This window comes from Pelobates fuscus, chromosome 2 (assembly GCF_036172605.1).
Source record: "Pelobates fuscus isolate aPelFus1 chromosome 2, aPelFus1.pri, whole genome shotgun sequence".
In the NCBI taxonomy this organism is placed as follows: Eukaryota; Metazoa; Chordata; class Amphibia; order Anura; family Pelobatidae; genus Pelobates; species Pelobates fuscus.
The window spans coordinates 77,738,954-77,811,042 of NC_086318.1; the positions used below are offsets into that span (position 1 = coordinate 77,738,954).

General features: G+C 41.1%; 1 protein-coding gene across 1 annotated transcript; it reads right to left on the reverse strand.

Moving 5' to 3' along the window:
- Positions 1-776: 776 nt before the first annotated feature.
- On the reverse strand, positions 777-36,097 carry ATP1B3 (ATPase Na+/K+ transporting subunit beta 3). Its single transcript, XM_063442276.1, has 7 exons — positions 35,824-36,097; positions 16,833-16,961; positions 14,426-14,521; positions 12,774-12,961; positions 11,235-11,285; positions 9,650-9,733; positions 777-1,621 (listed from the first exon to the last, which is right to left on the reverse strand). Exons 1-7 carry the CDS (start codon positions 35,930-35,932, stop codon positions 1,454-1,456), a joined length of 825 nt encoding a protein of 274 aa, XP_063298346.1. The 5' UTR covers positions 35,933-36,097; the 3' UTR covers positions 777-1,453.
- Between the last annotated feature and the right edge of the window lie 35,992 nt (positions 36,098-72,089).

Genomic DNA, 72,089 nt, shown 5'->3' on the forward strand with positions numbered 1-72,089 from the left:
CCGGGGATAGTGGGGTACAGAAGTGCAGGATGTAACCCCTTATTTTTTTCAATGCAGCGCAATCTGTATGACGAACATAGGCTGAATAATGGGATTACTTCTTGTGCATTTATTGCACCAGTAACAGCATTTCTCTATTTTCATGTGGGCAGTTATTTCTCTTTAAGTTAATTCACTTAACACCTCCTTCTTAGGCTAGCACTCTGTAGTATTGTTCCTAGTTATTTCTTCTCGATTAGTAGCTACCTTGTTATTAATGCATTGTTGCATGTTCTCATCCATCTTTTTATAATTGCGACCAGCATGTAATCAAACATTCACTATTAGTTATGCAAGGCTATCTAACTCCATAGCAGAGCCATCTTATTGAGCTATTGTCTAATTAATATATATATATATATATATATATATATATATATATATATATATATATATATATATATATATATATATATATATATATATATATATATATTCAGATTGTATTTAGCAACTGTTCCAGCTACTACTCAGACATGCCTAGCACAGCCTGATATCTCCACTTGACAATTGCTAGATGAGTAAGTCTTGCCCAACTTTTCAGGTTTCTATTTTTTTATGCATACCTAAAAAAAAAGAGCAAAAATGTCAAATGACAGTGTTTTGATATGTATTTTGTTGATCTTCCTTCTGCTGTCAGGGCAAGGCAGGAAGTTTTGTTATATGAGCACAACACAGAATGACAAAAAAATAATAAACATTTGATTTAGAAGAACTAAAAAACAGAGGACATGGTATCGTTTTTAAAATCCACTTTATTTTTCTTGTTTCATACAGGACTTAAGGCATCTGCACAAGACACACAATTCTTGCAGAGGTTATAAAATCTTTCCTTCTTTATAATTATCTTCTTGTTTGTACATGTTGGTCAGGTACCTTTTTACTTGTGTTTTGTCACTTTGTTCCCTAAAACTGTGTAGGCGTTTGAGATATGACAGTTAAACCAGTGTTAAATCAATTAAATATTTACATAGCACAACACATTAAGCTTGAAACACTCACAGAAGGGGCAGGGAGGTGGGGAGGGGATAAAACCACATCAAAAATAGGACGAACACCACCAGTATTATGTTCGGAAACAGCTATTTACAGGTCCCCTAATATGAAATGATAATTTATTTTGTAATGAAGTGTAAACTGGCCCCTGATCGGGGCAGGCAGAGGCTGTGTAAAGGGAATTTTAACCTCTTCAGAGCTGGAGCAGCCAGGAATGCGTAATTTCCCTCTTCAGCACAAAAGAAGTTAAAGCATCATGTTTGGAAGCACATTGGTATGCTACCCTGAATCATGTGCCATTTACATAATCCATCCAGATGGTTTCAGGTCCTAGATTAGCAAGTCTGGCCAAATTAACATAAAAATAAAAAATAAAATTTAATAATTCAACTGGCCATGTATTGGCTTGCTTGCTCTATTACTCAAATATGACTCTGAATGTCACTCGACCAAGGAACTTGTCTCTGTCATCCTCATTCCTAAGGTTGGGGGATCCATGAATCTTGCACTCAAGTGCTATTGGTTCTGTGCTGTTTAGGTTTCTTGGTATGATCTTCACTGCAACTAAAGGCTGGACATAATTCACCTGTAGTAAGAAAAAAATTAAAAAATATATAAATTATAAACACACACACAGATCGGTTACTGTTTTGCACAAACCCACTTTTTTTCATGGAATATAAATATATTGGAATATAATATGTTGTATACATAAAGAGGTAAATGGTTTCTCTGCAAATTAATTCATAAATTCCTGGAAACAAGGCAACTTTAAAAAACCTTAAAAAGGTCATGCTACACATTGATCACACAATATCTCACGGAGCACAGAAAGGCAGATGCTTCTGGTGTGTGAATAGTATATGCAAAGGGCACACTACAGGTCGAGAGATATTTGTCATTCGCATTCACAGATGCTCAAATTGAAAACAATGGGAAGCCAGGGTTAGCGGAGAGATTGCAGCCAGTGCTACACTCTACGGAATGTTTTAAAATGGAAGAAATTATTAGAACAAGTGGAGATTAAAGCACAGATGAGATAAAAAGGACTTTCCTGGCACATAAGGAAATGGAATGTATCTCAGAGGTTATCTTGGAGGGACTAAAGTCACAAAAACTACAAATATGGCTTCTACCATAATTGATTGACCTTCCCATCCGTAAACATAAAAATAAAAAATAAAAGAAACAAGCCTGGAAACAACTACATGTTTATCCCACCCCCCTAAGTTTCAAAGCAGCTCTGTAAACCCCAGACACCACATTGAATATTACATATGGATAACATCTTTATAAAAATAATGTACACGGCTATGTTCTCCTGGCAGATAAAGCGTCATGATTTAAAGAGGACAGGTTCAAGTAAAAACTAACCTTCCCCAGAACAGCGCAACCAGACAACCAGTGGAGCAATCACCAAAGACCCCAAATAGTGACAGACAATTTAAATACATTTTTAAATTCCTCTTTATCATAATAACTTACCTCAATACAGTCTTGTGTTTGTGGCTTTAACACTCTAACCTAGGCATAGGCGTGCGCAACCTATTGCACAAACACACACACACACACACACACACACGTGATATTAAAAAAAATTGAATATCGTGCAAAAGTTCATTTAATTTCAGTAATGCAACGTATTACATGCAAAGCGAGATAGTTCAAGCCGTGATTTGTCAGAAGTGCTATGATTATGGCTTACAGCTCATGAAAACCCCAAATCCACAATCTCCGTAAATTAGAATATTGTGAAAAGGTGCAATATTCTAGGCTCATAGTGTCCCACTCTAATCAGCTAAGTAAGCCATAACACCTGCAAAGGGTTTCTGAGCCTTTAAATGGTCTCAGTCTGGTTCAGTAGGAATCACAATCATGGGGAAGACTGCTGACCTGACAGTTGTGCAGAAAACCATCATTGACACCCTCCATAAGGAGGGAAAGTCTCAAAAGGTAACTGCGAAGGAAGTGCTATATCAAAGCACATTAATAGAAAGTTATATGGAAGGGGGAAATGTGGAAGAAAAAGGTGCACAAGCAGCAGGGATGACCACAGCCTGGAGAGGATTGTCAGGAAAAGGTCATTAAAATGTGTTTGGGACTTTCACAAGGAGTGGACTGAGTCTGGAGTGAGTGCATCAAGATCCACCACACACAGACGGATCCTGGACATGGGCTTCAGATGTATTCCTCTTGTCAAGCCGCTCCTGAACTACAAACAACGTCAGAAGCGTCTTACCTGGGCTAAAGAAAAACCAGACCTGGTCTGTTGCTCAGTGGTCCAAAGTCCTCTTTTCTGATGAGAGCAACTTTTGCATCTCATTTGGAAACCAAGGACCCAGAGTCTGGAGGAAGAATGGAGAGGCACACACTGGAAGATGCTTGAAGTCCAGTGTGAAGTTTCCACAGTCTGTTGATTTAGAGAGCCATGTCACCTGCTGGTGTTGGTCCACTGTGCTTCATTAAGTCCAGGGTCAACACAGCCGTCTGACAGGAGATTTTGGAGCACTTCATGCTTCCTTCCGCAGACTAGCTTTATGGGGATGCTGACTTAATTTTGCAGCAGCACCTGCCCACACTGCCAAAAGCACCAAAGCCTGGTTCAATGACCGTGGGATTACTGTGCTTGATTGGCCAGCAAACTCGCCGGACCTGAACCCCATAGAGAATTTATAGAGCATTGCCAAGAGAAAGATGAGACATGAGACCGAACAATGCAGAAGAGCTGAAGGCCGCTATTAAAGCATCCTGGTCTTCCATAACACCTCAGCAGTGCCACGGGCTGATCGCTTCCATGCCACGCCGCATTGAGGCAGTAATTGCTGCAAAAGGGGCCCAAACCAAGTACTGAGTCCATATGCATGCTTATACTTTTCAGAGGTCCGATATTGTTCTATGTATTTATTGATTGCATGTAATATTCTAATTTACGGAGATTGTGGATTTGGAGTTTTCATGAGCTGTAAGCCATAATAATCGCACTTCTGACAAATCACGGCTTTAACTCTTGCTTTGCATGTAATGCGTCTATCTCTTGAATTAGTTTCCCCTTTTACGCTGCATTACTGAAATAAAAACGTTTGCACAATATTCACATTTTTCAAGTATCACCTGTATACACACATACATACACTACTGTGTGTGCGCGAGGGTGCTGTTAAATATAGGTTAATGGAGGAGACAACTGTCCACCAATACAAACCTGTATTAATATAAAATATTTCATGCCCAACTAGTTGTGCTATAGATGGAACTTCTAAAACACTTTTTGCATAGAGCAATAATAAACAACTCAAATAAAATCAGGTGACACACTGCATCACAAATTCTAGAATAGGAACATTTCCTACATCATAAGTGTAAATTAATGCTCTTTCCCTATAGAAGGATAAGTTAAAACCAACTACAAGTGTACAAATATTTCCATTATGTAAGGAGGTGGGGCCTTACTTTCACTCCTCTTTGTATACATTAGATATGCTGATTATTATTATTTCACACCATATTTGAAGGTGGATTTATTCCCATTTATTAATTCAGCATTGATTTAATTAAAACTTTGTTGATCCTCCAATTACACTACTACTATCTTGCAGTATATTCTTTCCACTGCTATAAACCATTTTGAATGGTCGCAATTTGAGCATACAATCCTATACTTTGTATTTGCTACATAGCAGTCAGCCCAGAGAAAAGGGGTAACTAAATTGATTCAGTAGAACTTGCTAGCGGAGAGTAAAGGGACTCAATAGGCACCTAGACCACTGGATCTCAGTGATATGGTCAAGATGACAAGTTCCTGTAGTGAAGACATTGTCGTTCTCTCACACAGAGAGTGATTTATAATGACAAATGGTACCCTTGGGTGCAGTATATGGACCAGAAGCATGATTGCTTGCACAGAAATCGCAGAAAGCGATCCTGCGGCCTAGCCAGGCTAGTTCTGTGGACCGGAAAGGAATACGTTCTGGCTCTGTGTGGGCTGGATGCTCGGACATTATACTTGTGCAGATGGGGGATATCCCAGTTCACACGAGGGAGGCCTTATCTGAAGCTTTCATTTCACCCAGCCACCCTAATGTCTGGGCACTGACTTTACATGGCTGACATAAAATGGCTCCCTATGTAGCCTGTCAAGTGGTTTTATCATTAATTTTGAACTACAGGAGGATATGCCTAAAATTTGCCAAGACCAATGCAGTTTCTTGCAGGCGTTTTTTTGGCTTTAAATTAGGGATCGACCGATATTGATTTTTTAGAGCCGATACCGATACCGATATTCTGTGAACCTTTAGGCCGATAGCCGATATAATTTGCCGATATTCTGTACATTTACCATTTTGGAAAATAAAAACTATTTCTAAAGGTAAATGCACAAAATATACATGCCACGTGTAGTGGATGCAGTGTGCTTAGACAGGGGAGCTGTGTATGTTTGTGTAGTGTGTGTGTAGTGGATGTAGTGTTTGTGTAGTGTGTGTAGTGGATGCAGTGTGTGTGTAGTGGATGCAGTGTGTGTTTGTGTAGTGGATACAGTGTGTATTTGTGTAGTGTGTGTAGTGGATGCAGTGTGTATTGTGTATTTGTCTAGTGTGTATATAATGAAAGCAGAGTGTTTGTGTAGTGTGTAGGTAGTGTGCGTAAAGTGAATGCAGTGTGTGTAAAGTGAATGCTGTATATACTAAATGCAAAGTGTGCGTGTTTGTGTAGTGTGTGTATATAAGGAATGCAGAGTGTGTGTATTTGTGTAGTGTGTGTATAGTGAATGTAGTGTGTTTATATAATGTATAGTGTATGTATATAATGCAGAGTGTGTGTGTAGTGTGCATTATATAAACACACTACACAAACACACACTGAATTATATAAACACACTACACAAAGACACTGAATTATATAAACACACTACACAAACACACTGTATATAATGCAGTGTTTATATAATGCAGTGTTTGTATAATGTGTGTATATAATGCAGTGTGTTTGTAGTGCGTGTGTATATAATGCAGTGTGTTTGTATAGTGTGTGTGTGTGTATATAATGCAGTGTGTTTGTATAGTGTGTGTGTGTGTGTATATAATGCAGTGTGTTTGTATAGTGTGTGTGTCTAATGCAGTGTGTTTGTATAGTGTGTGTGTGTGTGTGTGTTTATAATGCAGTGTGTTTGTGTAGTGTGCATTATACACACACACTATACAAACACACACTGCATTATTATAAACACACACTATACAAACACACTACATTATTATACACACACACTATACAAACACACTGCATTATTATACACACACTATACAGACACACTGAATTATAAACACAGTGTGTTTGTGTAGAGCATGTGTATAATAAGAGTGTATGTGTGAGGGGGCATTTTTTATTAAATTATTTTTTTTATTTTTATATTAATTTTTTTTTATATATATATATTTAATTATTATTATTAGTTTCTTGTTGTCCCCCTCCCTGCTTGTTGCCTTGCCAGGGAGGGGGGATATGTTAATCCCTGGTGGTCCAGTGGCATTGGCTTAGCTGTGGGAGGAGGGGCAGCAAGCGTTTACTCACCTCCCAGCAGCTCCTCCAGCTCCCATGTGTAAATCTCGCGAGACCCGCGGCCGTGAGAGCTGGCCGCGGGTCTCGCGAGATTTACACTGGGGAGCTGGAGGAGCTGCTGGGAGGTGAGTAAACGCTTGCTGCCCGCCCCCACCAGGACCGCCGGGCTTGTAATGAGCCTGGCGGTCCTGGGAGGTATTATCGGCAATATCGGTATCCCTATTGGCCGATACCGATATTGCCGAAAATACCGAATATCGGCCGATTATATCGGTAAAACCGATAATCGGTCGATCCCTACTTTAAATCAGCAGTTTTATCATCACTTGATAACTTCTGCTCACTAAAGCCAAAAGACTACAGAACTAAAGCCACTATTATGTTATCTACTGGAGTGGAAGCGGGAACAATTTTGCAAGAATTAGAAGGGAAATAAAAGACTAAAATAAAAGTGAATTACCTTTAAGCACGGATGTGTGGTGCTTGGTAAATTATTAATTGGGGTCCTGGCGAGGCTGTAAAAAGTGGAAATGGTTACAAATCTCCAACACTGGTAAAGTGTGAGGGGATACTTGTTAAAAGGAATGCTGTAGTGGTAATGGTGCTTTGAGTATTCCTTTAAACAAGGTGTGTTTTTTTTTGTGTTTTTTTAAATGTGCTCGCTCAATGCCAAGAGTTTCCGGCGGTTAGAGGAAATTACTGGCACCTGGTGGAACCCAGGTAAAAAGTCAAACTTCCCGGGGGCGGGGCCTGACAGCCAAGATGGCCGGACGTGCTCTCTGTGAGCTCCTGCACCAACGGGCATAAAAACGAGGTTTTCATACAACCACATAATGCAAGCAGCACACGGAGCCCATAGAGGGATGCAGCACAACACAAGGAACAGTTTGATGTCTTTTCAGCAACGACAAGCAAAGCAAACGCCTGAACCGGCCATGCGGCCTACACAGAAATGGGGCCTGCGGCATGGGGGAAGCGGCCGATCCCCCTGCACGGACCCCACCTGTAAGCAAGAAGCGGACGCTGCCCCGCGGCCCCCCCCTCTGGACCGGCGGGGGATATCCCGGTCCTCGCTGGGGACGATTACCCCCACCACTCTACTTCCTCAAACGGAGAGACCAACGGCTAACCAAGCCTGCCAGAGCCCAAGCAAGATGGCGGCTCGAGCGAGACCCACGACAAAATGCACCCTCACGAAACCGCCCACACTAACCCCTGAATCCTTTAATCGGCTTTGCATCATCCTATTGGCAAAACACCGCCTCAAGGGTCAGTCGTTCCAGTTAATTATGAAGGGGTTGGCGGCATGGATTCGTCCAGCCACCCGGCGCCGCTTGTGCAGCTACTCAGACCGGGTCCCCAGAGCAGCCCGCAGACGGAGAACGGACTGGCGACCCAGACGGTGGGAAACGAGAACAAGCTCTGCAGGCACCCACTCTTACCCTCACGCTTCGCTGAGCGGGTCCACCAAGCAGACCCAATTCAACCACTGCATAGCAGCACCGGCAACCGCTGAAGATGGCAACTTACGTGCCACAGCCTGTTCGGGGAAGACCACCGCTCACAACCAAGCCGGGTGCCAGCACAGCAAGATCACAGCCCTCACTCAAACCTGGCATAAACCGGAGGGCCGAAAACTGAGGAGTTGGAACCTGCCGCAAACCATCACGTGGGGTTATAGAGTGAACTACCACCTGAAGCACACTAGCGACATCGGTGCAGCTTTCAGAGCAGACCACAAAGCTCCAGGGCCATGGCCCGGCGGACTAAACCGGCAAAGAGCCCACTTTCAGCCAGCAGAGGAAGGGATCCCATGAGACTTTCCGGGCTGGGCCGTACCAATACCGACCGCAGGAGTAGGATGATCCCCACTGATACACGGTGACCCGACCTGTGGCCACGCAACTACGAACCTGCAGTCACAGGGGACTTTGTCCTATGTTAAAAGCAACTTGCTTATAATTTGTGTAACACTGAAGACTAGTGCTTACACTGATCCTAACCCACTACACCATGATACTGATGAGTATGCAGATCTATAATGTTCACAAATAATCTGTTAGTGTTCAATACGTTCCACCTTATAGAGTTGCTTGTTTAAATTACTCAGTTAAGGTCCGGAATAGCAGTCAGACCTGACCAGTTGGCAACCACCTCTCCTATTAATGTGATCTTGTTCAATCATAAGCGTTGTCTGCTCTGCTGTAACAGTGAGCAGACTTGTATATCATGGGGTGTCTAGGCTATAGCTGTTGGCCATCGGGTGCTCTCACATGTTTTGTTTGCACTCACTCTAACACTCTAGTTGTCTAGGCTAGTTAAACTTATACGGAATATACAAATTCCCAGTCTCTCACTGCATAGGCAACAAGCGTGATTTAATGCTAATAACTCAACTGTTCAAATGCTCTTATATGTACGTTTACTGCACGAGCCATGTTTTTTCTCTTTTGTCCCTCTCCTACCTATTCCTGCATGGAATGTGCGTTATGCTACCACCTTGAAAAGTAAACGCCAACCTAAACTATCGTAAAACTATAATAACTATAAAAATGTGCCTGTATACCGTATGCCATGACCTGTATTACCTATGTTTACCGATTTTACTGGATGCCGCTGTTGTGGCGCATACCGGCTGCCTGTTTATTCTGTGCACACCCAAAATAAAGAATTAAAAAAAAAAAAAAAAAAAGTCAAACTTCCCAAACTGGTTGACTTATGAATGGGGGAAAGCGATGGCATCATGGCCCCATAATCACTACAGTGTGTTGCAGTGGTAATGGTGCTAAAAAGGAATAGGTCACACGAAAATAAATTCAAAATAATTTAACACCCATGTTTGTAACCATGTTTTCCATCCCCTTCTGCTTATCAATCAAAAGAGAGCAGAAAGAGAATCAGTAGGCACCTATGATAGACTGAGGACAAGAGTAGATGTAAAGAAACCGAATAACAGGGTCCAAAGCCTGGAGCATCTACTTCTGAAGACAGAACTTTTAGTTGAACAGTGCACCAGCAAAATAAATAGTCACACAGAGTGTTAGGTTTAACATTAACTTACATGGGTTTTCTTTCCATAATAAGGATAATACATCAAGTCTATCTTCCCGTTCTCTGGATAATATTGCATTTCCACATCATCCCTCTGCAGATATAATAGTTTAAAATTAATTCAATGAATGAGAGGTTATCCCATATACTGCAAACATTTTGAAAGGTTTATTACACAACACCAATAAGGCACTTACACAGTCACAAAAGTAAACAGCCAGTGAATCAGTGAGATAGTATGAATGTAAAAGATACAAACTAATACTACTAGATACATACTTCACTACTACAGCTTTCTGTAATGGTTACGAATGCCCCAGTGCTCTCCCTTAATTGACTATTGAACAATTTAAGAACATAATATAAAGCAGAACTTTTCCCAGCTCAGCTACTGGCTCTTAATGAGTTAGCCATGCACTGTTAGGATAAGCTCAGGAGAGCTAACCAGAGTTCCTGCTCAGCAACTTCAGGCTCCCCTGCATTAGTAGTTGAGCAAAGCAGACGAGCACCGTGGACTCCAGGTAAGAAGTAAAACCATTCAAAAACAGTTTGTCTACTTACATGGATGGGGGCTCCACTAACACCATTACTCACTGTAGTAGTTATGGTCCTATAGTGTTCCTTTAGGTATTATGTCGCTATACATAATTCATGACAAAGGTGGGCTGTTGATTTGTTAAACACACATGTAAGTTTAGCTAAAATAGAGTGCATTCCACATACAATGAATGAATAAAACTGATCATGTTAAAACAGTTCTCCAGCTATAGGTTTCTAAAGGCAAAGAGGAGGACAGAATGGAAGTACAAGAAAGTGATGTGACCTGTATATTATGAGAATGGCCTGTCTGCATGTGAGTGAGTGAGTTATACGCATGTACATTTTCACTGTTCATTTCTTTGAGAGGAAAAATGCTACATTAGAGGCGTTTGCAGAATCCGAAATCCATAAGCTTGGGACAAAACCCTAAAATAACTGCCTTACCATGAAGTTAAATTAATGGGAATTTACAGTCCCAAAACTTCAGTCCCCATCCCACCAGGACTATAGGTTGCCTTCTCTCATACTTCCAAAACGTCAGTATGCCTGCAGACATTTTCCGCAATCTCATCCAATCAAATGGTTCTAATAGAAATATTGGTGGACAAGACATGCATGTGCAACGCTCATCCAATCAAATGCTGATATTAGCAACATTTCCCTGCAGGACAGTGTTTGACTCTAGTGGCTGCCACAAATCAGGCTCTATGGGTGTTTTTAACTCTTCAGTGTAAACTTTGCGGTTTCTAGAAAACAGTAATGTTTTACATTGAAGGGGAATAATGACAGGGCCACTGCACCCAGACTGCTTCATTGAGATGAAGTGGTCTGGGTGACTATAGTGGTCCTTTAAAACTGATGTTTTCGTGTACATACTTTAGATCATACAATAAATGCATATAGAATTGCAACGATCATTTCAGGTAAATAAAAATTTCAAACCTGCCATCCCTCTTGTTAAATTAAATCATTTTAACCCGTCAAAGGCTAGAATATCACAGATCTCGGTGATTAACAATTCTACCATTTACCCATAATGATAAAAATTCACTCACCTTAGAAGTGCAATTTATCTTTGGATTTCCTTGTGGTAGTAATCCAATAATCTAAAATAAGAAAAAAAAAAAATCATCAAAATTCATACATGTACAGTACAGGTTCTCGAGTCTAGGGGTAGCTTATAAGAAGGGTTTGGAAAGAGGCAATGGAATCACATCACCATTTTCAAATGTTATGCCTTACTAAAGCAATTACTTGGGTAAAATAAAGAATGAAAAATAATTCTGCATGGAGATTAAATAATGAACTTTGAGGGACGAGGGTTGATAGAAGCCAAATCAATTAAAGAAACACTTTGTGCACTATAAACAAAAACTTTTCCAATTAAAGCGGGAACTCTGATGATATGAAGCGGAGTCCTTTAGGTGCCAGTTCAGCTTCCTCTCGGTTTTCAGCACATGCATTTTCTGAAGAAACATATACTGGCTGAGAGTGTGAACTGACGTTTGATTCAATATTTGCTGAGCAGCTCCAGAGAGAAAGCCGAACCAGTAACTGTACATGAGGTGCCAGGGTCAATATAACAATTTCACTGACATGAAGTGGTTATGATACTCAGAGTAATTTAGCCTCTTCCAGTAGTATCGCTGTTAGACAGCTGCCAGCTCAATGTATAGCAGACCACTACATATCCTTCTCCTGGTTCTGAATTGTCCCTCTGTTCTTTATATAGTTCATTGGGGGTGGGGGAGAAAGCTGCACTCACCTGAACACGTACATATTTTATAATCGTGATGCTGTGATTAATAAAAACAATCTTAAAAAAGCAGAATTGTGAACTTCAAACTACCTTTAAACCCAAAAGTTAAAAACATCTGAGTTTGTTAAAATAATATAAATTCAGTAACATGTATTGCTGGTAAAGTACTACATACACTGTAATGGTTTTGCCCTATATAAATCAAACGTCTGAAAGCTCCAAGGGGAAGAAACTTCCATGTAAGTGTGGTAAACTGGTACACTAAGCACCATAACTATAGTCACTCCAATATAGAGCTATTACAACTTGCATACAAGTCAATAAAAGGTACCCCTCATACACATTACGGTGTCAAATCTTGGGTTTTTCCACATTTTTAATACTCTTTGTGCATATAAATAATCCAACTTAACCATCACACAAATAAAAGCAAAAAACTCCACACCAATAATTTTAGGCTATCAAGAATGATTTACTTTCCTAGTAACATGTCAAGTATTCACTACCACCAGTCATATTCTACAATGTCTTCCCCCTCAAACATTACTGCAACTCTGATGCATGTTACTGAAGTGTAAATACCAATATTCCCAGAGTAGAGCAAAGCCCTAGGTGTACTAGATTATAGAGCTAAAATTAGGGACGCTCCTATATCAGTTTTCAAACTTTACTATACTCCAGCCCTGTCGAGCGAAAGCTTTTAATTTGACAAACGTAAGGCTTTTAACAAAATTACTTGTTGGTGTTGGGACCTGAACAATCTGACAAAGTTTACGGGTTAAACATAAAGCCATAAAACATGGTAAAAATGATAGGTGGTGCAGTGTAAACCTACTCTGTTCATTTTGACGATCACACAGGGGTTCCCTGTGCTATATCCAAAGGTGGGGTCTTCAATCCCAGAGCAAGGTCCCAGAAAGGTCCTGTTAAACTGGCATGACTTCTTCTCACCGGGTTCATCTTGTTTGAAATATAGACCTGTCTTACAAGGCTCATTCTTTACTTGGTTGGAATCATTGTATGCTGGTGAAAGAAGAACAGCAACATTTGACAACTATCTCCCAAATTCAACAAACGAAGAAAAATATGCTAAACAGAAGAGGTCTGAAGATGAACCCAACATGCATTGCTCTGGACACATGTAATCACACTATTATAGTGTAACTTCTAAATGAGGAATCCCAAGTAAACAAATATCAAACTATGAGTAATTAGTGTTCTAGACCCACATACATATTTAGTTCATTTAGGCAGTCACAATGCAAGTTAGCAATACTCAAATATTTTGTCTCTCTGGGAGTGTAACAGGTCAAGCTGAACCCTGCTGAGAACTGAACAATTGACCTTCTGATCATAGCAAGAATTTAAAAGGAACGTTAATTCTTCACCACCTGCTTCCATGTTATATCACATTGGCTTATTCTAGCCTTTAATAGTAAATTTTGTACTTGTTAAAGGTGTGTAGGGAAGTGTGCTTGCGTTCTATAATTTAAGAATACAGCATTTTAGTAAGTGTGTGTATGTATATTCATAACAAAGAAAGCTGTAAGAATGTAATCTGCTCTCAAATTGTATTTGTTATCTGAACTGGCACCCTACCAGCTTGTTTAGCTCTGCATATTTTTTCATCTTTTTGTTTTGGCCTCGAGGAAACTGAGAATACTGCTGTATAACAAAGTGGCACAGGCTGAAAAAAAGACTTGCGCCCATGAAGTACAGCCTCTTTGATATCTGCTATATTACGCACACAAATTCTATTAAAGGCAGTAATGCTTACAATTATCCCTGGGGAGGAAAGGATCTTTATAACTAGGGACAGGAACACTAAAGCATTTATCATCTTGTTTTCCCTGTGGTGAATGTCCATACCTGGGCACAGTTATTTTGTTCTCCTCTGCCCATAAAGTCTGATATTTGCCTTCGTTGTGATGGATTATTCTGAGGATTGTGGGTAAATTTAATTGGCAACTTAAATATTAACTTTGCTATGCCTACTGTTAAGTTTGGTCAACTTGACGGCTATATATAAGGAGAAGTAGTCACCATGCTTTTCTGAGGAGGGGAGTGAGGGGGAATTCAGATACGGGGCTAAATTGTAGCAGACTAGATACATTTTATTTTTGGTGAAAGTCACTTTAACAATTGACATCATGAATGCAGTTTAGTCCCGACATGTACAGCTTTAGGGGTTAAAAAAAAAAAAAAATCTGAAACCTTTGACCTGCACATAAAATGCTCAATAAAAGAATGAGGCACATCTTATAACAATGATTGAATGAAAGCAGAAAGATAAATGTGGACAGATACTTCAAAGATACAGCTATATACGGGGGGATTTCTTCACTTAATTTTATACCTCAGACCTCAAACACACAATTGCCATGTATAGGAGAGAAGCAGACATGGTTCCTTGGCATGTCCATTTAGTATGCTCAAGCATTTTGACCTTTGATATTGTCTTGGTAGAAGAGAATCTTTCGTACTTACGTGCTAGAAATGTGTGAAGAGCTTTCACATATGCATCATATGACTGAGGTTGCAACATAATATCCAGACCAGCTGATTTAGGAGAAATCATAAGACCTGAAAAGAGCGGCAACAGGTAAATATGACAACCATTTATTTGGTGCAAACTAAATATGATTTTATAAACAGAAAGCCATGTACCACACACACAACACACATTGAACACACCAATTGAGAGCAATTTTCAAATCTGATTAGATCTTTTAAAAATTATCAATTTGAAATCCAACCTAATCCAAATCAGTGCTTAACCTGGACCTTGACAGAAGGCACAGCCATACATTTTTGACCAACGTCTGTGTAAAGGTTAAGCTTAAATTTAAAGGTTAAATTTGAAGTGTGGATAACATATGTGAATTCTCAGTGGGACCAAACAGAGCTCCACAACATCTGACATGAATGCCACACTCTTATTTACAGATCAGAGAGAAAATGCATTTATAAATGGGATGTTGTTGCAGTTCCCAGAAAAGGAGGGAGACAAGGCTTACAAAGTAGTGTGTCAGAGGGCTGACAGTGTAGTGTGGCATTTAGTGTAGCCCAAGTGTGGGAAGCTTTTGTGCCGGTGACTGGGGGAAGGTGCTATGATGTGGCCACTGACGTACTGCTTACAGTGAGCTTGTTGTGATGGATTTGAAAGAGAACCCATTAGAGCTTGAGTGACAAAGTTAGCAAGAGTAAGCCAGGTTTGTTTATATGACAAGTACTGAATGCAAACTGCCAAAAATGTTCCAGTTAACTTGTCATAGCACAACGGAGTAAAAAAAAAAAAATTAAACATTTAAACCAAAAAAAACCCAAAAAACGACAGCAACCATAATTCTGTCAAACAACCAGAATATAAAACTAATGCAGGTCATCCATCTAGGCCACGAGTAGCTAACAGATAGCTATTGTGTTATTGCAACTAAAAGTACACCGACACCTTAGCAAGTAGGTTTACAATACCCTAAAAAGAATGGATTAGAACCCAAGTTTATAGACAAATACTGATTTGGATTAGGTTTAAGATCACGCAAGTAAATTATGCAAAATCAAATATCCCTTTCAAATTTGTGATACAGATGGCATAAACAGACACTAACATACTAAGACGTGTATATGTCCACTGTAAGAAAATTTATTGAATTATTCGGACACAAATCCATGGACTCTGAAAACAAGAGAATAGCACAGTGAGCACAGTATGTCATATATTAGCTTCATACTCAACAGGACGACAGGAGGGTATAGAAATCACACTGCATAACAAACATGAATCAAAGTCATCATAGTTCTGTTACAGTTGCTAAAAGACACCAGCAAGCACACCTATTTTACTGATTAACGAGTTTCGAACAATTTTGTCTTGGCAGATTTACCTTTAGGGAACGGTCTAGTTTGTGACAATTTACAAAAAGGAAACAAAATAAGTGTTGAATGGCACGTATTTACTCGTACTTGTCAGCAATTTCATCCTCATTATCTCTTTAAATCCTGATGAAAGTTGTCTGCTAGGATGTGATTATTTGAAGTGATAAAACTTTAACCCCTTAAGGACACATGACATGTGTGACATGTCATGATTCCCTTTTAATCCAGAAATTTGGTCCTTAAGGGGTTAAAGACCAATAAAAGCAAATGTTATTCATAAAAGACACCAGACTAGGCAGAACATGTACTTTGTAAGTTGATGCCATAAGAAACCGACAGTGTGTGGCGTTTACGGAAAATGAGTCTTCTCTACTTCATGCAAAAACTAAGGTTGTGTACTAAATCAGTGGTTTTCAGGCAGTGTGCTGTAACCTTTATAAGCTACAGGTGAAGGTAAAGAAAACAGTAGGTGGAAATTCACAGTGCATAATAAATTCCAATCCACATCTTCATATTCTAGGCCTGATTACCAAATTAATATATTCATATAAAAAGTGTATACATACACTTTTACACAGACGACTAATAGAGGCACACTCTCACCCCCCACCACTCCCTGTGCAGTACAAGTCTTCTGGGACTTCTCTACTCTATTCATTGAAGAAGGAGCAGGTTACAGAGAGAACTTGGCCATGGTGTAGAATGGCAGTTAAGCATTTTTTTTGTTTGTTTGTATTAAAAAAAAAACAACAAAAAAAAAACACCTTTTTGATGGCTTAATCCTTTAAGAATAAGCACCCAATGAAGAACTTTCCTGCTGAAAGGTCAAGGTGACACACATTAAGAAAGGAATATGCTAGGCACTCATTTCACTCAGTCTACACATTCTATGTTCCACAGAGTTTCATTTACTATAACTATATATGAAAAAGAGGTCCTTAGTACTGTGGTTAGAGTAGGCAAACATGTTGACATCAGATGGACAGATAAGGTGATTAGGATAAGAACATTTTACCTGGTGAAGACACTCTATCCCGATACTTGGGAACGGAATCATCCAGTGTTTGGAGCATGACCCACATGGTAAGTGTGAAGAGCCCAGCCAGAAAGCCATAGAACACCAAGTAAAACAGCAGGATAAGAGCTGTTGGGAGAGAAGAATCATACATGGTTAAAAAGTCAGATATTTCTAGCAAACAATATGCAGACCTTAAATTCAGAGGACATCCAATCTCCGCTACTTCAGTAGTTCTTCCTCACCTATATATTTATGAGTTTATACATATAGTTCATAGGTAATCATGTGTGGCGTTACCACAATGTCAGGTCTAAAACTACTGCCAACCACTGGCAGTTTACACTTTGTTTTACAGCTTGAGTTAGGATTTTCTTTTCTTCAAATCCCATCCCAACTAGGCGTTTAGCAATATTTAAACAAACAGATCTCCATAAATTGAAGCACCTGTTACCATTCACACTGCTCACCATCTTTTCTGATACTTCAGTATTGGGCATGCTGTTCTACATAAAAAATAGTTAGAACCAGTGTTAAGAAGTGCATTACCATTACTAAGCTAAGTAGCCCTACATTTTCAGGATCTCTTGGTGCTGTTCGAGTTCCTGTCATCCCTGCCAAATAACAGGCTCTTACAGCATATCAATCACTTGTTCTCTAAAGAGGCTTGCGGGGTATTGTGAAGTGGTTCCCGTCTTACCCTCTAGACCGATTAAAAAATACCATATTAGGAAACGCTATCATAAACAGGACTGTGTTAACAGCCGCCAAAGGGTTACGATCAAACAGTAATCACACACACCAGTCAGGGGGAAAAGTCACTGGTGCATACTTCTAATGCAGAACACACATTGTCACGGATAACTGCAAAGAGCATAGGAGCACAATATTATTTTATAACCATTTAGTACAGAGATAAAGTTTATACATGCCTATTCTAAGTAAACATGTGGAAAACTAAAGTGCAATTACTTTTATGGTACTTTTGCTATGCATTTGTTCCATTGTAGTTTAACGTTTTCTCTTTAAGTGTACACCTTTTCATTTTTTTTAAGACAGATTTATGAAGTTCTAGAAAGTCAGGTTACAAGCATGAAAATTTCCCAATTCTCACAGATTATTGAACAAAATAGAAGTCCTCAGCTTGCATACCACATGTAAAGAAAACATCTTGGCCACGGAAGACTCAATGTTCCATAATAATCCATGTCATTACCAATTTCTGCCAAATATAGCAATTTTCATAGTTACTGAACAAAGAAATTCACAGACCTTGTGTGTCCTACAACTTCAACACACCTAGATTTGAATTCTGTTGCATCTCCAGAGCACAATACCCCACAACTAAACCTTTTCCAAGATCAGTGTAATTTTTACAATCAAATTAGAGATGACATGCCTCTACATTGCTTTTCAAACTCTGTTTGATAGAGAGACACCATACTACATTGCACCAAATCGAGGGGATACCTGACCCTATATAAGACATTACCTCTACTAATCAACATGATCCGCAGCCATTGAGCTACTGCTGGCATGTACTGATGCTGCTAGGACCACTGTGATTGGCTGTCACAAAGGAGGCTATCCAATAACAGCAAGTACATGCAACAATTGCAGTATGTACCATTTTTAATGGAGTCAGTGCAGGTTTGCACAGCTAGTCAGGCATCAAGAAATAGCTTGGTCTCAATTAAAAAAAAAAAAAAAAAAAAAAAAAGTTGATCTGAATGCAGTTTTGGGTGTGCATTTTGTGGGTTTTTTTTTTGTTTTTAAAAAAAAAAAAAACCCTTCCTGACTACACTACATCTAATCCCCCCACCCCCCATCATCCTAGTCACCCCCAAATGCCCCTAAAACCCTCATATTACCCATTTTAAGGTGAAGGCCCGGTGGGATCCGTCATCTGCCCACACTAGATAGCGCTGTAAAATTACTGTGCATGCCCAGTTAAACACTGAGGCATTCGCCATTGTCCAAAATTCGGACTGGAATTTCGTTTATTCATTCATTCATAAGAAAGACGAATGAGCGAATAGATATTTCAGACGAACAAACACCGAAAATCGGTGTTCGCTTGTTAAGTTTATTACAAGGAGAGAGCTACCAGCTCACAGCTCCCTCCTTGTAATATGTAAAAATTGAGGCAACAGGGAGCAGTGCTCCCCGCCACTTCCAAACTCTGACCCCCATATTAGCATAAGGAAGACTGAAATCTCCCGAATGTCCCTACTCGCTATGCTGTGATTTGGGGCATGTCTACTAAACAGTAAGCCCCTTCTAATAAATGGCCCGCATGGTGGGGCAGCTATCCACTAGTGGGGGGGACAGCGGGTTGGGGCCCTAAATGACAATAATAGGGGTGCCTAGTGCCCCCGCTCATTGGTGGGGGCACTAGGTCTCCCCCTTATTGTCATTTAGGGCCCGGAGGGAGGGGGAATAATGGGAGAGGGGTGGAGAATGGCTCTAAAAGACAATGTAAAAAAAAATAAAAAAACCAAAAAAAAAAAACCATGTCATTCTTGGTGCATTTTGCATCTATAAAAAAAAAAAAAAAAAAATGTTTCAAATGCAAGACATTTGTTTGTGAAGTGATTTTACCCATCTGATTTGAGGTTTACTTCTACTGGGTAGCATTAGACGGCAGGTGTGGAGATCTCCAATAATGTCAAAAGGATAACATTGTTTATTTTTTGCATAGTTTTGAAGCAAAAACTATATAATGGACTGATAAATTTTTTTACAAAATTATAAAAAAAAAGTCATAAAAAGGATACATCAGAATGCTTTTAAGAACTAACCTGAACAAAGTTTCAAAATGTGCCAAATGGTACTTAAATGTGGTAACAAGAGGCGTTTATTGTACAGCAGTTTATTCTACAGTTTACAATTAAATTGAATATTCTGAGAACTCAGCTATGGTAACCTGAAAACATGATAGCAGAATTGAATGAGAAAAAAAAATAAAGATATAAAAAAAAAGTCATTAGGCACCATTCACTCTTTGGTAAATAAACCCAAGCTTTATTTCCTTATGGAAAAAATTAGACAATACTTGAAACAAGAATCCCCACCGACTACCCTTGGTTTAATAAAACACGCTAATTGCTTTAAACCCAACTGTGCAGTGTAAGGGGGTTTGTAGCAAAGCAGTCACAGCAGATGCCAGGGTAGAGAGAACAGAGTGTTCACATAACAGCAAAAGCAACATTACTTATTTTAACTACATTACTGCCTGACCAGCCCCATAACCCAAAGACTGACGGGACCACAAAATGTATAGGGGTTGCAAGTAAAGATAAGCATCATGCTTTATGTAGATGAAATTAAGAGCCCACACCCGACATGTTCAGGACTTCAGGAACGGCGTAAAACACTACAGACATACACAAATTGAAGAAGCCTTTGTTTAAAAGGGACACTCCAGGCACCTAGACCACTTCTGCCCATTGGTGTGGTCTGGGTGCCAATTCTCATCACCCTTTTTATAAACTGCAATAATTACCTTGCAGGGTTAAATCCTCCTGTAGTGACTGTCTATCAGACAGCCACTAGAGGGACTTCCGGGTTCTTAAAACCCAGAAAAATGTGTTTTAAAACTACGCTGGACGTCCTCACACTATGCATGAAGACTTCCAGTGTCGCTGGAATCCCCATAGGAAAGCATTGAATAATGCTTTCCTATGGGGAGGTCTAATGCCCGTGCTGCCTTTGCCGCACATTAGGTCTCCCCCGCCGGCTGACACTGGGGGCGGAACCTGACCTAGTGCCAAGGTCAGGTAAGGTAAGTCACGGTTTTAACCCCTTCAGCAACATGGGATGGGGGTTGGGAAGGAGAGGGGCACTGCAGGAGTCGCTTTAATTTGCATGCTAAGCTTACTTTGTTTTGCAGATAAAAAATTTGCCAACAATGTATTTACATTCTTTAGATTGCAAGGTTGTTTGTGCAGGGCCCTCACTGTATCAAGTTCATGTAATAAACTTGTGTGAATATACCTGTACGTCTCTGCGATCTATTGCAGAAGAAAATTGTGGTAGATGGAGAAAACGGAGAGAGTGTAAAGAGATTATATGAGTGTAGCAGATGGTATCAGGGCTGTCCTAAAAGACTAATATTATTGCAATTCGTGTGTTATTTTTGTTCCTATGGTTAAAATGTATGTGGGATTCGTATAATTGTTCGGTAGTTTCCATCCGTACTCCATACGAATGTTAACTACCGAACCAATAGACCACCCCAGAGAGCAGTGTATACCTTATTAATCGTTCACACTTCTCTAGCCGCAGGTTAATCGGTACTTTAGTGCTGTATCTGGGTGGCCGCTGTTCGGCATACGAACATGTGGCGGCGGCCATCTTACGCACGAAAATCTCAGCGGTGTTTGGTCGTCGAGTGCCTGGAACTCAAATCGGACACTCGATTATTCGAACACCGCTGAGACCTCCATGGCTCCGTAACTCCCGAACGGGAAGGCTAATCAGTCTCCCGTTCGGTAGCTTCAAAGTACCGAACAAGGGGATTCATACGAATCCAAGATTAATCGTGGATGGCAGTATTTGATGAACAAAAATTAGCAAAGAAAAGGAAAAAATCCCCTAAGGGATATTCCTATGCTGGCAATAAGGTAACAATGACACCTAAAGTAACAATAAAAATTGTCTACATGTCCTAGGGAGTATAGCTTGGATATTACAGGGAAGAATGTCCTTGTTATACTAATAGTAGTGATAAATCTTTATTGAATCTTAATAAATAACAGAAAGACACAGGCTTTTCCCTATATCCACATATCGCTGTAGGCAGATGGTACAGAGAACCCAGTGATTGTTTTTTGAGAGGAGAGAAAATTTACTCTCTATTTCAGTGTGACCGACAATCATATAATCATCAGAATGGGTTATTGCCAGGTATTGGGCTAGTAGAGGAATGTAGGAGTACAGATAAGAAAAAATAAATAAAAATTATTTTATTGTATAAATTCCCTACTTAAAATGCCTCTATGCTAGTCCCTAGTCTCCTGAAAACACCTTCAAGGGTGTTCTAATCTCAGTCTGAATCTGGGTATCTAAAAGAGCCAACTGCCTGATCAGCTTGAGCTTACTCGCTAGGATGAGCACGAAAAATAATAAAGAAAGGGTCTAAAAACCCATTGTGCAAATAAATACGATTAAGTGCATTGAGTGCATGAGTGCAGAGTGAAAAAAGTATAACGACGAGCTTGTCGCCCGACGCGCGTTTCGGTGTGTAGGAACACCTTCGTCAGGGGCTGAGCTTTATTTGATGTGTATTTTACCTTCCGAACGAAGACCAACTGCAGGGTCAAAACCTATGGAACTCTTTTCGGATACCACCTCATGTGCGGTCAGTCACATTACACCCTCCACCTAACTCCCGAACCCCTGGACCGATCTGGGTGATTTTTGGATATGTTAGTCACCCAGATCAGGGCTACCAGGGGGTACCCCCAGGATGATTGTAACTACTTGTTTTGGGGTACATTCAAAATTGGGGGAAAACTACAGTATATGTAATGGGATTAAGTGTCATACTGAGGGCTGAGGGGAGGAGAAGAATGGGAGGCAACGGTTATACTATTGGATATTGTCCTAATTAATGTGAATCCCTCCCTTGAATGGGAGAATGCTTTATAAGGAGACTGTGTGGATTAAAAGTCAGTTCTGCTCCTGATGCTGTGTGTCGTCCAGTCATTGGGATCTGTATGGGGATATTCTTGGATTACTTTATTTGCTGGAATTACTGCTTCATGGTGCTTTTACTACTTGTTCCTGAGCCTCACTGGGATCTATAGTGGAGTTAAAGGGACACTATAGTCACCTGAACAACTTTAGCTTAATGAAGCAGTTTTGGTGTATAGAACATGCCCCTGCAGCCTCACTGCTCAATACTCTGCCATTTAGGAGCTAAATCCCTTTGTTTATGAACCTTAGTCACACCTCCCTGCATGTGACTTGCACAGTCTTCCATAAACACTTCCTGTAAAGAGAGCCCTATTTAGGCTTTCTTTATGGCAAGTTCTGTTTAATTAAGATTTTCTTATCCCCTGCTATGTTGATAGCTTGCTAGACCCTGCAAGAGCCTCCTGTATGTGATTAAAGTTCAATTTAGAGATTGAGATACAATTATTTAAGGTAAATTACATCTGTTTGAAAGTGAAACCAAACAGATGTAAGGCTCTGCAGGCTCATGCAGGCTCTGTCAATCATAGTCAGGGGAGTTGTGGCTAGGGCTGCATAAACAGAAAAAGTGATTTAGCTCTTAAATGACAGTGAATTGAGCAGTGAAATTGCAGGGGAATGATCTATACACTAAAACTGCTTTATTTAGCTAAAGTAATTTAGGTGACTATAGTGTTCCTTTAACCTGTGGAATATCAGGCCTCCGCTACAATGAGAACATTTATATTCATCATAAACAATTTAGATTTAACCAAATAAATCTGAATCCGTATCTACAGCCAAAATGGCAATACAAATTTCACCACACAATGCAAGTATTTACGCCTACTGTGGTTCTTTAGAAGTGCTTTTTTTATCCAAGATGGTAGTGGGTAAAAACATGCTATTCACAACACACAATGCTGTTGCAGTGACCTAAAATAAAGCACCTTGCAAAGTTTAAATTTAACCTTCCTTGGTAGTAGAGTGGTATGGAATGCAAACAAGAATCTCTCGATCAACCCAAAAGGTTAAAAGGAGTTATATGAGGTTAAGAAGACCAGCTGCTTCAGTTTTAATTAGGTATACATTCTGATAAATTTGCAGGACTGAAGAAACAAAAGGGTTAAAAAAGGCTAACCTCAAGGTCAGTGACAAAGAAGCTGCATTCAAACAATGACTCCCTTCATAGGAAGAAACCTTACTGCCAACTTTGACTACCAAAGGAAAAGGGATTATCAACCATGACTGATGACAGGAGCAGGACATGGCTCTTTCACAGCTCCCAGGCCAACTTTCTGCCACAGAGGAAGAATGCCACCTACAAATCAACCAATTAACACAGGAGGACAAAGTGGGGAAACATAAGTACTGTTAGATAGCAAGTCACTTGAAGTATGATTATATAAAATCAATATTATATGTATATCACACACACACACACACACACACAAAATGGTGCCCACTTCTAATTTTGTAGATTAACAAAATTCCCTAGAGACTAGAAGACAAGAATTCCTCTCCTGGCTGAGTACAGAGTGCTTGAATATTACACCCTTCTTTTGATAGATACACACACCAACACCAAAATTTAACTGTTCTGTATTGTTTTAAGAAAATTAAAAAGGATCAATGAGGTTGCTCTCCTCAAAGAGTAAGAACCAATATCAATTAGATGCAGACCGCCAATCATTTCATTGGGAAGCACCATAGAGGGGAGGAAGCAGACACCAGGAGATTTTTAAAACAATTCCACCTATTTGCAAGAAGTACAAACAGTCCCAACACAGCTGGATCACAAGTCACAACTAACTTGAAGCACCACTCTACGGTAAGTTAGAATTCATTGTAATGTGACTACTATAAATAAAATTGGGACTGGATGGCAAATACATGTAATCCATTTTTATCTGTTTTTTTACATCTACATCACTGGACTAATACAGCTACAATCTTCACTTGATTAAGATCGATATACACACCCCAAACGTAATATCAGGGCCATTAATAGTCAACCAAGCGACTATACACCGTTTAACCACAATAATAAAATGACCTGCTCAATATATTGTATAGAACATTATCATGCTGCCAAAACAGCTCTGATGTGCCCAAAAGTCCTCTGAACATGTCCTGGGATATCTGGCACAATGACATTGGCAGCGGATCCTTTAAGTCCTGCAAATTGCGACCTCCATGGATTGGATTTGTTGTTCTAGCACACCCCACAGATGCTCAAAATTTGATTAAGATCTTGGAAATTTGGAGGCCAAGGCAACACCTTGAACTCTGTTCCTCAAACCATTTCTGAACAATATTTGCAGTGTGGCAGGGTACATTATCCTGCTGAAAGAGGCCATGGCCACCAGTGAACAAAACTGTCATGAAGTGGTGTACATGGTCTGCATGTACACCACTTCATGACAGTTCTGTTCCCTGGCAGTACGTGACAAAGCAACATCCACACGAATGCTAAGATACAAGATTTCACAGAGCAGATTACTACCTCCACCAGCCTGCCTTTTCCCAATAGTGCATCCTGCTGTCATTTCTTCCACAGGTAAAATGATGCACAACTGATTTAAAAGAAAATGTGATCAATTCATACAAACTTCTTCCTTTGCTATATGGTCCAGTTCGACCACATTGAAGGCACTTTGGTGGTGGACAGGGGGTCATCATGGGCACTGACTGGTCTGTGGCTATGTAGCAAACTGCAATGTATTGTGTGTTCGGACATTTTTTTCCAGCAATTTGAGATACAGTAGCTCTTCTGTGTGCATCAATGCGCCTTGGGATTCCCATTGCCCTGCCGTTCAACAGTTGTCCTTCCTTGCACTACTTTTGGTAAGTACTAACTACTGCATATCGGGAACAGCCCACAAGACTTGCAGCTTTGGAAATGCTCTCAGAATTTTTCACTTTCCTATTTTGAATGGCTTTCGACACATTAAACGCATATAAAAAAAAAAAAAAAAAAAAAATTCACTTACTGCCTAATAAATCCCACACCTTGACAAATGCCATTGTAAAAATATAATCAATTCACTTCACAAGTCAGTGTTTTTAATGTTGTGGCTGTTCAGTTTATTACCACTTGGGTAGACATTACCAGTCCAGTGTTGCAGACGAAAAGAACCGTATGCAAGTGCCATGTACATTTATTTGTAATTAAATTGCTACAATATATATTTTATTATTGTATACATCAGCAGTTCCCAAACTGTGTGCAAGGCAGGGGTGCCGCGGAATGTTCCCCGGTGCTAGGATTATAGCACCGGGAAACATAACTGTGACGGGGGCCCTGTAAGGTCAGCCGGCTGGCAGGAAGTGACAGTCTGTCACTTCCTCCCAGTGTCATGCAGAGAGAGCGCGGGAAGAGGAGGAGGCAGCATTAAAAAAAAAAAAAAAATTTTTTTTATATATACACACACACACACACACACACACACACACACACACACACACACACACACACACACACACACACACACGTTCATCCGCATTAAAGAGTGAACATTACATTCAGACACACCCCTGCAATTAAACTCCATTACATACAAACACACCCCTGTATTAAAACACAAACTATATATAAGCACCAACGCTGTACATTACACTATAGTGCCAACAAATTCCACAGCACTGTACAATGGATACAGAGATTGAACATTGGTAACTACACCTTCTGTGGAGTGCATCATGAGTTGCAAAAGCTATTCATATGATACACAAAATTTTACTTGTACCTTAAAGCAGGCATGTTCAACCCGTGTGCCGCATGACCCCCGGTAAGACACAGTTGCGGTCCGCAGGGAACCCTTTACATACTGTGCTCCTACAACACAGCTCCCTTGTGCGCCCTGCAGTGAGCCAGAAGCCAGGATAGGACATCATCCGGCATCATTATCAATTACTCAATTACTAGGCGCACGAGGGACCTGTGGAGGAAGCCTACCAATAAGAAAGTATTGGATTGGCTATGATAATTAAGAAGATGATCTCCATAGAGGGCCAGCATAGCGATTAAGAAAAGGCAAGTGAAATCACTTTCAATGCAGCCTGAGTGGGGCCAGTGACCTAAACAATCACTGGGTCGGACTTCTCCTCAGACGTCCTAATGCAAGGACATTAGCATTGATTCAATGTTTTGCTATGGGGAATTTCAACACTGGCAGTACTCCTTCAAAGCATGAGGCCATCCAGAGTAATACATTACACACATACGCATATAGACTATCAGGTGTAGGTAACCTACGGCACTAGTGCCATGCACGGCACTCAAGGTGTCTTTGCACGGCACTCAAGGCTGCTAGAGCCAAACAGGCTCTGGCATATCAGGCGTCTCAGTGAAACTTCAGATACCTGCCAATACAAAAATGTGGTGAAAGACAATCCTCAATTTATGCATTGCAGCACATAGAGGAAGTGATCTCAGATCACTTCCTCCCAGCACTTGTGAATGGGAATCCACACTGTAGTAGAGCAGCCTCGACCTGTACCTGGCCAGCCTGGTCCCCACTGGAACCAAGGAAAGCCACACACACTGCTAAATATACACAGAAATGCACAATAACCCTCCCCTCATACAAATAATACGAACAGCCCACAAACATACTCACAATCCGCAGAAACGTAACCTAACAATCCACATACATGCACCCAACCCCACATGCAGTCTCTCACATGCACACACTACCAAAGACACAACTTGACATATACATCCACACACACACACACACACACACAATTCCACATGCAGCCCCCATACACAGCCCACATTCATATGTATCATACACAATACCACAAACTACTCCTGTGAACATACACATTATAATAGCTCATATACGCACAAATATTCAGCGATGCAAAGCAATTACCGTATAAATAACAAGCAGAATACGGCAGCATACACACCTCAATTTAAAAAAATAGGACCGGCACGCTACGGGACATCACAATCCTATATCGGCACAGTGCTGCTAAAAGGTTGCCTACCCCTGGACTATATGGAGGTTTTCAAACACGTTCTGACCCCAGGTGTATGTATATGGCTGAAGGATCCGGTCATATAATAAAATGTAAAAAGGGTAGGGATGGGTCTCTCTCTCTCTCTCTCTCTTCCAAATACATACACACGCGGAAAAACAAATTATAGCATTAAGAATGCCACGTTAAGCATCACTCTCCACCTGGAATTAGGATTCTCTGGGGAATGACCAATTGACAAACAGTTTGCCATCGAACAGATGGGTGTGGTACAGAGTCTATGCATAGGAATTTGCAATAGTTTTACGGTCTAGCAATCTTCTCAGGAAAGAGTCATGGGATAAGTGAATTAAATGTAGAGACATGTATTTACTATAAGGAAATATCCTGGGGAAAACTTGCTTTGTATTGCGAAAACATTTTGTAAACCGAGGCATTATTTTCAATGGATTTTCATTTGTAAACCGAAAATTAAGTGTGTGTGGGGGGGGGGGGGGGGGGGGGGGAGAGAAATCCTCTAATGAAAGAAACAGGCACTCTTATTGCGGAGGTTGAAACTGGCTTCTCTAACAGCACTACATTAAAAGCAATTTAGAGCAGTCAAACTGGATGGTGTCTAATTTAGCTCATCTCTGACAGTTACTCAAGTGTCAGTCATTTACCTTACAATGTAGTATTTGCAACATTATTAGCCTTTCATCACCTTCCAAGTCACGTAAGGTCTGTGTTTACATTCCATCTCTCCCTGAAGTGCTAAGAGATTGCAAGGGTTCACAAATATGCAGCACAGGCAGGATGAAGCTTTGCAAAATCAGGTACATACTCAAGCTCCTGCAATAAGGTTAACAGGAGAGGAAGAGACATTGTGGACAGCCCCTTATTAATACAACCATTAAAGGGACACTATAGTCACCAGAAAAACTACAGCTTATTGCGTTTGTTCTGGTGAGAACAATCATTACCTTCAGGATTTTTGCTGTAAACACTGTCTTTTCAGAGAAAATGCAGTTTTTACATTACAGCCTAGTGATAACTTCACTGGCCACTCCTTAGATGGCTGTTAGAGATCCTTCCTGGGTCATGAATGCCTAAAATGCATCCAAACATTCCGTGTCTCCACCCTCCGCATGCAGACACTGAACTTTCCTCATAGAGATTCATTGATTCAATTAATCTCTATGAGGAGATGCTGATTGGCCAGGGCTGTGTTTGAATCATGCTGGCTCTGCCCCTGATCTGCCTCAGCCAATCCTCTGGGGAAGCATTGTGATTGGATTGGCTACCACTTCTGATGTCAGCCGACTGCTTGTTTTTCTGAGGCAAATAGCATGCAGAGTTACAGCTTTAGACTTTAATATAGTAAGATTTTGCTATATTTATGGAGGCATGAAGGGCCCAGATGGTGGTTTTAACACTATAGGGTCAGGAATACATGTTTGTGTTCCTAACCCTATAGTCATCCTTTAAAGAAAAATAAATAAAATTAAAATCTGCAGTCCAAAGTGGGATTTTTCATCTCCGTTCTCAGTTTCAGGACTCATGAGTGAAATCACTTGCAGACAGTTAAGGTGGACTGGCTCCATTTAAAGGGGACTTGAATGCCACCCTGTGGACACAGTCTCGTTAGACCAGTGGGAAGCCCAGGCCTAGTCATTCACAGTCCCATCACACATGAAGAGACTTTCTAAGTTTGTCATGAGAATAGACTTCAAGCATGTCGTTTTTTTTTTCCTGTAGTCTACCAGTGAAAATACACAGAACATATGAAAACAAAAAAGATTTAGACGGAGATAAACAAAAAGAAATAAACAAATGCACTTGGAAGCATAAAACAATGCAGTCAGCTGTGATACAGCATAACCTTGAAACCATAATGTACAAAAGAAATAAATTATAGTTACAGGGGCCTTGCTATAGCACCTAGCTACATCCATCACTGCTTTAACATGGTTTTATCCCTTCAGTTTGTGCCAAATATACACTGCTGAACTCACTTAAAAGTGGACAAATAAGCTGTTAATATCCAACACAGCGCAATGTGAACACTACACACATTGCAGATTACATAAAAATCTGTTCATGACTACACATTTCTCAGTCATAAAACATGTAAAGCCAGAGTTTTCATATAAGTGGCTGCCCATCACTAACTGAATGAGGATTAACCCTAGTTTTTCCCCAACTGTGGGAAATATTTCCACCTCGGGGCTAGTGTCTGCCTCCAATGTCACTTCATCGAATTAATTCTGCATGAACAGAGGCAGTTTTCTGAGGCTTTCTGCAGTGGGGGTAGGGCAATGCAGAAGAAGGACCAGAGCCAAGAATCTTCCAAACAGCGCAGTGCAGCAGAAAAATCTATACCTACTTCAGCAATGACTATGCACTGCTTTGCAAGTGGGATTCAGGGAAAGCCTGCATTTAGCATTGCATCAGTGAAGACTTACAAACATAGCTAATACAACATTCTACAGATGTATTTAAAGGGGTTAACCTAGGATCCTGGGACATGGCATTACCATCATCATATTGAAACCAGATTACAAAATATACATACAGTCCTACCTCTTGAAGCTTTAAATGTAATTGGTTCCCATGCATAGAAGTCATCAATTTTTCAGGACCCAGATAACGGTTCCATAGTACGTACTGCCTTTCCAAAAGCCCCCCGAAAATCTAACAATTTGGACAGGCTACAAAATTGCTTTTACTGAGCTTTTGTTACAGATTATATAATATGAATGGGCTACTGAATTCATTTTAAAACTGAAAAAAAATGGAAAGCCAAACTAGTGCTAAATATATAGTTTAAGTCTTGGGAATGGTACCTTAAAAGGAACATACCAGACAGCATTTCAGCTTGCTAAAGTCTGTCATATTTGTTCATAACAAATAGTTCATAAAAGTTTCTAATTTTAATACAATGTGGTACTTTTCTAACAGAACAGAAATACCTCCCTGACAGCCCTTTTCACTTGTATTAGCTCTATAGAGCTAATAGAATGAGCAGGCGCACTGGGCTACAACATGTCTGTCTTATCCCATTCTCAGTAAGATATACTACAGCTCTTTGAGAAGCATAAAAAAATAAATAAAGTGGCAATCGAGTGAGTATCCAGAACAAAGGCTTCACGATGAGTCTTCCCAGCATAAATAAGGGAGGTCTTGCAAAGGCTGCAGACAGTAGTTTTGCAGCTTTTGCAAGCCGTTTTTTCCCCCCATACACCCAAAAAACAATAAAGAAAAAAAAGGAACATTTTTTCTGTGTAGTATATCTACTTTTTAGTTGTTACAAAAGTCAATGGTTTGTTTTGTTTTTTTGGAATGACAGCATCCAAATGCACGTTGTTGAAGATGTATTTACTCATAATGCTGTTGCTAGCATTTGTGAATCACAACATTCTATTATGATGATCACTAAATTGCTTGCTTTTTGTAAATTTTAGTAAAGCCATGGAGGAATTATGGCATTTACTAATGATTGTGGGGTTTATAAAAAGAAAGGACGAAGGAGCATTCTACACCCAAGATATACACTGGAGGTCACTAGTCTATGAAAACGGCAGAGCACTACAAGTCCCACAGAATTTAAACCAATTAAATGCTAGATGGTGAGCAGCCATTTTACACTTTGTCATTGAAAAGGTCAATCAGAGAACGGATGGATTAATCTTAAAATCATGTGAATTCCAGGAAATGGATTGCATACTGAATTATGACAAAATCCTATCACAGTATTTAAAACTTATTTAAATACAGTGAACATATATAGAAAACTAAATAAATGTAACAAGCTAGTGTTTGACTATCATTTATTGGTTAGCGCTAGTGCTTGGTAGTGAATATGTTAACCAAGAGGTGATACAGCAGTTACATTTGAAAGAACAGAGATGGCAAATTCATGTGAGTTCTGTAACTGTTACACTCACCTATTCATTCAACCTACGCACAAAATGAATAAAAACGAGGGAGGCAGAAAAAAAAAAAAAGTGCTGATAGGATTCTGAAATCACAAGACAGCAGCAGCGGGAGTGGAAATTTCCCTTCCTCTGTGAGCGGCATTAACAGGGTCTTATTTCCATTTCAATTGAAAGGAGGCGGCACATCACAAGAGCCCTGGGACAATCACGAAAGAAACAAAATTAACCATCTCTTAAAAAGTGGCAACGAACTCTAATCGTGGTGATAGCCAAACAAACCACAGACTTAATATGAAGAAACCAGATTTCTCGAATAAGGAGGAATACTGTTTGAGGGTGCAAAATGGCCACACACTTGCTCTTGCCTCTACGTGCAAGACATCTTCCCTTACAGACATGCCATAAACACTACACTTGCAAATTAACTATGCAAAAAGAAAAGGAAGAGGAGAACCGAGAGATTGTGCCCAAAACAAGATGACTGTTTGGCATAAAAGATCAAATAATCTGTGGTGTAAATGTTTTACTGCAGGGAGCCAATGAATGTTTAAACCTGGTTCAGTTTGGCACCCAGGCACTGTAAATGATGCCTATAAGCTTTCTTGCAAGGTAAGACAAGGGCATTTTTAAATGGAACTATAAAAAAAAAAAAAAAAAAACACAAACCACAACACACAAAACCAAACTTCATCTACGAACTCTCCATTTTATAGATATAGTATGCGAAAGAAATACTGCTTACCGGCAGATTCTTTTAAAAATGGCAATTGCCAAGATTTATAGAAAGCCCATGACATCATAAATGGCAAATATATACAGAAAACTAAGCTGGGTGGATGTTTGTACAGCGGGTAGGTCAAGCTACTGTCAAGCTACAAGGTATAATTCATGCCAAAACTATCCATGTGGAAAGAACAATTTAGTGGTCTGTACACAAGGCTAATTTGGAACAGAAGACCTATGTTGGTATTCACCCATGCCTACTGGCAGGTCAAAAAAATACAAGTGATTCATGCAGAAGATAAAGATATTTTTATACATGTGTTTATCTACTAAACTGGGAGATAAAGAATTTAGCTTAAATTAGCCAAGCTTGACATAATTGCTGTACTGGAAATGGTTTACTCCCAGTATGGTAAGATAATACTTTAGTGAATTATTCCAACAGATGGGAAAAAGCAGCCAAAAAGCAGGGGAATGTCAGCAGAGCTTCTGCACTGGTGAATTTAGGTTTGAAATACAGTAATAGTGTCTGATAATAAGGAACTCAAAGCAATGATCTCTCGGTTGCCAACATGGTGAGCAAACCATTGCCAGGCTTTTTGTGCTACCCATCAACAAATAGGTTAAAAAGCCTAAAAACAAAGTGTAATATGTTGGTATTTTGCTAGCAGTTTGTTACAGAATGGTTTAGAAACCAAGAAAATAATGTTCAAATTCAGATAAGCCATAACACTGGAAAAAATTGGAGAAAGAACAGAATTAAATTTAATACAGGATGTATTTGGACGAGTGAAAAAAATTGAGTACTAGATTAAGCAAGATTAATCCTCTAGTTCATCTGAAAAGGGGGTAAACCAATCGTGCTCTTCACAGGAGATCAGCAGTTGTGGAAATGACAGACCATCCCCCAATCCCTCTTTCTCAGAGAGGCAACGAGATTCATTCAAACCAGGAGATGCAGAATGAATAGGACAACTGCATCTATCATTTATTATAAAACTAGGATGCCTCATCTAGCGCTAAATACTACGTCTCACACAGACCTGAGATTGTAACCCTCCTCCCAAATTAAAGGTGGGGGAAGCAATAACTAGACTCTAGGTGAGAAGGGATCGGTTGTCTTTACAGAAGATGGCAGACCTCCCCCCCCTTTCCCACTGTCTCCCATCGACAGTCACACACAGAGCTATTTTTAGCCTCCAATGCGGCTGACTTCAGAAGCGCCCCACACCTCCTCCTATCCACCACGAAATGTGTCACACCACTGATACAGAGACTTCCCCCATCGCTGCCATATTTAACTCTTGGGGCATCATGAAGAAAGGTTTGCCATTGCTAACCAATGAGTTAACGCAGTAAGAAGATCATATTGACATTATCTTACGAAACTACCAATATGTAAAAGAATGTGTGCTTTCTGAGAATTAACTATAGTGCCAAAGGAAGTCTGCATTTCATCTATGCATTAAAACAAAATTACATAACTGAAGGAATATTGAATAAAAAAAGGGTTATGCTGAAATATAAATCTCTAATAGCAGTTTCTCTGCATACCAAAGTGTGTGTATATATATATATATATATATATATATATATATATATATATATATACACATACACACACACACACACACACACACACACACACATATATATTGAGGTCCAACAGACTTCCATCTTTTGACCACACCTTGGCCACAAAATAAAAAAAAAAAAATCTTCCCATCTAAATCAAGGAGATAAAAGTGCAAAGCTCATCAAAATCCCTATATGTTCCCACTGCCACCTACTGGACAGCACCTGCCCACAATCAAATGTTTAGGATCTACATAAAGGGCATCCCACAAGTGACCTTAACCATCTGCAATTCCATCTCTGGGATAGGACACAAATGTTAGAAGCTTCAGTACCAACATCATCTCTTTCCAAGGTCCTCCACCAGAGGTCACCCTCCAACTAAGGTCTTTCGCCTACGTACTGATCCTACAAAACCCATTCATCCCAGAATATAATGTATATATATCTCCATAATTTGAGACATACATAAACCATCTCTATATGAATCTGTACATGATGACGGACGCAAATTCACCACTTATGCTCATGACACTTGAGCAGCCCAATAAAAGAGCTCAGTCCATAAATTATTCAATCACTAAAATGGTTATTTTAAAAAAGGTTTATCATCTTACAATCTAAATTTCAATATTTCAAACATGGATAGTCACATATGCGAGTAATGCAGTGCTTGGGTAGCTCTGATTAACCAAAAACCTGCAATGGGAAATTGGCACCTTACATTGATTATCCTGCACCATAAAACAAAAGCCACTGAGAACTGGCATGCAGTTCTCTAGAATGGTGACAATCACATCTGCATTATTGTACAGCGCCACATCTGCTGCACATCCATAGCATGAGATGCAATCTACACTTAAAAGATAGTACCAAGACCACAAATACCAAGAAATTAGAATACAATAAACCTCACCCCATAACTAAACTAGAAGAAGATCAAAGATTACAGCAGAGAGACAGCACCCAAATGGTTAAGATACCTCCCTAAATGCGCAGAAAATGATAGGGACATTTCAATAGTTATTAATACGGTTAAATGATGGACTGCCTGAATGACTAGGCTATATGACCTAATTTCTCATAAAAGATACATACAGATAACACAGAATCTCTCTCTCCATATATCTATATGACATTGTAGCGCATTACTCCAATGATACAGATGTGAGGGGTGAAAAAAAAAAACAGATGACATTTATATTCTAGAATACCTTTTTTATTGGAGACTAACAGAATTTTGGAAAACATACAAAAGTCATCTGTTCATCTGAGATAAGAGATATATTCCTTCACAGTTCTTTCGTGGAGTGATTTTTTCTTCTCTATATAAAATTAAACATTAAGATCTATTTCATGCCTACTAGGCGAGATGCCCCATTTCTCTATACAAACATAAATATACATATTTTACAGCAGAGCTTCCCTTCTCTTTATAAAAAGGAAGTGGTAGAAAATTATACATTCTTACTGGGATCCTCCCCTTCTCCGTACATAAAATATACAGGAATTCTATAATTTTGCTCATTTTTCTCTATGAAAGGAAGTGATGCTCTCTCCCTATTATAAACATGTATTAAAATGGTGCTATCTTGCTGTATAAGAAATATTGGACTTCCTATACATGTTTATGGACAGAGATGCTCGTCCTGACACGGTTTATATATATAAAAGATCCCCCATTATTAGTATCCCCAGTTTTTGATTATATATAAAGATATCCCATTATTCTCAGTGTCCCCTGCTTATTATTTATATAAATATATCCCATTCCCAGTGCCCCCTGTTTATTATAATAATTTATATAAATATATCCCATTATTCTCAGTGCCCCTTGATTATTATTTATATAAATATATCCCATTATTCCCAGTGCCCCCTGATTATAATAATTATTTATATAAATATATCCCATTAATGTCAGAGCCCCCAGTTTATTAATTATTATTATTATCTATATAGTATGCCCGTTGAGGAGGGTATCCAGCTCAGGTATTTGCCCTCCATGCCCCGCATGGTGATAGCACGTTTCATGTTAGATGAAAGCCCTGACAGTCAGCCCAGCAGCTGCCTGTCTCCCTCTCACCCTCCAGCAATGAATGACTCCTCACCCCAGCTGCTCGCCGTGCGGCCCAGGAACTCCCCGCTCCGCGGGTTGTAGATGAACTGCTTCCACTCGGACACTGGCTGCTCCGGGCTCTTGTTGTCCTCCTTGGCCATGATGCTGGGGCTGTCGGTTACTGAAAGCTATGAATCCTGCGATGTACGGTGGGAGCCTACCCTGGACCAGTCCGTCCCTACCGGCCGCTCTACAGTCTGAGGCCGCTGCGGCACAGGCACACGATTCCCTGGCACGGCAGAGCGAAGGGCGTGGCCGCTCGGCGCCAATCACAAGCCGAGCATTGAGGAGATGGGCGACCGCTGTCGATAAATAGGACCAATCGGGCGATGCCTTGGGCGTGGCCACGAGCAAGCGGTCAAACCTAGTGGAGGGCTGTCCTGCGCAGGAGGGTGGGGACCGTTAGTCGCTCGGCCTATCACGAGCGTTGCTGCAGAGAAGCTGGGCGCGTGCATCGGCGCAGCATCTAGCGGTTTCTGATGCTGCGGATGGTGGGAGCGCGCTTTCACTCAAGGAGTCCTGGCAAGGCAAAGCAAAAAGCGTTTTGATCTGGGAAGGTTTAGATTTTTTTTTTTTAGCTCGTGCGCGTTTCAGTTTGACTGTGAGAGCGCGCCTTCGCCTAACTGACGGAGCGCGTGGCCTTCGCAGCGCGGGAACTGATATTCTCCCTCAGCATCCGCAACCCAGTCACGTGTCAGTGCCTCACAGGCTTGCAAAGGGCTATCATGTCCTCCATTCACCTATTGGATCAATCATGATAGCGTCATGTATGATCAGAGTGTACAATGACAGACCCAAATACCCTTACAGTGCAGCCTGTGCCTTTAACTGTAGGGGGTTCTCCATCATTTTAAAATGTGTCATCATTTGTTCTATTATTATGTAACACAAAGGACTGCATGTATCATAGCCTCTGTCTTTACTTTGTAACAAATGGATATAAAAATAAATACATTTTAATTTTGTCCTACACCATCACACCCTTGCTGTATATACATAGTTGCATAGTTACATAGCTGAAAAGAGACTTGGTCCATCAAGTTCAGCCTTCCTCACATATGTTTTTGCTGTTGATCCAAAAGAAGGCCAAAAAAAACAGTCTGAAGCGCTTCCAATTTTGCAACAAACTAGGAAAAAAATCCTTCTTGACCCCAAAATAGGGGTATGCATCTTCAAATCTTCATTGTAAGCTGGTTTGATCAGGGTCCTCATCAATTCCTGTAGCATTTTGTAATTGTCTCGTTTATACTGTTAAATTTCCTCTTTCATAAAATTGAAAAGCGCTGCGTAATAAGTTGGCGCTATGCAAATGCCGAAAAATAAAAGTAATTTTTCAGAAGCACCACTTATCTAGGGTGCCCATATCCACAATATCTTCCTGGATGGTGGACACATATAATTTCATTATGGAAATGCTGACCCGTAGTATGTAGCATTTAAATGCTGCTAGACTCCGGACTAATTTTGCACCTGATTTACTACCTGCAGCATTTGACTTCTGCATACAGCATGGCAGCATGCTTTATACGTATTCCATCAATTTTTATAATTTATATGTGTCCTGAGAAACATGGTGGATATGGCATCCCTACACCTATCTTAGTAATAACTGTGCAATTAACGAAGGGCTAGCGTGCATTCGTGAATCTTGATCTCATTCTGAATTTCTAGACCTTCAAATTGTGAATAGTCTTAGCAGATATGTGGTGCTTCTAACCAAGAGGACTAAAGATGTCCTCCTCCTCAAAACAGGCTTCAGCCAGGAAATACACAAATTAATAGGGTCATTTAATGACATTATTTGATTCTAACCAGAGTCTACACTAGTGGTATTCCATTACACTTTTAAATAGTCTATCTTCATATATGTTCAGAAGAAGAACTATACAAAAAAATTAGAGGAATACACTTCTAATGTTTCTAAGAGTCCAATATGGTTTAATGTCTCTGCTTGTTATACATTGCCACCAGGATGACTTCACTAACATATGAGTATACTAAAACGCAGGCAAATAAAGAATGTCGCACGCCACCTTTTGACGTAGCTAGGTTCAGAAAGGACCAAGGACATTCAAAAATATATTGAGAGAAGAAAAACTCGCAGGCACTCCAAATTCAAGCCGCATGCAGTTTTATTGTAGCAGAATGTAACGCAACGTTTCGACCGTAAAGGTCTTTTTCAAGCTTTTCCCTTCGATAAACATTCTATTTTAGACAGAAATCTATTCTGTCACATAAAGTGACACTTAGCACAACATTATTCCCAGAGTTCCCTCAGTTAAACATTTAGCTTTTTACGAATGGTTTCATGGAGAGTCTACTTGGACTTCAAGCAGTGGGCACTGCCAATGTCTTGTCCGCATTCATATTTCTCAATTAACACATATGCGTTATCCATGTCAATTTCATCTAACCTGGACAATTCTAGGGGCAGCCACTCTCAGCCAATCAGTGTCATCCAGATTGGAGGAAAGTGATGTTGATAATGCAGAAGTATTCCTTCCACAATCAATTAGGCTGAAATAGAGACTGTATCTGGGTGCCAGGAAGTCCATTGGTTTTTATCAAACTATTTTAAAACTAACACAACACTAGGGGCCTCTAGGCATCTTAACCAGGACAGAATGCTATTTAGAATGTTAATATATTGCTATATTGAGATTGAAGGATTCATGCATACCCAAGAATAGTACAAGAAGTTAAGCTCTTAAAAGGTGGTTTCATTAGGATTTTCTGAGATGTCCAGCAGGTGGCATTAGGTTGGTGGTACACATTTGCCATGATAGTCAAGATCTTGAGGGTCTCAAGAACATGACTTGAAGATAGCGATTTGCTAGGTGCAAAAACGAAGACAACAAATATCATCTATCATCATAATCTGTGTTATGGCCTAAGGTGATGGGACCTGTTGAACTTTTGCCACAAGAGGCCAGCAACTGCCTAGCTCAGTAGAGAAACAAACTGCCTAAACTTAACAAACAGCTACATTTACTGTAAGAACACAATGCAACATTGTACCGAATGAAGACATAAATACTAACAAACTGCTATATTACCACTTGAATAGTATTTGTTTTATCACAGGTAAAAGGCATCAGGGACAGCTGTGTGACATAGGCCATATTTATCTCCGAGTTAGACTATGGTCAAAGATAAAATTGGATTGGAACTTCTAACTTTTCTGAGAATAATATCTAGAAGTATTTGGATTTTGAATGTATTCTCGTGTCTTTATTAAACCAAATAATTGTTTTTTTCTCATGTGAATCTTTCTTTGAAAGAAAACAACAGCTATTCAATACTAGTTTCTGTAAGTTCATGGTATGACTTTGTTTTCTATAAGTAAATAAAATAAGAATGTAAATCTATAGGTGGTACATTAACCTACATACATCAGTGAAACCCAGATGTCTGGCCACTGTTTGATAACAAATGGTGTTGATTAAAGCATTTACATAGTGTTATCATGATGAGATTGGGGATATAACATGTTAATTTAGGTATGTGCACCATCCATTGTAAAACACTGATTGCATACAATTGTGAGAAAAATAAGCACATTTTAAATGGAGTTAACACAAGCTACCATGTGATAGCATTAGCTAGCATATAAACATAGGATAGAAGGATGCAATTTTGTGGCCAAATTGCAGTTCAGATATACACAACAACTATATAAAACTATATGTTTACAGAAGTGTATTTTTTCATTTTTTTTTTTCTCATTCACCCTATGAGGTAATATAAGAGGAATACAACATATGTATTCTATTCTGGTAGTTTATGAAGTATTAGCATGACGATAAATAAACTTTTTTTACACTCTGACTACAGTGAAATAAAGGGTACTTTTCAAATATCCTTATAATTGGTATTTTCTAGCATTTTTTTGAATGCAGATTCTCAGAATCCCATTACAATGTAAGGATAATTTGTTTATAATGTCACCAAAGCAATTAGACTTGTCTGAGTGAAATCAAAAGGTCTGTACTTCATCTTGTAGCCTGGCATGAGGATTGGGAGATATGGGTTGGAACCAGTTCTATTTACATGTTTGTGTCTAACATACTATTTGGCTTAACTAGTTTTTGCACATCTATGCTTTATTTGAGAAACTTATGAAGTATTGCAAGAAACTTTACTTTATAATTCACCTACCTTCCCTAACTCTACCTAATCTTTCTGCAATGGATGACTAATTAGAATTTTTTTTAAAAATCTTTACATTTATATATTTGCAACTCTTTAGGTAGGCTATACACATAATTTTGTGTTTGTTCTAATCCTATTCCAATATTAAAGGGGAATTGCCACTGACGCTTACAATTTGGTTTAATATGATATTAATGGAAATTAATTAATAATAATAATATGATATTGCCTAGATTTATCAAGTATGTATTTATGAGGTATGCAAAAATAACACTAAATGTGAAATACATTCCTCTTTGTCCTGGACATGTTGCATTAGTGGATGAGTGCTGTTGGCTCAGAAGCTAAAACTGAATTTTGGAATATGGGCCTGTATATTTCTATCCCAAAATGTGCATTGAGCTGCTGTTCAGTAAAGGACTCAGTTTACCATTTTGTGGGCAAAAAGTGAACCATGTTAGTTTTTTTTCAAATAGAGTGCCATTTATTTTAGAATTAGCTGAGCTGCTGTCACGTATTCATCCGCTTATAGAAATGTGGTTAATGACATTTACTGTCCACACAGGAAAAGTTGTGCCGAGCAGCAACCTAATCCACAGAAGGGTTAATGCTGAGCAGCAATTGTGCAAATGAAACCTGGTGTCACATATTCATCCGCTTATAGAAATGTGGTTAATGACATTTTCTGTCCACACAGGAAAAGTTGTGCTGAGCAGCAACCTAATCCACAGAAGGGTTAATGCTGAGCAGCAATTATGCAAATGAAACCTGGTAACTGACTTTGGGGTCAAAGGCGAGTTACAGCCTATCAGAACTAAAGGAGGGGTATTTAGGCCCAGTTCTCATCCTGCTCAGTGCCCTGTCGTGGTTTCCCTTGTGGTTGTCCGAGAGCGCGTACCTGTTATTAGTTTTCTACCTGGTTTTTGACTTTGACTTTGGCTTTGTTTATTGACTTCTCTATATTCTGGTATCCTGACTCCTGGCTTTCCTCATCGCTGTGTCCCATTCTGTGTTCCCTGACCTCGGCTAGTATTTTGACTATTCTATGTACGTTAAATCCGGCCATTCTAAAGACCGGTAATACGTTACTTATTTGTCATTCGTGCTATACAGTTCTACGTGCTGGATCAAACAGTAATCCTGACATTATGACAGGGCCATAGATCCTGTAGAACAGTGTCAGCACATAGCTGCTTGTGAGAGGAAATTAGAGGAGAATGATCACCGCATGGATCAATTCGCTCAGGCTTTCAGTACGCTTCTCGCTAGAACGGCGCATCTGCAGCCTGCAGCGTCTCCTCCTATAGCACCTCTACCCTGTGTACCTCCACCCACTGTTAATAGGACTCCTAGCATCTCCTTATCGCCATCCCTACAGTTTGATGGCAATATCCAGGAATGCAGGGGTTTTCTTAATCACGTGGAGTACCATTTTGAGGCCTCACCAGGGTCGTTCCCCACGGACAGAGCAAAAATTGGTTATCTAATGAATCAATTAAAGGGCAAGGCCCTTGCCTGGGCTAATCCGTTGTGGGAGAGTAATCGGAGCATAGCTCATAATTACCAGGAATTCCTTGCCGAATTCAAGCTCATGTTTGAGCCATTGGGTAGAGAGGATGACGCCTCCACTGCCCTAATGCACATCAGACAAGGTAACCGGTCTATCTCGGATTATGCTATTGAATTCTGTACCTTAGCTTCCGAGGTAGACTGGACTAACAATGGGTTAATCTCAGCATTCAAAAAGGGTCTCTCAGAGACTATACTAGATGAGATAGCCGCTAAAGAATTACGTTTGTCATGCATATTGATAATAGGTTAAGACTCAGAGAAGTCATCAGATGCAAGACCAGACGTACGGCTATGTCCCTAGCACCTCAATTCTCTAAACCTGTTTTGTTTAACCTCCCTGTACAGTCCGAACCTGAACCTATGCAGTTGGGGGTCACTAGACTGTCAGAGGCCGGAAAACAGTATAGGAGAAGGGAGGGGTTATGCCTATATTGCGGTAGAAAGGGACATATGATAACTAATTGCCCAGTGCATCTGTAAAACTTCTGCACCTAAGAACCTTAAGGGGACAGATCTTAGGTTTGATGGAGTTGTCCTCTAACAAAAACAAAAGTAGATTCCTCCTTGAGGTATCTATTTCCCTTGATAACAAGTTTTCTTGCAGTGCCCTAATGGACTCAGGTGCTGCTGGAAATTTTATTGATGTCCAGTTTATTAGGGGTAATGAGATACCGGCCAGGGAGAGACCTATGCCGCTAGCTGTAGAGGCTATTGATGGTAGAGCACTCACACAACCGCTTATAACCCACAAAACTCTATATTGGGGCCTCCCATAGGGAGGAGATGACGTTTTAGGTTATTACTTCTCCATCATGTCCTATCATATTAGGGTTTTCGTGGCTGAGTAAGCACAATCCCTATATTGACTGGGCTAATGGGGGAGATATTAGAATAGGGTAAATAGTGTATGGGGAGATGTATAAAAACAGTACTAGAGGGGCGTGGCCAAGCGATTGAACTGCATGGACGCACGGTCTCAGAGCTCCGAGACACAGCAAGATATTTACAAACTTTACCCGCAGTATAGCCGAACCGAGACCACAGGAGAGGCAGGCGGTAGACCCACACCACAATATGGGCCGAAAAAACAAAAAGATAAAGCCCGACAGACCCCGATTAAGCCACGACATTGGCGTGCTCCCAAGGCAGGCTCAACAGGCCGGCGGGCCCAAAATGGCCGACATTCATGAGGCCTACTCAGACCTGTCTGAAGACCTGTCCCTTGAGGACGACGAGGACGAAATGCCGACTAGAGCGACACCAGCAGTTAAACCGGCCAGCCCAGACAAGGAGCCGGTAACGACAGCGGTACTGAAAAGCCTGCTGACGGAACTACAACACAATATCCTGGCGGACGTGGCAAACCTCCGTGCAGACCTCCAGGGCCTGACAGGCCGGATCGGAGCCGTAGAAGCATCCACAGAGGAGCATACACAACAAATTGCCTCCATGCAGCAAACGATACGGGGGCTTCAGAAACAGAACACAGCGTTCGATAACAGATTGGCGATACTGGAAGATATGCGGCGCAAAAATAATTTAAAAATCAGAGGCATCCCAGAGGCTATACCTACAGAGGAGCTACCACATATGGTGAGGCGCCTTATGGTAGCGATATTATCTCCACGACAGGCCAAAGCCATGACTATAGAGGACTGTTTCCGCATACCAAAAGCACCGAAAGCTCCAGCAGCAGCTCCGAGGGATCTGATAGTCCGCTTCTGCAATGGCAGGGACAAAGCGGCTATGCTGATGGCCCTCAAAGACCGGGACTCTTATAATTTTGAAGGAATGCACCTCGCCTTTTATCCAGACCTCTCGGGAGGGACACTGGCGTGGCGAAGATCCCTCAGACCAGTTACCTCCATCCTCAGGCAGAAGAGCATTCAGTACAAGTGGCGGCTGTCACGAACACTATTAATAATGCATGGAGAAACCCAGCATACAGTCCACGACCTCACTGAGGCTCAGGCTTTAATGCACACAATGGGACTTGCTATGGACTCACTGCCACCAGACGGATCCCTAAGGCCCAATCATGCACCTCAACGCTGGGACCCAGCGAAAGTGAAGGCATTCGTACAACGGAAGACTCCTCCGGCCGGAGCCGCAACGGTCACCACCTGAACCACTGAACTCTTGCCTCTATTGCGGAGTGCTCATCACTCGAAGCTGCTCTAAGTTACCCTAGGCTATTATAAGTTATGTTTTATGTTTTATAAAGTTTTTTGAGCATTTACAAACGTTAGGATTCACCCTGGACGCAGAAACATAAACACACTCTAGTAAAGCGACCTTCTGACCGCACACCAACCCCCCTATACCCGACCGACTCACACTAACGAGTGACATAAGCAGCCCCTTAACCAGGCGCCAACCTCTTGGCCCCTGCGATAGCCCAAGCGAGACCAGCAAACTCTAGCAGTTGACACTTAGCAGACTAGTACCTGGAAGGTACCATATCTTCAGTGCACACCCACATCTGTGGCTCTGAGAATAGAGCTTAGTTATCCCGACATCACCCTCACAAACAGAGTTCGCGGGTGGCATAATTCTCTACAACTGCCACATAATATCTACAGCATACCCGACCCATTAGTCACCCAATATGACCGTTACTATATTGCATATACCCTGCTTGACATAACGATGTCTCACTTATCCTTTTAAACTAAAAAATGTGCATAATCACTGTAAGCCACACTGAAACCGTATATTAATGTTTTGCCCTGGATTGCTATTGTGGCACCAAGGGCCCATTTGTGATTAACCGCACAGCAAAAATAAAGAATTGAAAAAAGAAAAAAAAAACAGTACTAAAGAGATTGGGTACTATTGACCTTAACAAGGCTCAATCTGATGTATTGCCTCCCCACAGAGCATATGACTGTGCCATTAACCTGTTTCCAGGCGTTATGCGCTGTGTAAGGGGGCAGTTTATGCCTTATCTCCCCAGGAGAGTAAAATAATGGAGGAATACATCAAAGAATCCTTGAGCAAAGGGCACATAAGAAAGTCATCCTCACCAGCTGGTGCAGGATTCTTTTTTGTTGAAAAAAAGGGTGGTGAGTTACGCCCTTGCATAGACTACAGGACCCTTAATAAAATCACTGTAAAAAATGCATACTCTATCCCCCTCATTTCCGAATTGTTCGATAGACTTCAGGGAGCTAAAGTATTTACTAAGCTTGACCTTAGGAGTGCTTACAATTTAAGAATCATGAGTGGAAGATGGCATTTAATACCCGTAGTGGACACTATGAATATCTGGTAATGCCATTTGGGTTATGCAACGCCCCGGCCATATTCCAAGACTTTATAAATGATGTACTCAGGGAATTCATTTACTCATTTGTCTTTGTTTAAGATCTGTAATGCTTCTTTATACATTTGTTATATTTGTGGTAATCTCCAGGTTTTCTATTATGTTTTCTATTATGTTATAATTAGGCACATATGTGATGAGTTTTGGGTCACTTGTAACTTGTGTTATGTTACATAGTGTCCAGCACTCAGTGCCAATAAAGTTTTGTGCGTTCCAAATCGACCTCGCATGCGCACCGATAACTTCCTGAAAGCTACTGGTCTTTGAGGGTACCCGTAGCTGAACGGAACTCTGTGTCGTTGTGCGCATGCGCAACGGCGTTTTTGGCGCGAAGACAGAAGATTTTCGAAGACTTAAAAGAGAAGCCGGAAAAGGAACAACAGCATCCACAGCTCCTGAGGAAGTCCCGAAAGGCGCTGGACGGACCGCGTTGAGCCTGAACTTTGTTTTTATAGCAGTCCAGAGACCGTTTACTTCACCATCACGATTGTACTGAGAGCCGCAAGTATATCTAGCCTTTAGAGTCGCGACCTAGGGCTATTTGGAACATCTCTATACTTGTGTGCTAGTGGCTGGTGTTTGTTTTTTACTATTGGTCTTGGAATTGTACTGCTTTATAATCAATATTTTTATATGAATTGTATTAATAAATTTGCAGTTTTTTACACTATATCTTTTTTGTCACAGTAATTAGCGCCCTCAATAGGGGAGATTAACACCCCCCCCCCCCCCCTTCTCTATTTTCTAACCATTTGAAACATGTTCTGCAGACGTTGTTGAAAAATAAACTTTATTGTAAATTAGAAAAGTGCATATTTGACCAGCCTGAAGTCCACTTTTTGGGTTACAACATCTCTGCATCGGGATTTCAAATGGATCCTAAAAAACTAGAGGCTGTACTACACTGGCCATTACCCTCTGGTTTAAAGCCATTCAAAGGTTTATTGGTTTTGCCAACTATTACAGAAGATTCATCAAGGGATTTTCTTCTGTAATAACCCCAATCACTAATATGACTTGCAAAGGGGTTAGTAGCACGGTATGGTCCAAAGAGGCTGTGAATGCTTTTGAGACTCTTAAACAAAGATTTGCCTCTGCGGACATACTAAAACATCCCGACACCAGTAAACCTTTTATATTGGAGGTTGATGCATCCGAGACAGGGGTAGGGCCTGTTCTCTCTCAGAGAGAAAGCCAGGGAACACCATTGCATCCTTGTGGCTACTTCTCCAGAAAGATGTCTCCTGCTGAGCGCAACTACGATATTGGCAATAGAGAACTGTTGGCCATTATTCTTGCCCTCAAGGAGTGGCATAATCTTTTGGAGGGTTCCAAGGACCCCCTGTTGATCATAACCGACCACAAAAATCTGGCATATATAGGGGATGCCAAACGTTTGTCTTCCAGACAGGCTAGATGGTCACTGTTCCTTTCACGTTTTAACTTTCTCATTACTTATAGACCTGGTTCTAAAAATACCAAGGCTGATGCCTTGTCCAGGCAATTTGATAATGAGTCAGCTCCGGAACAGGTGGCATCTCCTATTATTCCACCAGAGTGTATTATTGCTACTACTGTCCTCTCATTGTCTTCTCCACTGCTTGGCACCATACTGGAGGACCAGCCTCAGGCGCCCAGTGGTAAACCGTGTGATAAACTGTTCGTTCCCCTATGTGAAAGGGTTAATATCATGAAAGTGTTCCATGACAATATAACTGCTGGACACCCAGGCATCAATAAGTCCACTGCCGCGATCACTAGATCATTTTGGTGGGATTCACTCAGGAAAGATGTAAACGAGTATGTGCAGGCATGTTCTGTGTGTGCAGTTTCTAAGGTGACTCATGCACGTCCTTGTGGCCTGTTGTAGCCTCTTCCTGTTCCTGAGATTCCATGGTCCCACTTATCCATGGACTTTATTGTTGAGCTTCCTAGCTCTGCTGGGTTCACTACTATTCTCATGGTTGTAGACCGATTTTCAAAGATGGCTCACTTCATTCCTCTCAAGAAGTTGCCATCTTCGCAAGAATTGGTCCTAATTTTCAAACGTGAAATTGTCCGTTTGCATGGCATCCCTCACAATATTGTGTCTGATAGGGGCTCTCAGTTTGTGTCCAGGTTCTGGAGGGCGTTCAGTAAACAATTGGGGATTGATCTCTCCTTCTCCTCCTCCTACCATCCACAGACCAATGGTACAGCTGAGAGGGCTAACCAGTCATTAGAAGTTAATTTGCGTTGTTTTATTAATAGCACACAGGACAATTGGTCCGAGCTACTCCCGTGGGCCGAGTTCGCTAGAAACAATGCTGTTCATGACTCCTCTGGGCACAGTCCATTTTTTGTCAATAATGGAAGGCATCCTACGGTTCTCCCTGCGGTATTTTCTGATACTGCCATTCCTGCTCTGGATGAGCGTCTGGCCTCCATTCGGGATACCTGGGTTAAGGTTCAAACTGCTCTAGGGGCTGCTGCTGAACGCTTCAAACATTTTGCTGATAAGCGTAGGAGTGCCAACCCGGTATACCAAGTGGGGGACCGGGTTTGGTTGTCATCTCGCAACATCAAGCTTAAGGTCCCTAGCATGAAGTTTGCCCCCAGATTCCTTGGTCCCTATAGAGTGCTTCGTAGGATCAATCCAGTGTCTTACTCTTTGGCTCTTCCTGCATCTTTAGGGATTCCCAACACTTTTCATGTGTCCTTACTCAAACCTCTTGTCTGCAATAGATATACTGTTCCTTGTGTTCCTCCCCCTCTGGTGGTGGTGGGTGGTCAGGAGGAGTATGAGGTATCTTCTATCGTGGATTCTAGGTTTTCTCGGGGCACTTTACAGTACTTGGTTGTTTGGAAAGGTTACGGTCCTGCTGATCGTTCTTGTGTTTCGGCTCCTGACCTGCATGCGGGCCGTAAGATCCGCGCTTTTCACGCCAAATTTCCTCTCAAGCCTGGTCCTGCCCGCCCGGTGGGCGTTCTTCAGGTAGGGGGTAATGTCACGTATTCATCCACACAGGAAAAGTTGTGCCAAGCAGCAACCTAATCCACAGAAGGGTTAATGCTGAGCAGCAATTGTGCAAATGAAACCTGGTGTCACGTATTCATCCGCTTATAGAAATGTGGTTAATGACATTTTCTGTCCACACAGGAAAAGTTGTGCCGAGCAGCAACCTAATCCACAGAAGGGTTAATGCTGAGCAGCAATTATGCAAATGAAACCTGGTAACTGACTTTGGGGTCAAAGGCGAGTTACAGCCTATCAGAACTAAAGGAGTGGTATTTAGGCCCAGTTCTCATCCTGCTCAGTGCCCTGTTGTGGTTTCCCTTGTGGTTGTCTGAGAGCGCGTACCTGCTATTAGTTTTCTACCTGTTTTTTGACTTTGGCTTAGTTTATTGACTTCTCTATATTCTGGTATCCTGACTCCTGGCTTTCCTCATCGCTGTGTCCCTTTCTGTGTTCCTTGACCTCGGCTAGTATTTTGACTATTCTATGTACGTTAAATCCGGCCATTCTAAGGACGGGTAATACGTTACTTATTTGTCATCCGTGCTATACAGTTCTACGTGCTGGATCAAACAGTAATCCTGACACTGAGAATGTGAAGCGCCTGTTTTGCAGTCTGTGTTTTAGCTAAACGCACAGTGGTTCTGACACCGAGTTATTCTCATGGCTGACGTATCATGTTAGCTCCAGTGGTGAATTGTGAATCTAAGCATGATTTTAGGAAAACAAAATCATTTATAAAGCTCTACAGAACTGCATTCCTCACAAGTTGTTCACTTCTGGAGGGGGCAGTGCTTCAACAGGGCCCAAATTAATTTATCTGAGTAGCACACAATAAATACTCACAGTAATGTGTGTTTTGTATGGTGCATCACAGAGCTCCACATTCCACAAGTATACAATGAACTTTTCCTATACACAACTAATATGCTATTTAGGAATTATGTCTTGTATGACTTCCACAACAATAAAACATACAGTGAATTGTTTAAATTGCAGTAAATGTTTATGTAAAAAATGTACATAAAAGTTCTTGAAAGCAAGCACCCCTTTTTGCCATTTGCAATGTTTTGAATATGTTTATTAGAGTCGCAAAGAAGCGTAGGCAGACTTTTTTGGAATTGCTAAAAAAAACATTTGGTTGCCTGCGCAGAGGCATATAAATCAGATGAGACAAGCAGTAAAGTTAAGTAAATTGGATGTACATAGACTTTGCAAGATTTGGTATAACAAGGGCATTTAACAGGCATAATAACGCATGGTGCAGGCTGTTTAGTCATCTGAGCCATTCCTATGTCTAACTTCGGATAAAACCTAAAAAACTATAGCCATAGGACTGCCAAAAGGGAAGCTTAATTATGATTAAAAGTTGTGCACGTTATATGCGGGTGCTAAGTATGAAATGGTCAATAAGTGCAGTACTTGCTTAGATGCGCGGCTAAATGTTCAGGTCTGTATGCGTTAAGCGGGCTCTTCTCGAGTCAGGTGCATGCGCTAAGTGTTTTGAACGGAGCTTGTCTCCTGAGCACTGTGGGTGTGAGCGGCAGGTGGCTGCCTGTCTCCCGATGAGGTGATATATAGTGATATGGCGTATGTTGTGGCAGAGGGTGTTGTATTTTGCAATTTAATAAGGGTTGTCAGCTGAAGACAGCAGGACCACGTGGGGTGTCGTTCTGTAGCGTCCCTACCAAAACTACATTCGGGTCCTATTGCTACATCAAGTGCACATGTCTTTATACAATACATCATGAAGCAGGGGTTTAGGCATAGCTAGCAGCCCTATAGTTGCTTCTAATGAGTTGTGAACTAGGCATGCGGTAAGGATGGATGCACACAGAACAAAGCAAAAATAGATTAACGATAATAACTGTAACAGAGCCAGGCTGGTCTTAACATCTGTCCGATGAGGGCCTCCCGTGGCACGGCCGCTGTGTATCTCCTGAGATGCCGAGTCTCCATCCGTCCTCCCCGAAACGACCCCAGCCCGTCCCACGGGTCCCCCGCGGTACTGTGGGCACTCGGTGGCATAGACAGTCCACTTGACCCCCATACCTAGAGTCCGCGGGCCGCCTGCTCCCTGCACCTCCCCAACACCACCCAGGGAAGCGAGTGTCCCAATGTCTCTCCTGGCGCCGGCCACATACTGGTCCGCCGGGAGGGCCGCGCAGACCCGCCCCACAGGGCTCCCAGCATCAGGGACAAGGCTCTCCGGGGACCTCCCAGACCCAGATGCCTGGGCACTCACTTTTCTGACGGGCAGATATTCATCACGAGGGATTCATCTGTTGCTCAGCAATGCCAAAGTCCGCACCGGACGTTCAGATCAGCTCCCCATGGTGGGTATTCTTCATGGTTACTACAGCTCTGATCAGTCACTGGTGCCTTGAAGGATCAGTCACTGGTGCCTTGAAGGAGATCATACACAGGCAGTGGGGTGCAGCCGCATTAGGTCTCCAACCTCTGTAGTAGTGCAGGCCTCCTTATTCTCTGTCGGAGTGTACCTTCCCCACCGTGGCTGTGTCCATATCTGCCGGCAGGCTGTCCTCCACACAGCCGTTGCTCTACTCCACACCCTTCCTAGGTGCTTCCTCTTGAAGGCGGACAGCTTCCACCTTACCAGCTCACACATCTGCTGGCTGGCTGGCTGTTCTGTATGCAGCCGTTGCCAATATAGGCGTCCATCACGCTACCGAGGCAGGAGCACCCGTCACGGCGAGAGCGGTCGCCATGTGGCCGGGATAACCCCTGCCAGCCGGGGGGGTGGGGGGAGTGGGGACGGGGCCGCGACCCGGGCCGGGGTTTGCACCTTGTCGGAATGCTCCCCTCTTGTGGCTGCTTCTGCCCGGGTGTCTCGGCTCAGCGTTTCCCCGCGGCACAGGTATTGGCCGCATGTGGTCGGGTTCTCGGGTTGGTAGGCCGGGGATGGCAGCCTCCTCTCACCCGACAGGCGAGGAGTTTCATGCGGGTAGCGGGTGAAAGCTTGGGTCATTCTCCATGCACTGGTGTCGGAGGATCCATCTTTCAAGCGGTCAGGAACAGTATTTTGTGCTGTTTTCACGGGCTCACAATCAGAGCTCAAGCTGATGGCCTCCAGTCGGCCCGGCGGCCTGGCCCCGCCCCCCTTTTTGCCATTTGTAATGTTAGGAAATACTTCATCATACATATTTAGTTGGGGTACTATGTGAAATTAACTTCTACCTTTATCGTTGTGAAATATGGAATTACTCTGGAAATAGGGCTATACCTATGAAGTCATGCAGTCAGTCATGAGTTGTTAAAGGAGCACTACTGCATTCAACCCAATGCTGGTGTTTAGAGAAGCGGAATGCTGTTGGGAGTCAGTGACGGCTTTGCCTGGAAATGAGTCTCTATAAGACCATCTGATTGAAGATTGAGTTTTACTGTCAGTATGACAGTCACTGCAATGTTTTTATTACTTATAGGGACGTGGCACCCAGACCACATAATTGAAATTAAGTGGTCTGGATGCCTATAGGGTCCCTTTAAATTAGTGCCTTCACTATATTGCAGCACGTTCAACTGGTGCTGTAGCATAGTAAAGCTACTATTTCTTAACTTAACTCCAAAAAATACAATGCACATACAATTGTGATTCCCAGTGGGGCATACCTTAATGGATAATCTGCCGGCACAGTGCTATACCAAAGTGCTTCTTTGCTGGCTAGTTTAATGAATAAGTTATAATGCTTTAGTGCGTGGATGTATTACTTGAATTAAAATGAGTATGAAAAGAACAGACCCATATCATAAAAAGATTAGGAAAGGTTATCTTCATCCTTGGTGGTATTTACACATTAACTTTTCTTATCTTGAACATCATTAAATAATGTTTACATGAGTATTTATTCTATCATTATGCCTTCATGTGGTATTTGCTAATCTCTGATAAGAAGTCAAAAATAATATATATCTAAGCCTTGCGTGTGTGGGAGGGTTTATCACACATGTTCAGTACATGTAACAAAACATTATTGCAAAAATGGCCGGCTGAATAGGTGAAAAATCTAAAGCATTAATTGGGCTGGAAAAATACAGTTTAAGTTTTTTCCCATTTCATCTGGTTCTTATAATTCCCATTTTTGATAGGCCCATCTTTAAACTTAGATATGCAAAAGAAGAATCAATAATTTTGCCCTCCAACAACATTTATATAAACATTGCGTGCTTGGGGATGTCCACGATCTTAATATTCTGTTCCAAACACAGCCATCTTATTTTAGAAAACGTTCACATAATTCTCCTCATCTGTCTCATAAAAAGATTCAGCCCAGTTATTCGTTCTTGATACCCAGAAGTAAGCATCATTTATATATCATGGAAATTGTGATCCACCGCTGCTGAAGCGTTTGTGATTGCCTATTACTCTAGATGACAATAATTATTCTGCTATTAAAAATTATGCATCAGCTTCAAGGATAGTGAATCTGAAAAGTAACTTGAATCATTTTCATTTAAATGCCATAATATGATTTCTAAACTGGTCTACAAATTCTGTGCATGACAATGTCACCTCCGGTTAGATACGTTTAATGTAATCATTGTCCAGGAGAAACATGCAACAAATAGGTAAATAAGAAAATATACTTATCTGTAGGCCTCTTCCTTCTTCTTCTTTAACACTGGATCTTATCTGCTATCACTAGTGTTTTACCTCTTTTAACATACTTAAAAAAAATATATATCTTTAATCCCCCTACACAGTCTAGTGATTTTGGATTGTTCAAAATGGTGCTCCATATAATGGAACTGTTTAGTTACAGGACCACCCTGGATCCTCAATCATGAATTCTCATGATTTTATTAATATAACTGGGAATAATGAAGAACTGGAAAGGGAATTGCAAATTTTAGTCCTAATTAGACATTGTGGGAAAATAGCGGTGTGGGAGAGCATTTCAAATTTTGATTTCTAATATGGAATTCCAATTTTAGTTCCCCTGGTTTAGTAAGTACCTCGCTGTCTGATATTAACATGCATTTAAGGGGCAAACATCCGCCTTTATAGAAATTATGATGATGTTGTGCCTAAAGAAAATATGCACATGCTTTTTTTTCTCAATGGAAAGCCAGTCTATCAGCTGATATCAGCCTACCACTGTCGCCAATCCAAGGCCTCCTCATTGAAGCCAGGGATGGAGGCAGAAAAAGAAGGACCTAAAAGAAGCTGCCATTTGGACAACATTGTGATTAAACCACTCATCAATTGGTAGTAGTTTTTACCAATGCTTGCAATATGGAACCTTTCTTCCTTTACATTGTAAGCTCAGGGGCAGGGTCCTCTACCTGTTGTATTGGTCGGTTCTTATTATTGTGTTTGTCTTTTTCCCAAGTGTACAGCACTGCGGAATATGTTGGCGCTTTATAAATGCCAATAATAATAATAATAACAATGTGTTACCCTACAAAGTTATCTCAGTCTGCGTAAACAATTCCATTGCTGAGCCAGCACATTGATACAGCGCAATGACAAATGTACAAACATATTACCATCAAAAGTCCAACCATCCCGATGGATCTCTTTCTGGCTAGATCTGGCTAGAATAGTGTTTGTTCAGAGGTTAGACACCAGACGCTGATACAAATCTTAGCAAATAAGACTTAAATGCACCTTTGGCAGGTAATAGATGCTAAATTAAATTTGCACAGTTTGCCATACTTTTCTTTAACAATAACATGAAAAAAAAATGCATCAAGTCAATTAAACACAAACTATTTATTCATTCGTTATCATTCTGGGAGATCCCTTCTGTAGTTTTAGCACTCCTTCCCCTTACAGCTTCTTATCTCACATATTGAGAATACAATGACCCTGTGGATTTAGTTTTCTATTGTTACGTTTAATCCCGCACAATGAAGTGCTGATACATCTCTTCCTGTTAGTGAGATTCTAGTGTTTTTCCTTTTTAATGTTTAAAAAAACACTTAATGCTCAGATCATCTGTTGTTATTAACTTTATAAACTGTTAGGCACATTATTATTTTTTTGTTAACTTTTCTATAAAATCCCAGTTTTTTTTTTGTAGATTATGTTCCTTTACTAAACTGTAAACGACCTAGCATCAAGGTTATTGAACCATGGGCACTGTGATACTTTGGAAGTGACTTATTGTGGTTAAAGAGAAATGTCATATTTTAGTGTCATGTATATATATATATATATGAATCACAGCCAATACTGTTGGCATATGTAGTTAATCTGAATGACATCTGGATAATGAATCGGGAATCTGGTGCTATGTTAATTCACTTTTGCATATTCCTGTTCTTTGTGCAAATCTACATCTCTTCCTATGACTCATCCATGATTCTCCATGTCCCTTCGAATAATGCAAATATTTGCGTTGTTGTTGCCACTTTGATTTCAGTGAGGCTCATCATGGAAATGTACCCACTGTAATCGATACGTGGGTTATATAAGCTTGTTTGCATAAAAACTCTATATGTTTAGGAGTACACACATGAATTCATAACACTATATTGTTCTAGTTATTAGTTATATAACAGCCCCATCAAATTAAATAAAGAAGCAATTTACTTACATTATTTCACCCCACCACACCGGTCACCAACCCTGATGATCTCATCCAATCCAATGCTTCCACATAGGGTAGCACTGGGAGGCTAGTTTGCATGACGACAACTTGCTGCACTACGTCAATCAACATCTCACCAATCCTGATAATCTCAGCCAATCCAATGCTTCCCCATAGGGTAACATTGGGAGACTGGTTTGCATGAGAGACAAATTGTCGCTCTGCACCAATCACATCTCTTCATAGAAAGACATTGAGTCAGTGCAGCTCTATGGGGCTCATTCATCATCTCCATGCAGAGAATTGAGACTTTAAAAGTCTGTCCAAAAATCTCTACAGAACTGAACACAGGAAGCCCCTCTAGTGACTTTCAGAGTGAGCTGCTAGAGATGGACTTGGTCAGTAATTTAAACACTGTATTTTCTCAGAAAAGACAGACTTTTCACTGCTTAGCCTGCAGGGACAGTCTCTAGACACCAGAAGCACTACAGTAAGCTGTAGTGGTTCAGGGGAATATTGTCACTGTAGCGGTTATGGTGCCATGAGTGTCTTTCACTGGCTGCTTTGGAGCTGGACCCTCCACCATGGAGGGCTGGATCATTGGTTGAGAGTGTCTACTCTCTCAGCCAATGAGCTTCTTCCTAAACTGCTGGGCTTAACTCAGTGTAGAGCTTTCCGTCTATAGAGGAGGCAGTGGTGGGTCCTGACGAACCCCAGTTAAGTTGTTAAACCATTCACAAATAGTTTGACTACTTACCCTGGGAAGGTGCCAGTGCACTCTACACCGTGTTCCAAATTATTATGCAAATTATATTTTTCTCATTTACCTAAATAATTAATGTAAATAACAGTCAGCATAATTCTCATGTTATCAACTATTAAGAGTACAATTCAAATTTTATTGAACAAGCCTCCTAATGATAACAGTATTTTTTTAAACAATTTGTCCCAATTTAGTACGCACAGTAAGTTTCAAAACACTTTATAGGTTGTAAAGAACTAAAAAAAAATGTCATTTGTTGTGTTTGCAGCATATTTACTGAAATCAAAAGCTATTTCAATCAAACTTATAACAACATTTTAACCTATTAAACATTTTAACAGGTCAGGTTACATTTTAACAGAGGACCCCTTATTTGATAGCAGCTTCACAAGTCTTGCATCCATTGAACTTGTGAGGTTTTGGAAAGTTTCTGCTTGAATTTGTTTGCAAGATGTCAGAATAGCCTCACAGAGCTGCTGATTGAATGTAAACTGCCTCCGACTCATCTTTTGCTTGAGGATGCTCCAAAGGTTCTCAATAGGATTGAGGTCAGGGGAGGATGGAGGCCACACCATGACTTTCTCTCCTTTTATCCCCATAGCAGTCATTGATGCAGAGGTATTCTTTGCAGCATGAGATGGTGCATTGTCATGCATGAAGATGATTTTATGACGGAAAGCATAGTTCTTCCTTCTGTACCAGGGAAGAAAGTGGTTAGTCAGAAACTCCACATACTTTGCAGAGGTCATTTTTACACCTTCGGGGACCCTAAAGGGGCCGACCAGCTCTCTTCCCATGATTCCGCCCAAAACATGACTCCACCACCGCCTTGCTGACATCACAGCCTTGTTGGAATGGGGTGGCCGTCCACCAACCATCCACTGCTCCATCCATCTGGACCATCCAGGGCTGCACGGCACTCATCAGTGAACAGGACTGTTTGAAAATTAGTCTTCATGTATTTTTCTGCCCAATGCAGCCGTTTCTGCTTGTGAGCATTGGTTAGTGGTGGCTGAATAGAAGGTTTATGCACAGTTGCAAGACTCTGGAGGACTCTACACCATGATGTCTGTGGGACTCCAGAGGCACCAGCAGCTTCAAATATCTGTTTGCTGCTATGTCATGGTATTTTAGCAGCTGCTCTCTTGATCCGATGCATGGATCTGGCAGAAATCTTGCTCAATGTGCCTTTATCTGCACGAACCCGTCTGTGCTCTGAATCAGCCACAAATCTCTTAATAGTGAGATGATCACGCTTAGGTTTTCGGGAAATATCTATTGTTTTCATACCTCGTCCAAGGCATTGAACTATTTCACTCTTTTCGGCAGCAGAGAGATCCTTTTTCTTCCCCATATTGCATGAAAATGGTGCTCTGCTTAATAATGTGGAACACCCTCCTTTAGTAGTTTTCCCTTAAATTGGGCTCACCTGGCAATCTAATTATCACAGGTGTCCGAGATTGTTTTCAGTGATCAAAAGAGCCTTGAGACACAATGCCATCCATGAGTTAAACTGAAAAACAAAATATTTAATCTTTGTGACACTTAAAGGGACACTATAGTCACCTGAACAACTTTAGCTTAATGAAGCAGTTTTGGTGTATAGAACATGCCCCTGTAGCCTCACTGCTCAATCCTCTGCCATTTAGGAGTTAAATCCCTTTGTTTATGAACCCTAGTCACACCTCCCTGCATGTGACTTGCACAGCCTTCCATAAACACTTCCTGTAAAGTGAGCCCTATTTAGGCTTTCTTTATTGCAAGCTCTGTTTAAGTAAGATTTTCTTATCCCCTGCTATGTTACTAGCTTTCTAGACCCTGCAAGAGCCTCCTGTATGTGATTAAAGTTCAATTTAGAGATTGAGATACAATTATTTAAGGTAAATTACATCTCTTTGAAAGTGAAACCAGTCTTTTTTTCATGCAGGCTCTGTCAATCACGGGGAGGTGTGGCTAGGGCTGCATAAACAGAAACAAAGTGATTTAACTCCTAAATGATAGTGAATTGAGCAGTGAAATTGCATGGGAATGATCTATACACTAAAACTGCTTTATTTAGCTAAAGTAATGTAGGTGACTATAGTGTTCCTTTAAATAGAATTTGCATAATAATTTGGAACAGGGTGTAGTGGGCTGTAGTGGTATGATGCTTGGAGTTTTTCTTTGAATGCCTTGGTTCTGTCATTAGAAAATACATCATGGCCATAAAAATGAATTTATACTAACTGCTTAAAATGTGTTGAATGTGTGCATTTATATCAAATATTAAATATTTGTTTTGCTAAAATTTTCATCCCAAAGTCTGAAGAAGAAATGTTGTTGGCTGCAGAAGCATAGTATCATTGCCTAGGGCTCTCATACTTATTTAATAAGAAACCATTAGCTGCTGAGATGTATATCAAAACTCCTTAAGTATACCTGTTTTTGTTCATTGAAAACACTACGAAAAGGAAAGAGTGCTTGGATGTGTCAACAACCGCAATAAGGGAACCAACTGTGATTAATAACATACAGAGATACAATATAAAGCCCTACAAAATTGACCATAAGGCTATTTCAGAAAAAGAATGAGGTGTCAAGTTGGGAAACATCAAATGGTTGTGTAGCTGTGTACATTGTAGCAGCCATCTTTCTCAATTTAGCACTCTTGTTAATGAATCTCTAAAACCACTCTAAAACCAATGGAAATTTATATAGAGAGTTACTTTGTGTCAAGCTGGCAAAATTGGAATATTGACACCAAGAACCCAGATGAATCAGGTTGCTGTTATATTAAACAACATACAGCTATATTTGCACAACAGTTACAGCTCGGTAATAAAGTTTTTATCAGTGGCGTACATACCAGGCGACGCGGTATGTACCCACTGTGACCAGGAGCCGGCCACCTCAGGGCCCCCCGAGGCTGGCCCTCGTGTCACTCAGCCGGCCGATCCTGCGGGCGCGCGAGGAAGCACTCTCCCTGGCTGAGTGCTTCCTCTTCAGCTCCCTCGCGCACCTCACTAATACCGGAGCCGGAAGATGACATCATATTCCGGCGCCGGAATCCCTACGCGGCGCACAAGGGAGCTGAAGAGGAAGCACTCAGCCAAGGAGAGTGCTCCCTCGCGCGCCGACCAGCCTGCCTGCCCGCCCAGTGACCAGCCGCTCAGGAGCCCAGCAGCACCACTGGACCCCAGGGAATCCCCTCAGCACTCCAAAAGGTAAGGAGGCTAGGGGGATTAAATTAAAAAAAAACTAGTGTGTTAGTGTGTGTGTGAGAGTGTTAGTGTGTGTTAGTGTGTGTTAGTGTGTATTAGTGTGTATTAGTGTGAGTTTGTGTATTAGTGTGTGTGTTGGTGTGTGTGTTAGAGTGAGTGTGTCTGCTAGTGAGTGTCAGTGTGTGTCAGTGAGTGTGTTACTGTGTGTGTCTGTTACTGAATGTGTTTGTGTGTGTGTTAATGAGTCTGTTTGATGTCTGTTAGTGAGTGTGTGTTTGTCAGTAAGAGTGTATGCTTTGTAAGTGAGTGTGTATGAATGTCTGTCGCTGAGTGTGTCTCTGTCAGTAAATGTGTGTGTCTGTTAGCTAGTGTGTATGCGTCTGTTCGTGAGAGTGTGTGTGTGTCTTCAGCACTTACCTTTGTCCAGCGCTGGACTCCCATGGCGCTGGGGATCCCTCCGCTTCTCAGCTCCGAATGCGCATGCGCGGCAAGAGCCGCGCACGCATTCAAACCGCCCATAGGAAAGCATTACTCAATGCTTTCCTATGGACGTTCAGTGTCTTAGAATCGCAGAAGTGCCTCTAGCGGCTGTCAGTGAGACAGCCACTAGAGGCTGGATTAACCCTCAGTGAAACATAGCAGTTTCTCTGAAACTGCTATGTTTTCAGCTGCAGGGTTAAAACTAGAGGGACCTGACACCCAGACCACTTAATTGAGCTGATGAGATCTGGGTGTCTGTAGTGGTCCTTTAAGTGTGTGTGCGTCCTTTAAGTGTGTGTGCATCCGCGGTCGCAGGGGTCGCAGCACTGCAACCCCTGCGACCAGGTGCCCGCCGCCATGTGTTGCGGCCCCGGCCCGCGCAGAGTGGGGGGCGAGGGGGGCCCACGGATCAATTTTCGCACCGGGGTCATGTGTACGCCACTGGTTTTTATTCTCTTTTATTGGAGTTATTTTCAAAGCTAGGTGTCAATGTGCTCTAAGTTCAGTGAGAGTAGCCCACTGGTTCCCCAAAATTGTTGGAGAAGGAACCCTGATGCTGTCAAACTTGCCATTTTCTTGTGAGTTCACTCTTTGCTGCCAGGAGGCGAGGGGACATGTCTGCCTAAATGGTTTTACAGAGCGTTATAGCGTTATATCTTTTCAGAGTTCAGCCTTGTCCTCATTCTTTGTGTGTATACACACAGGATTAGAAGAGGGCAGACTGTTATGAGGTGAGCGATGCAGATAAGGCCAGAGTAGTAGCCTCTAAATATCTGTACTCTAGAAAGGTGGATATAGACTTATACTTCCTTGTCTGAGAATTTTTACTGCAGCCTCACAACTGGCGTTTGACAGTATGGGTTGAGAGGTCCTATGGAAGCTCCTCCGGCATTACGGCATCCCAGCCAAGATGGTCAACCTGATCAAGAGCCTTATACGAGGGAATGACCTGCAGAGTGATCCACGGAGGACAGCTTACCAACAGCTTCCAGGTGAAGACTGGAATCCGACAAGGATGCTTGTTATCCCTGTTCCTCTTCCTCATTGCCATCAGATCAGTGTTTTGGCAGCTACATCAGCACAGGTTGGACTAATCATCCACAAGAAGGAGACCAAGATCTTTAAGATCCTTAAGACCAACTTCAGCAACATCAACCCAATCACCCTGAATGGCAGTCCCCTGGAGGAAGTACAATTCTTCACCTACCTGGGCAGCATCACCGACAAGTGGAACAGATGCAGATGTCAAGGCAAGGATGGGCAAAGCAAGAGTCGCCCTTATCCAGCTCAAGAACATCTGGGCTTCAAGAGAGCTACCTTGACCACCAAGATCCGACTGTTCAACTGCAATGTGAAGTCAGTACTGCTGTATGGGGCTGAAACCTGGAGGACAACCAAAACCACCAGCAGAAGAATCCAGACATTCATCCACAGCTGTCTCAGAAGGATTCTCCACATTCGCTGACCAGACACCATCAGTAACACCAACCTATGGGAAAGGACGTGCCAACTTTCAGCAGAGGCAGCAATCTGGAAGAGAAGATAGGGCTGGATAGGGCATACCCTACGCAAACCGCCAACCAACATCACCAGGCAGGCTGGTGGAACCCCCAAGGAAAAGAGGAAGAGAGGCCGTTCAAGAAACACCTGGTGACGCTATCTCGAGGGAGACATCACAAAGATGGACTACACCTGGAGTCAACTAGAAAGAATGGCCCAGGACAAAAATCTCTGGAGATCTACCTTTGGCGGCTCATACCCTGGTAGGGGTGGAGGACATAAGTAAGTAAGTAAGTCACAACTGGAGTTGAATTTTAAGCTCTATTAAAATATTTTTTTTCTCTTTATGCCTCACTTTAGGCGTTATACCTATTGGGTTTTATAGTAGGCATTGTCCATACAATAGTTTTTTTTAATAAAAAATCTATGCACACTCTATATAATGTAGGCTCAGTTGTAACTGTAGAAGTTGTTTCAGGCTTGTTTGCTGATACAGGTCCTTTGGAAGCAGTGGAAATGCAATTACTTTGGTGAGGGTACTGGTAAGTGGATATGTACATTGGATTTTGGAAAAATTGCAGAGTGACCGAAAAGTCATATTTTCAATAATTTAGTCGGAATAGGAATGAAAAAAAATCGGTATTCTGGGAATGTACAAACGGCCCAATGACTGAATACCTTACAGACAACATTTAGTCATTTAGTTAGTTTAGCCATTTACTATTGCTGCTAGAACGCTAAGAGTGAAACAGTGTAAGCTGAGTTTTTCGGGCCGCAGTCTTGTAGCCAGCCAGTTTATGGAGAATTGATCTTATCCACTTGCGATTTTTTGTAGTTATTAAACTGAAGGTACTAAGAAAGGTAGTGTAGTGTGTCAGATACAGACAGTCAGTCTGTTACCGAATTGTTGGATAGTGCTTTTAGTTCTTGCCCTGTGTGAAGCTGAGCACTTTTTTTTTTAACTGTTTTGCTGGGAGTGGGACCTAACTGACTGAGACAGTGAATGAATAGCATTGTGTTGAGTTGTTTGTTGGACTGGATTGTGTTCTCTACTTCAGTGTGCAGTATTTTTCTACTAGTCTTATGGAAATTGACCTAGTTGATGAAACTGAATCTATTAGAGAGATAATTCATATTTTTTTTCAAAAGTCTGACCAGTGGAGATTACTCTTCTCTCCATTTTCCAACACAGATTATTTTTTCCCCACAGTATAGTACTGATAATGTCAGACATCAAAATAGGGAAGGGGGCATAGCCCTGTAAAGCTGCAGTTTATTAGCTGTTTTGCAGGGACTTAAAAAAAATAAAATACAAAAAATAAACAGTTAATATTTTTTTTCCTCGAAAAATTTGTGTGCTGAATGTTTATTCACTTCACTTCATTCAGTGTGCCTACTTTTGTCTTTGTGTTTAAGCAAGTTGTGTAGTGTTTGTGTGTCAAGCATTTCCCCTCCCTAATAAAGTTTAATAAACAATTAGCAGTAGCACCACAAGAATGCAGCCAAGCATATCTACCACAGTCGCAGGGGTCGCAGCTGCGACCGGGCCCATCACTCCAGAGGGCTCAGCCGCAGCTGCGAGCCTTGTGATTGTGGGCCACTACAACTTCAGGCCTGGGGGGAAATTAGACACATGGAGGGGCTGAGGGAGAGGGAATGAGACACATAGGGTGTCCCGGGGCAATTTTCGCATTGGGGCACTGTGGTATCTAGTTAAACCTCTGTAGCCAAGTAAGTTTTTTTGTTTTTTTTAAAAAGAAGGCTGTGAAGGAGGCTGGTTTATCAAAATATGATGACAACTAGAAAAGCTACAATTTCTGGGGAAATTGTGAAGTGTTCTTGCCTCCACCAGTAGTCTACAACTGGAGTGGGCGGAGTAACTGTTATTATTTATTTATATAGCACATTTAATTGCAATGTTGTTGCCCAAAGTGCTTTACATTTACATTAAAACATACAGTTATAAAAACATTAGCAGGTGTAAAAGGCTTTGTCTATGACATCACTTGCTGCTGCAGCCTGGCACAGGTCAGAGTATTTTTGCGGTTGCCATCTTCAAACGGTCATATTTTTAAAACTATAAATCCTACAGTGAAGAGCTTTATATTGTGAGAATCACAAGACCCAGACCTACAGTTTGATGTATAGTATGTCTCTGAGATTTTTACAATAAAGGCACAGTCGCAGTTTAGAAATTGCCCTTCAAATGTGAGCTTTGCAGAGTGGAGTTTCAATGAATGTCAATGGAAGGCGTGAGTTGCAAACAAATGGTCATATTGTGAAAACTATCAGGACTATGGCTTAGCCGTGGACATTTCTAGTGGCAGCAGGGATAGCTGAACGTTTTGATATAAGATTTGTGTAGGTGGGCCTGAAAATGAGGGAGTGGTGGCAGTTTAGAAATCATGACCTGATTTTTCAGCTTTTGCCAGCTCCCACTCTAGCTTTGCCATTCATTCCTATGAGACAAATTTCGCCACAAGAACGACGATATTCCGTGAACCATTCGGCGAAACGTTCCACAAAGTAATAGCAATCCGATCGGGAACAATCTGCACGTTTTGGTATATTTTTGTCTATGTAGTGTAAAAACTGTGGGAGGAGTTAGGGTGGCAAATTTGGCTATAATAAGAATAATAAGAATAACTAGAAAAGCTACAATTTCTGGGGAAATTGTGTGAAGTGTTCTTGCCTCCATCAGTAGTCTACAACTAGAGTGGGCGGAGTAACTGTTAGTATTTATTTATATAGCACATTTAATTGCAATGTTGTTGCCCAAAGTGCTTCACAGTTACATTAAAACATACAGTTGTAAAAAATTAGCAGGTGTAAAAGGCTTTGTCTATGACATCACTTGCTGCTGCAGCCTTGCACAGATCAGAGTATTTTGGCGGTTGCCATCTTCAAACGGTCGTATTTTAAAAACTATAAATCCTACAGTGAAGAGCTTTATATTGTGAGAATCACAAGACCCAGACCTACATTTTGATGTATAGTATGTCTCTGAGATATTAACAATGAAGGCACAGTCGCAGTTTCGAAATTGCCCTTCAAATGTGAGCTTTGCAGAGTGGAGTTTCAATGAATGTCAATGGACTGCGTGAGTTGCAAACAAATGGTCATATTGTGAAAACTATCAGGACTATGGCTTAGCCGTGGACATTTCTAGTGGCAGCAGGGATAGCTGAACGTTTTGATATAAGATTTGTGTAGGTGGGCCTGAAAATGAGGGAGTGGTGGCAGTTTAGAAATCATGTCCTGATTTTTCAGCTTTTGCCAGCTCCCACTCTAGCTTTGCCATTCATTCCTATGGGACAAATTTCGCCACAAGAACGACGATATTCCGTGAACCATTCGGCGAAACGTTCCACAAAGTAATAGCAATCCGATCGGGAACAATCTGCACGTTTTGGTATAATTTTGTCTATGTAGTGTAAAAACTGTGGGAGGAGTTAGGGTGGCAAATTTGGCTATAATAAGAATAATAAGAATAATAATAATAATATATATGTGAGATAACATTAAGTGGTCTTGCTATGCAAGAACACTTAATAATAATAATATATATGTGAGATAACATTAAGTGGTCTTGCTATGCAAGAACACTTAATAACTAGAAAAGCTACAATTTCTGGGGAAATTGTGTGAAGTGTTCTTGCCTCCACCAGTAGTCTACAACTGGAGTGGGCGGAGTAACTGTTATTATTTATATAGCACATTTAATTGCAATGTTGTTGCACAGTTACATTAAACCATACATTTATAAAAACATTAGCAGGTGTACAAAAGTCCCTGTCTATGACATCACTTGCTGCTGCAGCCTTGCACAGGCCAGAGTTTTTTCGCGGTTGCCATCTTCAAACGGTTGTATTTTAAAAACTATAAATTCTACAGCGAAGAGCTTTATATTGTGAGAATCACAAGACCAAGACCTACATTTTGATGCATAGTATGTCTCTGAGATATTAATAATGAAGGCACAGTCGCAGTTTAGAAATTGCCCTTCAAATGTGAGCTTTGCAGAGTGGCGTTTCAATGAATGTCAATGGACGGCGTGAGTTGCAAACAAATGGTCATATCTTGAAAACTATCAGGACTATGGCTTAGCCGTGGACATTTTTAGTGGCAGCAGGGATAGCTGAACGTTTTGATATAAGATTTGTGTAGGTGGGCCTGAAAATGAGGGAGTGGTGGCAGTTTAGAAATCATGTCCTGATTTTTCAGCTTTTGCCAGCTCCCACTCTAGCTTTGCCATTCATTCCTATGGGACAAATTTCACCACAAGAACGACGATATTCCGAGAACCATTCGGCAAAACGTTCCACAAAGTAATAGCAATCCGATCGGGAACAATCTGCACGTTTTGGTATATTTTTGTCTATGTAGTGTAAAAACTGTGGGAGGAGTTAGGGTGGCAAATTTGGCTATAATAAGAATAATAAGAACTAGAAAAGCTACAATTTCTGGGGAAATTGTGTGAAGTGTTCTTGCCTCCATAAGTAGTCTACAACTAGAGTGGGCGGAGTAACTGTTAGTATTTATTTATATAGCACATTTAATTGCAATGTTGTTGCCCAAAGTGCTTCACAGTTACATTAAAACATACAGTTATAAAAAATTAGCAGGTGTAAAAGGCTTTGTCTATGACATCACTTGCTGCTGCAGCCTTGCACAGGTCAGAGTATTTTTGCGGTTGCCATCTTCAAACGGTCGTATTTTAAAAACTATAAATCCTACAGTGAAGAGCTTTATATTGTGAGAATCACAAGACCCAGACCTACATTTTGATGTATAGTATGTCTCTGAGATATTAACAATGAAGGCACAGTCGCAGTTTAGAAATTGCCCTTCAAATGTGAGCTTTGCAGAGTGGAGTTTCAATGAATGTCAATGGAAGGCGTGAGTTGCAAACAAATGGTCATATTGTGAAAACTATCAGGACTATGGCTTAGCCGTGGACATTTCTAGTGGCAGCAGGGATAGCTGAACGTTTTGATATAAGATTTGTGTAGGTGGGCCTGAAAATGAGGGAGTGGTGGCAGTTTAGAAATCATGTCCTGATTTTTCAGCTTTTGCCAGCTCCCACTCTAGCTTTGCCATTCATTCCTATGGGACAAATTTCGCCACAAGAACGACGATATTCCGTGAACCATTCGGCGAAACGTTCCACAAAGTAATAGCAATCCGATCGGGAACAATCTGCACGTTTTGGTATATTTTTGTCTATGTAGTGTAAAAACTGTGGGAGGAGTTAGGGTGGCAAATTTGGCTATAATAAGAATAATAAGAATAACTAGAAAAGCTACAATTTCTGGGGAAATTGTGTGAAGTGTTCTTGCCTCCATAAGTAGTCTACAACTAGAGTGGGCGGAGTAACTGTTAGTATTTATTTATATAGCACATTTAATTGCAATGTTGTTGCCCAACGTGCTTCACAGTTACATTAAAACATACAGTTATAGAAACCATTAGCAGGTGCAAATGGCCCTGTCTATGACATCACTTGCTGCTGCAGCCTTGCACTGGTCAGAGTATTTTGGCGGTTGCCATCTTCAAACGGTCGTATTTTAAAAACTATAAATCCTACAGTGAAGAGCTTTATATTGTGAGAATCACAAGACCCAGACCTACATTTTGATGTATAGTATGTCTCTGAGATATTAACAATGAAGGCACAGTCGCAGTTTAGAAATTGCCCTTCAAATGTGAGCTTTGCAGAGTGGAGTTTCAATGAATGTCAATGGAAGGCGTGAGTTGCAAACAAATGGTCATATTGTGAAAACTATCAGGACTATGGCTAAGCCGTGGACATTTCTAGTGGCAGCAGGGATAGCTGAACGTTTTGATATAAGATTTGTGTAGGTGGGCCTGAAAATGAGGGAGTGGTGGCAGTTTAGAAATCATGTCCTGATTTTTCAGCTTTTGCCAGCTCCCACTCTAGCTTTGCCATTCATTCCTATGGGACAAATTTCGCCACAAGAACGACGATATTCCGTGAACCATTCGGCGAAACGTTCCACAAAGTAATAGCAATCCGATCGGGAACAATCTGCACGTTTTGGTATATTTTTGTCTATGTAGTGTAAAAACTGTGGGAGGAGTTAGGGTGGCAAATTTGGCTATAATAAGAATAATAAGAATAACTAGAAAAGCTACAATTTCTGGGGAAATTGTGTGAAGTGTTCTTGCCTCCATAAGTAGTCTACAACTAGAGTGGGCGGAGTAACTGTTAGTATTTATTTATATAGCACATTTAATTGCAATGTTGTTGCCCAACGTGCTTCACAGTTACATTAAAACATACAGTTATAGAAACCATTAGCAGGTGCAAATGGCCCTGTCTATGACATCACTTGCTGCTGCAGCCTTGCACAGGTCAGAGTATTTTGGCGGTTGCCATCTTCAAACGGTCGTATTTTAAAAACTATAAATCCTACAGTGAAGAGCTTTATATTGTGAGAATCACAAGACCCAGACCTACATTTTGATGTATAGTATGTCTCTGAGATATTAACAATGAAGGCACAGTCGCAGTTTAGAAATTGCCCTTCAAATGTGAGCTTTGCAGAGTGGAGTTTCAATGAATGTCAATGGAAGGCGTGAGTTGCAAACAAATGGTCATATTGTGAAAACTATCAGGACTATGGCTTAGCCGTGGACATTTCTAGTGGCAGCAGGGATAGCTGAACGTTTTGATATAAGATTTGTGTAGGTGGGCCTGAAAATGAGGGAGTGGTGGCAGTTTAGAAATCATGTCCTGATTTTTCAGCTTTTGCCAGCTCCCACTCTAGCTTTGCCATTCATTCCTATGGGACAAATTTCGCCACAAGAACGACGATATTCCGTGAACCATTCGGCGAAACGTTCCACAAAGTAATAGCAATCCGATCGGGAACAATCTGCACGTTTTGGTATATTTTTGTCTATGTAGTGTAAAAACTGTGGGAGGAGTTAGGGTGGCAAATTTGGCTATAATAAGAATAATAAGAATAATAATAATAATATATATGTGAGATAACATTAAGTGGTCTTGCTATGCAAGAACACTTAATAATAATAATAATATATATGTGAGATAACATTAAGTGGTCTTGCTATGCAAGAACACTTAATAATAATAATATATATGTGAGATAACATTAAGTGGTCTTGCTATGCAAGAACACTTAATAATAATAATATATTTGTGAGATAACATTAAGTGGTCTTGCTATGCAAGAACACTTAATAAGCAAGAGCCCAAGGCATCTGCTAATGACAGAGACAGACAGGCTGGAGCAGCAGCCATTTGGTACAAGGCCCTAACCAGAGCTATGGCAGGTGAAATCGATAGAGTCACATCATCATCCCAGGGTAGCGCCTTTGAACTAGTTGAAGTATACCTTTCACAACCACCAGAGACTAGTACTTACAGAAATCAAAAAAGTCATGTGTGTCCAGGGCGCAGGTTGGCTGCTGTCAAGCCCACCCACAAGTGTTTAATGGGACAGAGTCTTTTCAGTTACTAGCAACATCCTCAATACACAGCATTTAACAGATTGAGTTAAGAAAATGGCATTTCTAAACTTCAAAGTAAGCTTATCTATCCATCTCTACATGTTTGTAGATGCAGATTAATCGTTTAGGAGCCATCAGCCCACTGCTTTCATTCTGTGACAGCCACTCTTTACATTTTTTTGCAGGGATCTCACATTAAAGTGACTGCCTATCTGCCAGTTTGCCACCAAAGGCCTTCATTTCATTCCAATAGAGGTTACTGGTTGACCACAATTAGTTGAACTGCAATTTTAATCAGCTCTTGGCTTTTATATTTCTTTTGACCGAATGATCGAAAACACCTAAAAATATCTCAGTACATGTGTCTTCTGATAAGGCAGATAACAAAGGACACCAGAACCAGGGCCACCATCAGGGGGAACAACCCCTAAACATATAGGGATCCAATGGCAGGGCTGCTATAAGGATCCAATGGCAGGGTTGCTATAAGGATCCAATGGCAGGGTTGCTATAAGGATCTAATGGCAGGGTTGCTATAAGGATCCAATGGCAGGATTGCTATAAGGATCTAATGGCAGGGTTGCTATAAGGATCCAATGGCAGGGTTGCTATGAGGATCTAATGGCAGGGTTCCTATAAGGATCCAATGACAGGACTGCTATAAGGATCCAATGGCAGGATTGCTATAAGGATCCAATGGCAGGGTTGCTATAAGGATCTAATGGCAGGGTTGCTCCCTCCAGAATGGTAGGAGGATAGAGCAAAACATGAGTACTAAATTCCATGCAGAGGCACCATCACAAAATCCTGGGAAGTAACACACGTGTCAATGACAAAGCAAAAAAGAGATATAAGGCAAAATGTTTAAACTAGAGTTTACGCCATACAGTTCATATTTGGTGAGCTACAGGCAACCTTCGGTCAAAGGTTGCCTACATCTAAACAATAAAAATATATAATCCATTCAAAGTGCCACCAAGTCATCTTGGCTTTATAACTGATTTCATACAACTATCGGATTTTCCGGATGCCAAGAGGCTGTAAAATCAAATTTACAATGAACCCAGCTAATGGGTTGTTCACTGAATAATAATGTTCTATTATACACAGCAAGTGATCTTTTACAGCGCTTGTGTCAGTGACCTCTCATTCTCTCCACTCGCGTGTCCTATTGCATTGTTATATGGTTTTGTTGGGGGCTAGGTGAATTTTTCGTCACGCAACAGAGAGACGTATTACAAACACACATACAAGCAGTTCTCTCTGGCAAATGTAATATTCCGGAGCCTGAGACTGCAGCAATTGAAAGCCATCTGCTTCACTGGAAACCAATTGCACTGAACCCCCACAAGATAAATCTCCTATCTACATGTGACTCTCAGCTAAAAAAAAAAAAACAACCATGTAATTTATGATAAAGGCCCAGCTCTAAAACCATTCTGAACAGAGCATCAGTGATATTTGAATTGTATATAGAATGTAGTCAACACTTAAAAAAAACAATTTTTTTTTACAGCTACACTTCCTGTGAAAATTATGATTTATTTATTTCTTTATTTTTAAATATATCCTGATTACTTTGTAGGTTCTGTGAGTGTCCATGACAGAGGTTTTCAAATTGTACTACATGTACCACATTGGGTTCGTCTAACTGAATCATGGGGTTCTCTAAACAGTTGCTATTAGGGATTTGATTTTTTTTTCCTAACGAAAGGCTGATTTTAGGGATGCTTGGTTGAAGAATCTGGATAGAGTTCTCATCATGATCAGTGATGAGAAAATGCTCAGATGAGAGGTATGCAATGCATGTTCCTCACAATAATAAATATAAAAATAGGAAACATAAAAAATAAACTTTCCTGAATGTGCTCAAGTTTTACTTGTAAGCAGAACTATTTATAATTATGGTCATTTATTTATAAAACATCAACAATGTGTGCAGCCATTTTTAGAGTACTTTATAAATGTCTTGCAAGTCCAAAATCGCACGATCGACCTGTTATTCCAACTGCAGTTTATGTTTTCAAACCCGATAATGCATTGTGGGTGACATCATCTATTAGACATCATGGGGTGCTGGCACCCCTAAACCCAGTCTACCCATGTGACTTATATGTTCACTTCTGTCTCCCCAACATGTCTGTCTGCACATCATAAATAGGAGTGAGAATAATTTAAAGGGATACTTTACATATCAAAGCATTGGCCTGGGTGCAGTTGCCCTGTACTTATAACCCTGCAATGTAAAACATCTTCCTCACAGCCACTATTATTATTATTCGCATTTATATAGCGCCAACATATTCTGCAGCACTTTACAAATATAAAATGGGGATATTTAACAATAGTAATATTGTAATTAACACACGGAATATGACAGAGACAAGAGGTGAAGAAGGTCCTGCTCAAACGAGATTCCAATCTATGAACTAGAGGCGCTTCCGTGGAATTGACTTAGCAAAACTCAGTCACGTTAATCGGAAGCTTATAGGAAAGCATTGAATACAATGCTTTTCTATGGGGAGCTTTGGATGCACACAGTGTTTTCTGCTCAAACACGTGACGAGCATTGGATTGGACTATTGCGAAGGAGCAGGGCATGTATCCTTGATGACGTCACTGGAGGCAGAGGGGTGAGCTGTGCCAGGGTAGCCTTGCCGCTGAAATTTTTTAAACAAAACTTTAATTTTATTAATTTTTGTGACACACTGGGAGAGGGGGGCAGGAGGGGCGGGTGGAGGGCTTGTATAGCACTAGGGATAATTTTGTATTCCTAATGACAGCAGCGGCAAATAGCAAGTGTAATGCCCATCAATCTCAGGCACGTGTCCTGGTGCTGTCCTAAAGAGTGCAGAAAGTCTAACCCTATTCCTAACTGTAATTCTCCAAAAATCATATATAAAAAAAATCATGCAATAAAAAACTTACATATTGTTAAAAAGCATATTTGCTAGGAGACTTACCTATACCGATGCATCTGCGTCAACGCAATTGTGGTCCCGTGCTATCAGGTTTATCAGGTTGCAGTCACGTCGTTTTGACTCTGAACTAACTTAAATGACACAAGATATTTCCTGTTTTGCGCAGTGCACTTGTGCAGAAATTACACATACCTGATGCAAGGGTGTATGTCTATATAATCCCGTGTCACCTTTGGTCCAGTGCAGGGACGTTTTAGCCGCAAGGCTAACAAGGCATTTGCCTTGGGCGGCATTTTCCAGGGGGCGCAAAAAAAGCCGCCCCCAAATGCCCAGGGCAAATTGCGGCTAACTGACATGCTGGGCTGGCGGGGGGCGCTGGCAGGTGGGCGGCTGGCGAGGGAGCACGTCCTCTGAGCTGTCTACTCAGCTCCCTCGCGCGCAGCAGAGTGAGGCTGGGAGCCGGAATATGACGTCATATGGAAGTGCTCCCTCGCCAGCCCCTTGCCGGTGCCGCCCGCCCAGCAACCAGCCCAGCAGCCCGACTGGCAGCCCCACTAGACCCCAGGGAGAAAGAGAAACCCCCACCCCCCTAGCATTCCCAAAGGTAAGGAGGCTGGGGGGGTAAATAAAAAAAAAAAAAAGTTAATGTGAGTGAGTGTGTGTGTATGTCTGTTAGTGTGTGTCATTTTAGTGTGTGTGTCTGTTAGTGAGTGTGAGTGTGTCTGTTAGTGTGTGTGTGTCTGTTAGTGTGTGTCTGTTAGTGTGTGTGTGTCTGTTAGTGGGTGTGTCGGTGTGTGTCTGTTAGTGACTGTGTCTGTTAGTGAGTGTGTGTGTGTCTGTTAGTGAGTGTGTGTGTGTGTGTCTGTTAGTGTGTGTGTGTCTCTCTGTTAGTGTGTGTGTCTGTTAGCTAATGTATGCGTATCTGTGTATTTAGAAGGCGGGGCGGGGGGAAGGAAAGGGTTGGGTGGGGATGGAAGGGGGCGTCTGAGTTTTGTCCTGCCTAGGGCAGCACAAAACCAGGATACACCACTGGTCCAGTGTCCTTGTGGTTTCTGATAGCCCTTAAGCCTGTCTTACTACTGTTACTGATCTACTGTTTCTAACCCGGCTAATTCTTTGACTCTGAGTTTGCATATCTCTGTTATTGTCAGCTATGCCTTGTCCTGTGTCTAGTGTACCAGACCTGGCTACGTTCCTGACCACAAGTTGTCTTAGTTCTGTCTCCAGTATTCTCTGCTTGCTCCATTGATTATCCTCTTTGGTTTGTGTTCTTATCCTCATCTGAATTGCGTTTCAGTT

Excerpts from the sequence above, each read along its gene's own strand:
- ATP1B3 (XM_063442276.1), bottom strand. The coding sequence starts at position 35,932 with ATGGCCAAGGAGGACAACAAGAGCCCGGAGCAGCCAGTGTCCGAGTGG. Across the intron at positions 14,522-16,832 it reads GGATAGAGTGTCTTCACCAG|GTCTTATGATTTCTCCTAAA; the intron begins GTAAAATGTTCT and ends CGCTCTTTTCAG. Across the intron at positions 12,962-14,425 it reads TCTTCACACATTTCTAGCAC|CATACAATGATTCCAACCAA; the intron begins GTAAGTACGAAA and ends TTCTTTCACCAG.